This window comes from Chiloscyllium plagiosum, chromosome 28 (assembly GCF_004010195.1).
Source record: "Chiloscyllium plagiosum isolate BGI_BamShark_2017 chromosome 28, ASM401019v2, whole genome shotgun sequence".
Taxonomy (NCBI): domain Eukaryota; kingdom Metazoa; phylum Chordata; class Chondrichthyes; order Orectolobiformes; family Hemiscylliidae; genus Chiloscyllium; species Chiloscyllium plagiosum.
In genome coordinates this window covers 32677026-32741924 of record NC_057737.1, presented here as the reverse complement: position 1 = coordinate 32741924, position 64899 = coordinate 32677026, and the positions used below count along the sequence as shown (strand labels likewise).

General features: G+C 40.9%; 2 protein-coding genes across 2 annotated transcripts in view; one reads left to right on the top strand and one right to left on the bottom strand.

The window, feature by feature from the left end:
* Positions 1–20004: 20004 nt before the first annotated feature.
* Positions 20005–37973, bottom strand: LOC122564221 (complement C1q tumor necrosis factor-related protein 7-like). The gene is made up of 7 exons (XM_043718918.1): positions 37875–37973; positions 33561–33685; positions 32194–32267; positions 28330–28369; positions 26541–26596; positions 24540–24701; positions 20005–22243 (listed from the first exon to the last, which is right to left on the bottom strand). Exons 1-7 carry the CDS (start codon positions 37971–37973, stop codon positions 21489–21491), a joined length of 1311 nt encoding a protein of 436 aa, XP_043574853.1. The 3' UTR covers positions 20005–21488.
* Positions 37974–57241: 19268 nt separating this feature from the next.
* The window catches only part of LOC122564220, a 67132-nt gene continuing 59474 nt past the window's right edge, over positions 57242–64899 (top strand). Inside the window, exons 1-5 of the mRNA XM_043718917.1 lie at positions 57242–57308; positions 57731–57798; positions 58425–58503; positions 63370–63428; positions 64188–64346. Coding sequence (XP_043574852.1) covers positions 57732–57798; positions 58425–58503; positions 63370–63428; positions 64188–64346 — 364 coding nt within the window. The 5' untranslated portion in view covers positions 57242–57308; position 57731. The remainder of the gene's footprint in view (positions 57309–57730; positions 57799–58424; positions 58504–63369; positions 63429–64187; positions 64347–64899) is intronic.

The following is a 64899-nucleotide window of genomic DNA, read 5'->3' as shown; positions in this document are numbered from 1 at the left end:
AAAGTCTCCGAATTGTGGTCACTGTCCCCAAAGTGCTCACCTACCTCTAATTCTAACACCTGGCCTGGTTCGTTACCCAGAACCAAATCCAGTATGGCCTCACCTCTTGTTGGCCTATCTACAAATTGTTTCAGGAAACCCTCCTGCACACATTGGACAAACACTGACCCATCTAACGAACTTGAGCTATAGCTTTCCCAATCAATATCAGGAAAGTTAAAGTCCCCATAACAACCACCCTATTACTTTCACTCTTCTCTTGAATCATCCTCGTAATCCTTTCTTCTACGTTTCTAGGACTATTAGGAGGCCTGTAAAAGACTCCTAACAGGGTGACCTGACCTTTCCTATTCCTAACCTCAGCCCAAACTACCTCAGATGGCACGTCCTCATCCATCGTCCTTTCCACCGCTGTAATACTATCTTTGACAAGCAATGTCATACCTCCCCCTCTTTTACCCCCACCTCCGCCCCCCCCACAACATTTAAATCCTGGAACCTGCCACAGCCAATCCTGTCCCTGTTCTAGTCATGTCTCCGTAATAGCCACAACATCGAAGTCCCAGGTACCAACCCACGCTGCAAGTTCACCTACCTTATTTCGTATACTTCTTGCATTGAAGTATACACACTTCAAGCCACTTTCCTGTTTACAGGCACCCTCCTTTGTGATTGATGCCATTTTCCTAACCTCCCTACACTCCAGGTCCTGCACCCTGAAGCTACAATCTGGGTTCCCATGTCCCTGCAGAGTTAGTTTAAACCCCCCCGAAGAGCACTAGCGAACCTCCCCCCAAGGATACTGGTGCCCCTCAGTTTCAGGTGTAGACCATCCTGTTTATAGAGGTCGCACCTTCCCCAGAAAGAACCCCAGTTATCCAAAAACTGGAATCCCTCCCTCCTGCACCATCCCTGTTGCCACGCATTTAAGTGTTCTCTTTCCCTATTCCTCGGATCTCTATCACGTGGCACGGGTAACAAACCAGAGCCAACAACTCTGTTCGTTCTAACTCTGAGCTTCCAACCTAGCTCCCTGAAAGCCTGTCTAACATCCTCGGCACTCCTCCTACCTATGTCGTTGGTGCCAATATGGACCACGACTTCGGGCTGCTCCCCCTCCCCCTCCAGGACCCGGAAAACACGATCAGAGACAGAGATATCAATGATCAACTCATTCAACAAATACTTTTGGACACAGATGTCATGAATGAACAGGGAAGCTGTAGGATGAAGGCCATTGGGATAGCAGCACATACAATTCTTGCTTTTCGATGATGCAGCAGGCTCTCAGCACAGACCTCCATCTTGCAACATTGTCTGTGCCCATGCTGTAACAATGATATTCAGGGCTACAAAGAGAGATGGTCTACCTGCTGTCAGGTGAAATCAGTGATCTTTGTAAAATCAGTGCATTATCACCATTGTCATCAACAATGTTTCTCCTTCCTTTCTCCTCCACTACATCTTCGGGTTCTCTCTTATTTCACAGCCTGGTTGGAGGGACTCTGTTTAGCAGTGGAGCCTATTGGCCCTGGAGGTCTGTTCAGTCAACCCCGGGGACAGCTTGTGTCTGGACAGGCCAGACATGCTGAGGGTTTTCGTGTCAGAGGCAAGCCGACCTTCCTTGGTGTGAATTTCAAAGGTCAGAGGGGGGCAGGTGAGTGAAGGTGGAGGGGCCAGTTACTACTGAAACATCCTGAATGGAGACTCTGAGGAGGGCTGTTTGTGGTTCCTCCTCTAGCTGGGTCCCTCCTGGCACCAACCTGGCTCCGTGTGAAGAAGAGTAGCTGGATTAGGCAGCACCTTCCTATTTCCCCTATTATTGTTCTGTCGGTTCTGGGAGATGGACAGCAGGTATGTTCCCCTCTCTAGCAGACCGTGAGGGTGCTGCTCTGGCTCTCAATGATAGATGCCAACCTGTCCATAAAGGCAGGCACGTGGATACATGTCTTGTCACATCAGCTGGACAATAAGGGCATCCCTTTCTGCTGCTTCTATCCCTCCCTGTATATAGGGAAGAGGTCCCTGATTGTCAGCACCACAGGGCCATCTCCTGCTTGGGGCTAAGCAGGTAGCTGGTCTCCAAGTGTCAGGGGCCTGGCGTGTTTCTTTCTTGACCAACTGTGGAGCTGTCGCTGTGAGGAGCTCACAAGGTTGTGGCCCCACACTCTCTTAAACGCAGTGCTCCAACTGAGGTGTCAGTGACCATCTAATGGGGTTGCAGGATGCAGCAGTACTAATGCCGTTTTTGAGGCCTTGGTCCTGTCAGCCTCCGAGGGTGAGGGAATCAACTCATTCAACAAATACTTTTGGACACAGATGTCATGAATGAACAGGGAAGCTGTAGGATGAAGGCCATTGGGATAAAGAGAAATTTGTTGGGGGTTTATGGTTCAAAGAGTGTGTCATGAATGACCCTGATAGTGGATTGGATAACTGGTTTGTGATACAGTGTGATGCAAACAACATCACTCTCACCTCACAGTGACAGCCCTTAAAGGCTGCATTTGACTGAGTGTGGCACTGGGAAGCCCTAATAAAATTGGAACCAAGGGGCATTGCAGGCAAACTCTCTGCTGGTTGGGGTCATACCTGGCATGTAGGAAGATGGTCATGGTTGTTGGAGGTCAGTCATCTCAGCTCCAGGACATCTCTGCAGATGTTCTCAGTGAGTGTCTTAGGTACAACCATCTTCAGTTGATTCATCAATGCACTTCTCTCCATCATAAGGTCAAAAATGGGGATGTTCACCAATGATTGCAGAATGTTCAGCACAATTCCTAACTGCTCCGATACTGAAGCAGTTCATGTTCAAATGCAACCAGATTTGGACAATATCCAGGCTTAGGCTGACAAGAGGTATGTAACATCTGTGCCACCCAAATGACCATCTTCAATAAGAGACAATCTATCCAACGTCGTGAGCATTCAATAATGTTGCCAGCACTGAATCCCCAACTAACAATATCCTGGGGGTTACCTTTGACCAGAAACTCAGCTGGACTCACCACATACACAGTGGCTATAAGAGCAGGTCAGAAGCTAGGAATACTGTGGCGAGTAACTCACCTCCTGATTCCTCAAGGCCTGTATATCATCTGCAAGACACAAGTCAGGAGTGTACTCTACACTTGCCTGGATGAATGCAGCTCCAACAATGTTCAAGAAGCTTGACACAATCCAGGAAGAAACTGTACACCATCCAGGATGACACAGCCTGTATGATTGGCACCACATCCACAAGCATCCACTTGTTCCACCAATGACGCTCAGTAATCAGCAGTGTGTGCTATCTACATGATGCACTGCAGAATTTCACCAAAGATCTTTAGACAGCACCTTCCAAATTCACAACCACTTCCATCTAGAAGGATATGGGCAGCAGATACAAGAGAATACCACCACCTGCTGGGAGGTGGGTGCAGTAGTAGAGACAGAGGGAATGCGAGATATCCGAGAGAAGATGGTGGCACTTGCGATGGAGGAGTGGAGAAGGTTATTGATCTTCTTTCTATAATGCTAGGCATTCCTTGGGATGGCTGAGTCTGATTTAAGCTGGGTGGTAAACTCATAAAATGGCACGATATGGTCTTATTGCTGGCTGTGGGGGAGAAGACAGTCACAACTTGACACCACCCTATCTAACAATACCTCCAGCACCCTGCCTGCAAAGGGAGGTGCCTGTTTCACCTTGTCTGCTATCTCCAGGGCAAATGTCTGGAATTGTGTAGGATAGGTGTGGGCTGACAGTACTTGTCCAGGTTCAGAATGGGCTTTTAAGGATGGCATAGGCACAAGGGATGCCAATGTCTTGGTATAAATCCAGTGAGTTAGAAGTTCTGGGAATGGCATGTGATAAAACAGAATGGAAATCAGACATGAGGGAAATCATAGTGACATATGGGCCAATAATGAGGTGAATTTGTTTAAGTACAGTGAAAGTGATCACCAGGCCTTGTGGAAACAAACCCTCCCTAAAAACATGATGTGACTCAGACTGAACCAAAAGATTGTAGGATTTTGCCCATCATGTCTATTCCATTCAATGACTAAATTCTTTAGTACTTGTAACATAATGAAACATCTCAAACCAATTCACAAAAATGGTACTGAACCAAAAATGAGTAATTCAATTGAAAGATTAGAAGTTTGATGAAGGAGTTAGACTTTAATGGAGCAAGGTATTTTTGAGAGTGAATTCCTGAGTTTTGGACACAGTGAGCTGAAGGTATAGTCACAAATTAGGGAGCAATTAAAGTCTAGAATGGTCACTTATTACTCTCACTATGACCATGTTATGTCAGTTCTCACAATTCCACCCCTACTTTTTAAGTTAGCTTATTTGCATTTTTTTCTGATCTTACAATGTCAGTGTATGGACCTGTACTTACACATAAATCTGTAATGACAATTAATGTAACTTCACTCCTGAGCTGCAAATTATACATAAGTCATAAATTTGCCTTCTATTTTGCCAAGTGAATAGACTTGCTATACATTCCAATGTCTCTAATAATTGTGTTTATCTTTGCTTCCTTGGCACTGATTCACAGAAACTGTCAGAGCTAGAAGTGTATGGTTGAGGCATGCATGAACAGGCACATGGACTAAACAGCGTGTGCTGCCTCCTCTTGGTGGATCAGGTGCACTGCCAAATGTCCTGGAGCTGTGCAGTCTTAGTATTTCTCAGTTTATCAGCGCCACAGGCTCATATCAATTTGAGTGAGAGAATAAGAAACAGATTTAGCAGTTGACTGAAAGCAACTACAACAGTAAAGTCCAATAAAATTGAAATAAAAGGTAGTAATTACCTTTGGGAAGAGAACAACCTGCAATTACCTAGTATATAATTATTCAAGTGATTGGCACAAGGGAAGTAATGAACTATTGATTTCACTATTCATCTTATTCTTAAGTGGCAAGGTGTGTTGTATTCCCAGAAACACAGGTTTGTAATGGTCTCAAAGGAGCTACCTGAGCCATTGTGTCTGCACAGCTTCTCCAAATGAATATTGTGTCTCAATGTCAACCTCCTGCTTTTTCCCAAGAATCCTGCATGCATTTCGATTCCACTGCCCTCTTGAATCTCCTTCCTGGACCTCCTTCCACCACCACACTTCCAGGCAATGCATTCTATACTGTTCATTGCGTGGTAAAGGTTTCCCCCACATCGCATGTTGTGAAGGCATTGGAGAATCTGACTAAAAAGAGGTTAATAAAAATTGTCCTGGAGCTAAGAAACTTCAGCTGTGAAGATAGATCAGAGATATTGGGATGTTTCTCCTCGGAGAGGGAAAGATTAGAATGAGACACCTATAAAACCTGTATTCCACGCATGGCTTTCACTTGTATTTATGAATAATACGTTGGCGCTGCAAGGACTTTCAGAGGGTAGATTTACAACTGACAATGGTGAGTCATCAGGCATGACTAAGCCACAATCAGATCAGAGATACTAATTCTCAGGTGGCAAGTTGGAACAGAAAATCTGCTGCAGAGGATTCCGGTGAATCCTTCAATGAGACAGCACAAAGACAAAAGCTGATGAGTATACACAATAAAATGCTCAGTACATTGACAGCTTGCCAGAAAACCTAACTGCATAGGCAAGAATGGAGAAGTGTGGCTGCAACGTGCACACGCTTTACACGATAAAAGAATTAAATGAGGACTAGGTTTGTAGATACCCTCACATCAATGGTTTTGGCCATACTGGTGGCATATGCCTAGTAATGGCCAGTCGCAAAATAGCGAATTCCAAAATAACCAACCATTTTCGATATGGGATTTGGAACATGTACTTTTACCTATTATAATATCGTGCTATTGAACATTAGCAGAGCTAGTTAGATTTTCTCTTGTTGGGGATGATTGCTTCCTGGCTATTTTGTGGTGGGAATTGTGCTTGCTATTCCAGCAGATGTGCCTCTCAGAATTCAGCTCCTCCATCAGTAATCTGTCATGATGACTGGGTGAGCCATATTAAGGGATTTTTACAGCTTTGTGATGTGCATTTTGGATGGTGGGCTCAAAAGGGAAGAAATTAATACTAAATGAATTAAGTTACCAGAGGGCAGCTCCCGCATTAGGGAGAGTCAACTGGTGGGTGGCTTAACCTGATGGTCACCACACATCAGATAGGGGGAGAGATTTAGAAGGAAAGCCTTTTTGTGGTAATCTCAGCCAGTGTAGGAACTAAACTCGTGCTGTTGGTAACACTCTGCATTGCCATCCAACTACATGAGTTAATCGACCCTTTTTAGGATGTAATACCACAATATACTGCCTATGAACAGGAGTAGGTCATTCAGCCCCTCTGCTCTTCAATCGGACCATGGCTGCTTTGACATTCCTCATCCTTACTTAAATTGAATTGAATTGAACTGAATTGAATTGAATTTATTGTCACGTGTACCGAGGTACAGTGAAAAGCTTTGTCTTGCAAGCAATACAGGCAGATTACATAGTTAAGTAGCTACCACCTGATGAAGGGGCGACACTCCGAAATCTAGTGTGCTTCCAATTAAACCTCTTGGACTATAACCTGGTGTTGTATGATTTTTAACTTTGTACACCCCAGTCCAACACTGGCATCTCCAAATTTTAAGTAGCATAGACAATAAATTATAGATAAATAGTGGCAAAAACAAAAATACAGGTACAGGCGAATGTTAAGGGTTTGTGAGTCCATTCTGTATTCTAACAACAGTAGGGTAGAAACTGTTACGAAACCAGCTGGTGCGTGTGCTCAGACTTCTGTACCTTCTCCCCGATGGTAGAGGTTGTAGTAAAACATTGCCAGGGTGGGATGGATCTTTGAGAATGCTGGCGGCCTTTCCTTGACAGCGAGCCTGTAGGTAGATTCCATAGATGGGAGTTTGGCCTTTGTGATTGTCTGAGCTGAGTTCACCACACTCTGTAAATGTCTCCGATCTTGAATGGTACAGTTGCCAAGCCAGGTAGTGATACATCCAGACACAATGCTCTTGATTACGCACCTATAAACGTTGGCAAGGGTATTTGTCATCATGCCAAATTTCCTCAGCTGCTTGAGGAAGAAAGGATGTTGTTGTAACCAGTACATCCACGTGAAGAGTCCAAGAAAGCTTGTTGTGGATAACCACTCCCGGGAGCTTGGCACTCTCCACTCATTCCACCTCCATGCTGTTAATGTGTAGGGGCGTATCAGTAACATCCCACCGAAAGTTAACAATGAGGAGCTTGGTTTTGCTGGCATTGAGAGCTAGGTTGTTCTCAGTGCATCATTTTCCCAGGTCTTCCACCTACTGTCTGTAGTCTGTTCCGTTGTCATCTAAGATACGACCGACTATGGTGGTGTCATCAGCGAACTTGTAAATGGCATTAGTCTGGTATTTGGCGACGCAGTCATGGGGATACAGTAAGTACAGTAGGGGGCTGAGTATGCTCCTCTGGGGGCTCCAGTGTTGAGTGTTAGTGAGGATGAAATATTGTCCCCAATCTTCACTGATTGTGGTCTGTGGGTGAGGAAACTGAAGATCCAGTTGCAGAGAGTGGGGCTTTGTCCGAAATCACTGAGTTTAGTAATCAGTCTCGAGGAGGTAATAGTATTGAAGGCTGAACTGTAGTCAATGAGTAGGATCCTTACGTAACTGTTCTTGGTGTCAAGATGGTCTAGGGAGGAGTGAAGGCAACTGATACAGCATCTGATGTGGATCTGTTGGTCCGATAGGCAAATTGGAGTGGGTCAAGAGTAGTGGGGAGGCTGGAGTTGATTAATGCCCTGACCAGCCTTTCAAAGCACTTCATGATCACCGAATTTAGGGCCACTGGGTTGTAGTCATTGAGACATGCTGCATGAGCCTTCTAAGGCACAGGGATGATGTTGGTCTCTTGAAACAGGCAGGGACAATGGCCTGCTGCAGGGAGAGGTTGAAGATGTCCGAGAAGACCTCTGCCAGTTGATCTGCGCATGCTCTGAGTGCACGGCCTGGTACACCGCCTGGTCCCATCGCTTTCCTTGAATTCACATGAAGGAAAAGTGATCTGACCTCTGATGCAGTGACTGTTGGGATAGGTCTGTCAGGACCTGTCAGAATAGGTGTCACCTCGCCGCCAGAATTCTGCTCAAAACGAGTATAGAGGGCATTGAGATGATCTGGGAGGGATATATCATTGTCTGCTATCCTGTACTATCTCTTTTTAGAACCTGTGATGTCATTCAGTCCTTGCCATAATCACCAGGTGTCTGTCAGGGTCTCTAGTTTGGATCGGTATTGGTCCTTGGCTGTCTTAATGGCTCTGCAAAGGTCATACTTGGATTCCTTATATTTGAGTGGGTCTACTTTCCTGCCTTTTCTTCATTACATTCAATGCCCCAACTGAACAAGAATCTATCTGTAGTGATTGTAATGAGGTCAACCAGGTGGACCACATAGAATATGAGTTCCTTGATTGGGGCTGTTAATCTGGTCCAATCAGGGAGCCTTGGCTGACACATATAAACAGGAGTGTCAGGGGTTCTGTTCACTCTAGGAGCTGGCTGTGAACTAGCTGGGTCAGTGTCATGTTCTATGTACATGTAAATAAAGGGTGACCTGATGACGGGATACTGGACTTTGTGGAATCAATTCAGTTATGACAAGAGTGGGATTAATGATCTAACAATGTAACAGCACCTGATAGCTTAAGCTCAACTGGACTTCAAACAGGTACTACAACTGGCTTTGTCATTAAAAAATGCAGTAAGTGGAGCTTATGCGTTACAGGCTGCGCCGATGGAAGTGATCACCCTGTAATAGATCTGCTCAGTTGCTCAACATCCTTATTTTAAACTGGGCCAATGCCACCATTTTATGGTTTGGCAAAGACAGAAGTAAGGTAATAATTTAGTACCTCTGCCATATCCTCTCCTTCAGGGAGCAGCTTACCCTGCTTGTTCCTTATGTGCCCTACTCCATCCTTCCCTAATCTTTTACTATTAATATATTTGAAGAATATTTTACTATTAGTTTAGGGTGTAGGTTTGCTCGCTGAGCTGTAAGTTTGATATCCAGACGTTTCATTACCTGGCTAGGTAACATCATCAGTGGTGACCTCCAAGCGAATTACCTCCAAGTTACTATTTGTTTTACAGCCTGTCATCCTTTCCTCATGCTTCCTCTTAGCCTTCCTTACTCCAACCTCAGCCTTTCTCATGTATTGTTCTTTGTTATTTCCTGAAATAATTTACCAGGATATTGCCTGGTTTGGAAGGTATTCATTATGTGAAGGGATTGGACAATCTTGGTTTGTTTTCACGTGAAGGTTGAAGGATGACAGGTGATCAAATAAAAGTTTGCAAATGATGACATTCATGAATAGAATGGAAAGTCAGAGTGTTTTTCCTCGGGGTAGAAATGTCATTTACTAGGGCATATGGATTTAAGCTAAAAGGGATTAAGCTGAAAGGAGATGTGAGAGGCAAATTTTTTACACATAGGATGCCTGGAGTGTGCTGCCAGAGGAGCTGGTGGTGGTATATACAAAGCGGTATTTAAGAGGCATCTTGACAGATATATGAACAGGTAGGAACCAGAGGGATATGGACCTCATAGGGACAAAATGTTTTTAGTCCAGAAGGGCACATTGTGTCAGTGTAGTCTTGATAGGCTGAAGGGCTCTTCTTGTGCTGTACTGTTCTTTACTCATATTTGAGACATTCTTCCTAATTTATATTGCTAATATTATTCTGATATACATCATATGCCACCTTTATCTTGTTGTTGCCTCATCAATATCCTCAGTCATGCAGAGTACTTTAGTATTGCATTCCCCATGTTTATTTCTCATGGGGATGTATCAAACTTGCACCGTATTTATCTCTTGTTTGAAAGAGAGCCCAGAGGAAGTGGGTGAAGTCCTTGATGGATACTTCACGTCAGTACTTACCAAGGAAAAAGACATGGCTGATGGTAAGATTGGGGAGGGGGATGCTGATATTAAGAAGGAGATGTGTTGAGTGTCTTGAAAAACATGAAGGTAGGTAAGTCCCTAGGACCTGAAGGGATCCATATCAAGGACTGAAGGAGGTAAGGGAGGATATTACTGGGGCTTTGCCAGAGATCTTTGTATTGTCTTAAACAACAGATTAGATCTCAGAAGACTGGAGAATAACTAATACTGTCCCTTTGTTTAAGAAGGGTGACAGAGATTATCCAGGAAATTACTGACCGATCAGTCTTAAGACCATAAGACCAGAAAACATAAGAGTGGAAGTAAGGCCATTCGGCCCATCGAGTCCACTCTACCATTCAATTATAGCTGAAGGGCATTTCAACGCCACTTACCCGCACTCTCCCAATATCCCTTAATTCCTTGCGAGATGAAGAATTTATCAATCTCTGACTTGAAGACATTTAATATCCTGGCCTCCACTGCGCTCCGTGGCAATGAATTCCACAGGCCCACCACACACTGAAGAAATGTCTCCTAATTTCCAGTTTAAACTGACCCCCTCCAATTCTAAGGCAATGCCCATGGGTCATAGTATCCTGCCTGATGGGAACATATTCCCTGCATCCACCCTTTCTAAGCCATGCATTATCATATAAGTTTCTATTAGATCTCCACACAACCTTCTAAACTCTAATGAATACAATCCCAGGATCCTCAGCCGTTCATTGCATGTTAGGCCTACTATTCCAGGGATCATCCGTGTGAATCTCCACTGGACATGCTCCAGTCTCTTACATCAGAAGTAAGGGAATTATTGGAGAAGATTCTCAGAGACAGGATTTACTTGCATTTGGAAAAGAATGGACTTATTAGTGATAGTCTGCATAGCTTGTGCAGAGGAGGCTTTGCCTCCCAAATTTGTTTGAATTTTTTTTAGGAAGTGTCGAAGATAGTCCATAGACATAGGAGAATTAGGTTATTCGGCCCATCGAGTCTGCTCCACCATTCAATCATGGCTAATAGGTTTTTCAACACAATTTTCCTGCTTTTTCCCTGTAACTTTTGATCTCCTTGGCAATAAAGAACCTATCTATCTCTGTTTTTAATATACTCAATGACCTGGCCTCACAGCTTTCTGTGACAATGAATTCTACAGATTCACCACGGTCTTCCCTTTACTCTAAAGCTGGTCCCTTCGGTCCTAGTCTCTCCTACTAATGGAAACATCTTCCCAACTTGCACACTATCCAGGCTCTTCAGTATTCTGTAAGTTTCAATCGGAACCCCCCTCATCCTTCTAAACTTCATCGAATGTAGACCCAGAGTCCTCAAACGTTCCTCATATGTGAAGCCTTTCATTCCTGGGACCATTCTTGTGAACCTCCTCCAGACCCACTCCAGGGCCATAACACCCTTCCTGAGGTATGGGGCCCAAAATTGCTCAGAAAACTCTAAATGTGCTCTGACCAGAGCCTTATAGAGCCTCAGAAGTACATCCCTGCTTTTATATTCTTGTCCTATCAAGATGAATGACAACATTGTATTTGCCTTCCTAACTACTGACTCAACCTGCAAGTTTACCTTAAGAGAAACCTGAACGAGGACTCCCAAGTTCCTTTGCACTTCAGATTTCTGAGTTTTCTCACCATTTAGGAAATAGTCCATGCCTCTATTTTTCCTGCCAAAGTGCATGACCTCACATTTTCCTATGTTGCATTTCATCTGCCACTTCTTTGCCCATTCTCACAACCTGTCCAAATCCTTCTGCAGCCTCCCCGCCTCCTCAATATTATCTTGCCCCTCTACCTATCTTTGTATCATCTGCAATCTTAGTCAGAATGCCCTCAGTTCTTCCATCCAGATCATTAATATATAAAGTGAAAAGTCCCAACACTGAGCCATTGGAACACCATTTGTCACTCATTTCCATCCTGAGAAGGACACTTTTATCACCACTCTCTGCCTTCTGCTAGACTGCCATGCGTCTTGTCATGCTAATACCTTGCTCTAACACCATGGGCCCTTATCTTATTCAGTAGTCTCCTGTATGGCACCTTATTAAAGGCCTTCTGAAGTCCAAGTAGATAACATCCTCAGTTTAACTAGCTCATTACCTCCTAAAATATTTTTAACAGATTTGTCAGGCATGACCTTACCTTGTTGAAACCATGCTGACTTTGCCCTATTTTACCATATGCATCCAAGCATTCAGAAGTCTCATCTTTCACAATGGACTCTAAAATCCTACTAACGACTGAGGTCAGGCTAATCAACCTATAATTTCCCGTCTTTTTCCTTACTCTCTTCTTAAACAGGGGGGTTATGTTAGCAATTTTCCAGTCCTTTGAGACCCTCCCTGACTCCAGTGATACCTGGAAGATCACCACTAAAGCCTCCATTATCTCTTCAGCTATCTTCTACAGAACCCTAGGGTATAGTCCATCTGGTCCAGATTATTTATCACTTTCACACCTTTCAGGTTTTCTAACACTTTCTCCTTGGTGATGGGCACAGCACTCATCTCTGCCCCTCAACTCTTTTGAACTTTTAGGATATTACTCATGTCTTCCACTGTGAAGAATGACACAAAGTACTTATTCAGGCATTTCTTTGTTCCCCATTACTATTTCTCTAGCATTATCTTCCAGTGGCCCAACGTCCACTTTTGTCTTTCTTTTGCCTTTTCTATATCTAAAGAAACTCTTGCGATATTTCCTAATATTACAGGCTAGCTTACCCTCGTATCTAATCTTCTCCCTCCTTATTTCTTTCTTTGTTGCCCTCTGTTGGTCTTTGTAAGCTTCCCAATACTCTGGCTTCCCACTGCCCTTCACACATTATATGCTTGCTCTTTTGCTTTTATGATGTCCCTGACTTCCCTGGTTAGCCATGGTTGCCTCATCCTTCCTTTTGTATGCTTCTTTTTCCACAAGATGAACTTTTGCTGTGTCTCTCGAATTACTCCCAGAAACTCCTGCCATGGCTGTTCCTTTGTCTCTCTTGCTAAACTCCTCTCCCAACCAATTCTGGTCAGCTCCTCCCTCCTGCCTCTATAATAGTTTTACATCTGATTCCACCTTCTCCCTCTTGAATTGTGGAGTAAATTCTATCATATTATGGTCACTGCCTCTGAAGGGTTCCTTCACCTTAAGCTCCCTTATCAAGTCTGCCTCAGTGCACAGCACTAAATCCAGTGTTGCCTGTTCCCTAGTGGGCTCCACCACAAGTTGCTCCAAAAAGCCATCTCATAGACATTCCACAAATTCCTTTTCTTGTGATCCACTACCGACCTGACTTTCCCAGTCCATCTGCTTTTTAAAATCCCCCATGATCACTGTAACCTTGCCTTTCTCACATTACTTTTTTTTAATCTCTTGGTGTATTTTATACCCTAAATCTGACTACTGTTTGGAATGCTGTAGATAACTTCCATTATGATTTATTTACCTTTGCAGTTCCTCAACTCTACCCACACAGATTCTACATCATCTGACCTTACTTCATTTATTGCTATTGATTTAATTTCATTTTTTATTGACAAGGCAACACTGTCCTCTCTGTCCGCCTGCCTATCATTTTGATAGGATGTGTATCCTTGGATATTCAACTCCCAAACCTAATCCCCTTGCAGCCATGTCTCTGTGATACCCAACACAACATATCTGCCAATTTCAATCTGCACCACTAACTCGTTTATCTTATTTCGTATACTGTGTGTATTCAGATACAACACCTTCGGTCCTGGATTGACCGTCCCTCTTCACATTGTTATTTGTTTATCCAGTGTGTTCAAACTTTGAATCCTAACCCTTTCCACTCTGTCCTATTTTGTGTGCTGGGTAAACACTCCTGAGTTCTCCTTTCTTTTCATAATTTTTCGTATTTTTCAATGCAGGTGAATCCATTCCCACAGATATTAACCTGCAGCTCTGCTTCTCATTGGTCATTATGCTTCTTGAAGTTTTACCCTTCCCTTCCCACCCACTTCCTAGTTTAATGTCCTGTTGAACACCCAATTTACCATTTTCATTAGAACACTGGTCCCAGTTCGGTTCAGGTGGAGACTGTCCCAACAGTACAGATCACTCCTGTTCCAATATTGATGTCAGAGCCGCTCCACTCTTTTAGCCACGTGTTTACTTCCCTTGTTCTCACGTCCCAGTGCCAAGTTGCATGTGGCACGGGCAGTAATCTGGAGATTATAACCGTTGAGGACCTGTTCTTCAATTTGGTTCCTGGTTCCTGATAATCCCCAAACAGGTCCTCTTTCCTAGCCTTACCTATGTTGCTTGTCCCAATGTGGACCACAACAACTGGACTGTCCCCCACCCACTCCAATATCCTTTCAAGCCAGTCAGAGATGTCCTGCACCCTGGCACTGGGCAAGCAACACACCATATAAGACTCTCGATCCACCTTACAAAGAATATTATCTATTCCCTGACTTATAGAAACCCCTACAACTACCACTTGTCTTTTTGCTCCCCCGTCTTGAATGGCATCCTGTACCACAGTGCCATGGTCAGCTGGGTCATCCTTCCTACAGCTCTGTTCATCATGCACACAGGGAGCAAGTACCTCATCCCTGTTGGATAAGGTCAGGAACTGAGGCTTCTCTACCTGGATCCCTTTACTTGCCTCAGTTGCAGTCACACCTTGTGGCCCTTGCCACTGACCAAAGTTGTGATATTTAAACTATCAGATGTGACCGCCTCCTGATGAAAGCATCCACGTAACATTCCCCCTCCCGGGTATGCCACAGTATTTGAAGCTCAGATTCCAGATCATCAACTTTGAACTGGAGTTCCTCCAACAATCAATACTTGCTGCAGATGTGGTCACTGAATCTCGTAATGGGATCAGCCAACTCCCACATCATGCAGCTACTGCACATCACCTGCCCAGCCGTCTCTACTTAGTTAATTCATTTATAGTTAGTTAATTCCTGATTAGTTAACTTTGTTAGTTTTTGACGTCTTTTTTCAAGTCTTGGACAGATTTCCTACCAGCCAATCTGGCCACAGCTCCTCTCTGATGTCACTTTTTCAGTTTGGTTTCAGTTATTCCCGGTGCTCCTCCTCCGACGCCGCTCCCTGGAAATGGGGCCATGAATCCCCAAGGTAACTTAATTTTATATTTACAGCTCTATGTACTCCTCCTCCAACTTCACTCCCCGGTAACGAGACCGTGAATCCCCAAGATAAGTTAGTTTTATACTGACAGCTCTGTGTGCTCAGCCTCTGACTCTGCTCCCTGGAAACAAGATGGTTGATGAGGGGTAGGGCAATGGATGTTGTCTACATGGACATTGTCAAGGTCCCTCGTGATCACAGCAGATCAATGGTGAGTTGGTAAGCTGTGTAAAAAATTAGTTTGGTCATAGAAGACAGAGGGTAGTTATGGAAGGGTGTTTTGTGACTGGAGGTCCGTGACCAGAGGTGTTCCACAAGGATCAATGCCAGGGCCTCTGTTGCTTGTAAAATATATAAATGATTTGGATGAAACCATAGGTGGTCTGATTAGTAAGTTTGCAGATGGCACATAATTGATGGAGTTGTAGATAGTGGGGAAGGTTGACAAAGGATGCAATACGATATAGATCAATTGCAAAATTGGGTGGGGAAATGACAGTTGGGTGAAGAAATGGCATTTGAAGATTTGTCATTCCTCCTTACGCCTTTTTTTTTGTATTTTTGATTTTGGATTGGAATGGGGAAAGGAAGGGTTTAATATGCTTTCCTTTACTGGTCAGATATTTAGCAAGGGAGTTGCGGCTGTGCAGAACATTGGTTAGGCCACGATTGGAATATTGTGTACAATTCTAGTCTCCTTCCTATTGGAAAGATGTTGTGAAACTTGAAAGGGTTCAGAAAAGATTCACAAGGATGTTGCCAGGGTTGGAGGATTTGAGCTATAGGGAGAGGTTGAATAGGCTGGGGCTGTTTTCCCTGGAACGTGGGAGGCTGAGGAGTGACCTTATAGAGGTTTATAAAATCATGAGAAGCATGGATAAGATAAATAGACAAAGTCTTTTCCCTGGGGTGGTGGAGTCTAGAACTAGAGGGCATAGGTTCAGGGTGACGTGGAAAGATATAAAAGAGACCTAAGGGGAAACCTTTTCCTGCAAAGGGTGGTACATGTATGGAATGAGCTGCCAGAGGAAGTGGTGGAGGCTGGTACAATTGCAACATTTAAAAGGCATTTGGATAGGTATATGAATAGGAAGGGTTTGGAGGGATATGGGCTAGGTACTGGCATGTGGGACTAGATTGGGTTGAGATATCTGGTCGGCATGGACGGGTTGGAATGAAGGGTCTGTTTCTGTGCTGTACATCTCTATGACTCTAGGACTATTTTAAAAAACAACAACTGTTGAAGTATTGTTGACATTTTTAGAAAGCAACTAACCTGACACCTATTTCAAGCACAGTTTACACAGAGTCTAGGCATGTTCAAGCAAAAGTGGAAATCTAGTTAACAATGGATTGGAGTCCAGGGGTGCACAAAATGGAGATATGGTTGGCAACAAGTAACTGCTCAGCCTATGGACTAGTGTCCAGTTACCCTTTGTTTGTTAACAGCTTTGTGATTGGTTTCCAGGTAGGCTGAACAGCCTGGGGTGTGAATGACTTGGTAGAAACCACTGGACCTCTGAAGGAGAAGAAGTTGCTTCTGCTCTGCAGAAAGAAACATCTCAAGCCTAAAAGTAAAATCTTTCCAGTTGCTGTAATCTGTGATTGTTAATTTAAGTACAAAAATTGGTGCATGTTTTTTTTCCAACATGGATCTAAAAGTCAGGCAAAGTCAGCAATTCTGAGTCCTTTCAAAATTTTTAACTTTTGTACTGATTTCAGGAAGAATAGGGATTGATAACCAGCACATGACCCCAGTGAGGTGTGACAGTCTTTACAAAGATGTAAGGTCTCTGTGTTCAAAATAGAGATGGCTAATAAGATTAAATTATTGGTTGCTGTCCTCAGCAACTGCCTGACAACATGAATGAAGGGAATGTCTAAGTCACTCTGTGAGGTAGGCTGTGTTCTGTCAGCTTCACCAGCTGACCTACTAGTGGATTACATTTAAATAATTCAGGAGTATTATCCTCAGTTTGATCCCACCTTGAGTTAATCTGAACTAAAAACATCATGAATGTCCATGTCTGATTCTTCACTCTCTCAACTTTACCTGCATTTCCAGTGACATGCTGCCCAGCAAATTATAATACATGTTCAGCTACCCATAAACTAAGTCGATTATACTTCCTCCTAATCATTTTCTAGAATTATGACAACTTTCTCTTTCTCCATCGTATCTGTGCCACCAACAATACTTTCTTTATCAGGGCTTCCAAAATATCTTTTTGCACTTGAACATTTTTCTCTTTCCCAAGTATAACAGGACCTTCTATATTTCAACTTCTGCATCACCGGCCTCCATTGTCAACAGATTAGTTTTCACCATTTGTGCCATCATCTGTGTACGGCTAAGCACATTAAACATGTCCATGTTTCCCTCTCTTCTAACAATCTAATAAGATTATTCCTTCTATAACATCCTGGTCCAATTCCTTTAATGTCCTCTATCCCTCTTCAGAGTCATTACTACACCAGCACAGGAGTTGCAATGCCTGGCCAAAAATATAAAGGAGGATAGTAAAAGCTTTTTTAGGTATGTGAAACGGAAAAAAATGGTTAAGACTAAAATTGGGCCCTTGAAGACAGAAACAGGGGAATATATTATGAGGAACAAAGAAATAGCAGAAGAGTTGAATTGGTACTTCAGATCTGGGGAAGACACAAGCAATCTCCCTGAGGTAACATTGGCTGAAGGACCTGAACCGAAGGGAATTTATATTTGCCAGGAATTGATGTTGGGGAGTCTGTTAGGTCTGAAGGTTGATAAGTCCCCGGGGCCTGATGGTCTACATCCCAGGGTACTGAAGGAAATGGCTCTAGAAATCGTGGATGCATTGGTGATTATTTTCCGGAGTTCAATAGATTCGGGATCAGTTCCTGCGGATTGGAGGATGGCTAATGTTGTACCACTTTTTAAGAAAGGAGCGAGAGAGAAAGCAGGAAATTATAGACTAGTTAGCCTGACCTCAGTGGTGGGAAAGATGCTGGAGTCAATTATAAAAGATGAAATTCTGACACATCTGGATAGTAGTAACAGGATAGGTCAGAGTCAGCATGGATTTATGATGGGGAAATCATGCTTGACTAATCTTCTGGAATTTTTTGAGGATGTAACTCTGAAGATAGACAAGGGAGATCCAGTGGATGTAGTGTACCTGGACTTTCAGAAAGCCTTTGATAAAATCCCACATAGGAGGTTAGTGAGCAAAATTAGGGCGTATGGTATTGGGCGCAAAGCACTGACTTGGATTGAAAATCGGTTGGCTGACAGGAAATAAAGAGTAGTGATAAACGGCTCCCTTACGGAATGGCAGGTGGTGACCAGTGGGGTACCGCAGAGATCAGTACTGGGACCGTAGCTTTTTACAATATGTATTAATGATATAGAAGATGGTATTAATAGTAACATTAGCAAATTTGCTGATGATACAAAGCTGGGTGGCAGTGTTAAATGTGATGAGGACGTTAGGAGATTACAGGGTGACCTGGACAGGTTAGGTGAGTGGACAGATGCATGGCAGATGCAGTTTAATGTGGTTAAATGTATGGTTATCCACTTTGGTGGCAAGAACATGAAGGCAGATTACTACCTAACTGGAGTCAAGTTAGGTAAAGGGGCAGTTCAAAGAGATCTGGGTGTTCTTGTACACCAGTCAATGAAGGCAAGCATGCAGGTACAGCAGGTAGTGAAGAAGGCTAATAGCATGCTGGCCTCCCTGACAAGAGGGATTGAGTATAGAAGCAAAGAGGACTCTGGAGGCAGGAAACATGTTTCCGCTGATGGGTGAGTGACAAACCAGAGGACACAGCTTAAAAATAAGGGGTCGACCATTTAGGACAGAGATGAGGAGAAACTTCTTCACCCAGAGAGTGGTGGCTGTGTGGAATGCTCTGCCCCAGAAGGCAGTGGAGGCCCAGTCTCTGGATTCGTTTAAGAAAGAGTTGGATAGAGCTCTCAAGGATAGTGGAATCAAAGTTTATGGAGATAAGGCAGGAGCAGGATACTGATTGAGGATGATCAACCATGCTCATAATGAATGGTGGTGCAGGCTCAAAGGGCAGAATGGCCTACTTCTGCACCTATTGTCTATTGTCTATTGTCTTTATCTCTCTCTCTTCTCACAATCGGATCCCATGGTGAAATACTGATTTATATGCATGTCTTCCAACCCAATATGCTGTTTTGGGTAATGAGGATGTGGTCTTTCCACCAGCTTGCCATTTTAATGCTCCATTCTATACTGTCTTTCTTGTTCTTGGCTTCCTATACAGCCCCAGTGAATCCTACTGCAAGCTCAAGAAATATTCTTCATCTTTAGGTACTCCTGATCTAAACCTCCATTTAAACAAATTTAGATTTCACATGCTCCTTTGTGGGTGTATGGTGCTGATTTTAGAAGCTACCTACACTACAGCTATTGGAAATGGAACAGGTTTGGACTGGCACTTAGAGTGATGATTCCCTAGAATCTGATCCATCACTGAGGTCTATCCATCTTTCTCTATGAGTCTAGGCAGCCATCCTCCTTTACCAGCTTTTCTGTGCATCCTTTTGGCGTTCTACTGAAATTTCCATCTCCTTTGGATGTATCTTTTTGTTCAAAATTTGTCTGATTTCTCTCCTTTTTGTAATATCACCCCTTTCACTCTTGCCCTCCACTGTAATGGTGTTTTTCTTCCTACCTCTGATTTTCCTGGCTCTCTGCATGTTTCAAAGCTTTTGGATCTCTAATAATTTCCATTCTAATGGAAGGTCATCAGCCTGATGTACTCATTCGGTTTTCCACTCTCTACATATTCTCACCTGCACTGCTGAATATTTCCAGGGTTTTCTGTGTGTGTCTTCCAGCAACCCACTTGTCTTGCTTTTGTTTAGTTACTCAAACTGAGAAAATAAAACCACTGATCTCAATGAGGTAAATCAATTTGAATCTGACACCGATGAGAGTGCGGAATTCTTTATTGTGTATCTTTGAAAATTTCCATACAACTGAATTTTCACAGGAATCAACATTTAAAAAGGACAGTTCAAGTAAACTGCTTTCAGTCCAATAATCTACTGGGCTCATGAGTACTCAAGATCAAAAGCTGATTTATTACAATTGTTCAGAACATTCTGAATGTTAACATTACAAAATACATCTGATTAACAAATTTCAACCAATATAATTACTTTCACGTAATAATTGGCCGTAATCAGTGTTGTGAGTCAAGTGAGATGTCCTCAATTGGACAAGTTTGGATAGAAAATGAACACAAATGGGGCAGATTGTGTTTACCTTTCCCACTATGCGTTACCAGTAGTGAACAGTAACTTGCAGTAAATGGGGTCCCAAATTGTGAAGGGCAGGAGCTGCAGCCAGTGATGTGTATTGTAAACTTGCAAACTCATTGTCAATCTGTTGGTTGGTTATTTGAAAATTTGAGTTTTGTACATCTATCAAATAAGAACATCAGATTAAAGATGGCAATGAAGATTGACTGTTAACTGTCAGAGCAGCTGCTGTGAGACTACTATAATAACAGGTCACAGCTTAAAACTTATAAAAGTGGACAGTAATGAACTGGCACACAGACGTAGTTTTGGTATTCTAATGAACAAACATGAGAGCCCTAATCTTTCTAAAGTCAAACAACGGCCTAACCCATCAGGTTCTTTCTCTACTTACAATCTTTAGTTACTGGCAATATATGATTAAGGGTGGATACTCTGTGAATGTTTGATTCAAGTCAATATAAGACTGCCCACTGTCTGTTTACTGACGTTAAAGTTTCAGTTTATTTCAAGTGATGTGCCACTGGTATATTTCACATCACCTGATGCTGAAAGCTAAATTTTTTACACCCAATCACAAAGTGTCCTTCACAACTTTCTAATCTGAACAATGTCATATTACCTGCAATTTTGTCTTGTTTTGGGTAGAGACAGGAGAAATGAAAGCAACAAGGTAATCAAGCTTACTGTTCTGGATAGAGAAATCCAAGCCATGTTTGCTAATCAGAGAGCTGATTTACTGAGGAAGTGTTCATGGGCAGTGTGAAATTTGGGAAGATACCTGGATTTTGTCTTGAAAGAGCCAATAGTCTGAAGAATGTACATATATAATTAGGTTTAGGTCTAAGACCTGTAATATATGATCACCCTTGACCAGGGCAGGCTAGACTGGCAGATAAAATATAATAATGCTTAATTGGGTAAAGAAATATTGTGGCCTGTAAATTGATGTACTTTATATTCGATTATTTTATGAGTAGTTCTGAAATATGTGAAGAACTTCATCTGGAGGTGCAGGTTTAAATAAGAATCACAACAATGATTATTAGAATTAGATACACAAAAACGAAGAGTGACGACTAGGTTTTGCGAACAGCATTGTTTTAATCCATGGAAATATCACTGGCATTAAGATAAAGCCAACGAAAAATCTAGACAATGTCTCAAAATTTCTTTTTGAAACATGGACTTATCAGATGTCCCATGAAAGTAGAATGTTTACATATGCCACTGCAGTTATCAATTACCTCTAACCAAACTCGATCTCCATGGTTCAGGCTTACTACTAAACCACCTGATGCAACTTCATAATAGGAATTAAAAGGTTGGAAGGTGCTCCAGACAACAGCATCATTTATTTTGAAAACTACATAAGCATTCATTGAATATACTTGGAGAATGTAATGAAAGCGATAAATACCAGCGATCCTCACTTGGTAAATGCCTGTCTCAGGCTGGTAATCCTCATTCTCATTAAAGATTGTTCTCTGCCAAGTAATCGGTGTGCCAGATGGAGGATTGTTGGTGTCAAGTACAGCTGAAAATGCAGTTGATATCAAAAACGCATTTGGTCCACGGGGTCCCATTGGGCCAGGATCACCTTTATCTCCCATGGGACCTGGAGGTCCATTTGGACCAATCAGTCCTCTTGGTCCAGGCATTCCTACGGGTCCTTTACGTCCTGGCAAACCATTGCGTCCATTCACACCTTTTTCACCTGGATAACCACGTGGTCCCTGGCGCCCTGGCCATCCAACATTACCAGGTCTTCCAGCAGCCCCCGGTGCACCTGGTGCCCCATCCATTCCATTGCGACCCGGCCAGCCAATATCACCCGGTTGTCCATTGTCACCTTTAGGGCCAGCTGGTCCACTTGGTCCAGTTTCACCTTTGATACCCCTTGGTCCATAATATACAGCTGGAAGAAAAGGGGACACCTTGTTGTATTGCTGAGATTTAAGAATCTAATTATTTTCTTGACAACACTCAGAATCAAAAAATGGATACAGCAGATATGGAGTTTCATTCTGTCCAGCCTAGGTCTTTATAAAAGCTATACATCTAGTTGCACTCCCCTGCCTTTTCTGCAAGTTAGTCCTCTTCTGATAATTATATCATTCTGTTTCAAAACCATGAATAGATCTGTCTCCACCTTACGCTCAGACAGTGTATTCTAAATCATACCCATTTGCAATGTAAAAGGAGCTTTTCCTCATGTCATCTTGGTTTTAACTTCAATGCAATGATGTGGAGAAGTCAATATTTTGGATGTCAACTTTCTTCTGAAATGGGCACAGTCTTGAGGAAGTGTTACATCTGAAACGTTGACTTCTCCACCTCCTGATGCTGCCTGGCTTGCTGTGTTCTTCCAGCTTCCTGCTTGTCTACCTTGGATTCCACCATCTGCAATTTTTTTGTCTCATACTTCAATTTCCTCTGGTTCCCAGTCTCTCTGCCAACAGGAACATTTTTAATCTGTCTAAACCTCTCATGGTTTTGAACACTTTTTCACCTGGATAGCCATGTAGCCCCTGTCGTTGCAGCCAAATTCGTGCATTAAAAATATCCATGTGCTGAAAGTTGGGAAATGTGTACATGCCGGTCCTCAGCTTTTCCTCATATTCTGTATTTTTTTTTGGATTAGATTCCCTACGGAGTGGAAACAGGGCTTCGGCCCAACAAGTCCACACCGATCCTCCGAAAAGCAACCCACCCAGACCCATTCCTCTAACACTACGGGCAATTTAGCATGGCCAATTCACCGAACCTGCACATCTTTGGACTGTGGGAGGAAACTGGAGCACCCGGAGGAAACCCACGCAGACACGGGGAGAATATGCAAACTCCACACAGACAGTTGCCCGAGGCGAGAATTGAACCCGGGTCCCTGGTTCTGTGAGGCAGCAGTGCTAACTACTGAGCCACCGTGCCACCCTTTCTACAGCTCCAGAATCCTTATGCCCTATATGTTGCTTGGCTAATCAACCTGCTTTTTGCTTAATTTGTTTTTGGGAAGTATGTTGTTTAACCCAGCATTTATTGCCCATCTCTTACTGCCATGCATTGATGCTTTGTCTTCATGACCCACTACAGTCCTTTGGATGTGGCTGCACTCAGTGCCATGCAGGAGGGAATTCTCAGATTTTAACCCAAAGACATTGATGGAATAAAAACATTCTTCTTACACTGTGACCTTTATTTCATATTGCCACTCCTCATTTTTCCTTCCAAAATGCATCACTTAATTCTTCTCTGTATTAAACTTCATCTGTCACATAGGCAAAAGTGAGGACTGCAGATGCTGGAAACCTCTTCCTGATGAAGGGCTTTTGTCCGAAACGTCAATTTTTCTGCTTGTCGGATGCCGTCTGATCTGCTGTGCTTTTCCAGCACCACTCTAATCTAAACCCTACATCTGTCACATGTTCATTCATGCCACCTACCCCTCTGACTTCCTCAACCCACAATAATTCTACACTTTGTTATTTGCATAATTTTGAAATAGATTAACATATGTCAAGAAAAGCATTAGTCTCAATTAAGCCTTAGGAACCTCCCAAGATATCACCCTCTAGTGGAAGAAACAACAGTTTACCAGCACCACTAGTTCCCCTGCACCAGACAGTGTTCCCATCAGATGTGGATGATGATACATCAGGCTACATTATGCATGGCTGAATATGGACAGGAATCGTCTATGGAGACAGAATTTAAATATTTCTCAACTTTTGACCAATATTAACACTGGATACTCTATGAAAAGTGCCAGGCATGAAAGGAAAGGTCATAATCATATTTTGAAATGATAACTTAAGTTCTCCGTCTGACCTCCTGAAATGCATGGCATTTGTGATAGACAATACCTAGTGTGCATCAACCACACACACCAAACAGCTATGAACTTATGCATCCTTCATTACTTTCCTTCAATGTGAGAGCCATGTTATTATTGCTCTTTACTTTCCTGCCTCTAGTGCAGAGATGGTGAAACCAACTGCCCATACTATCATCTTAGCACATCCTGATGACTAACCTCAGAGATTTCTGTCTTTGCTTACATATTGTAGCTGCCTAACAAGGACATTATTGTAATATGTGAAGTTTAATTTTCTTTTGTTTATTTTGAATTAAAAAGGAAGACCTATCAACTTATCAATTTATCACCTGGAGCAGTCACTACAGTTGATGTTCGGTTATGGTATTGCTGTTCTTACCAACACAAGCCGGTGCAGAAGTTTTCCAGCGACAGTTTGGCATGCAGTGTATTTGTGATTTTCCCACAAGTTCAAATCCACTATCACACTTGTATATGGCTACTCTTCCACGGATTGTCCACCTTCCATTTTTCAGAGGAGGAGGTTTACCGCAAGGAAGACCTGATTTTTTTAAAAAAAGAAAAATAATATTTAACACTGTCAGAATTATCGGAAAGGATTTTCACACCCTGCCTGCAAACAGAGATATCATTGACGATGAAACTCAAATACAGTACTTGAAACTATTGGAAAGAACACACCATCAATAACCAAAGTAAAGCCATGAAATGCTGTATACCCAAACAGTTTGATCGAGCTTTCACACCACTTCCCAAGTTAACAGCCCTGACACTGGACAACAAGGGCAGCGGGTGCAAGGGAATATCACTGCCTCCAAGATACCCTTCAGTCAAGCACTATCCTGACATGGACATACATCACTGTCACTTTAGCGTCAAAATCATGTAACTCCTTAGCAAATGGCATTGTGAAAGCAAATTCTGCTCTTCTGTGAGGCCAAAACAGAAATAGTTCTGAATGGGTAGGTGTCCTAGGAACTTAACCAAAAATTGTCTTGACCATGCAAAAATTGGACATTTTTATCTGATATCGTATGTCCTCCACTGTTACTAGTTCAGCTCCTTGAGCCTGGCCCAGGATTTAATAAGATCATGACTAATATGGTGCTGGCCTGAATGCCACATTCTTGCCTATTCTTGATACCTATCAGTTATTGATTACTGAGGGAGTCAATTTACCCCTGTCTTAAAAGTATTCAATAAGCCCACCCCTCCACAGTGTGAGGAAGACAGTTCCTAAAAGACATGATCCTTTGAAAGAAAAAAAAAGTCCTTATCTCTAGCTTAAGTGGAAGCCCCTTTATTTTGAAACTGTGTTCCCTAATTATTGTCTTTCTTACAAGGGGAACACCTTTTCAGCACCCACTCTGTCATGTCCCCTTGGGATCTTAAATATTTCAACAAGGTAATCTCTCATTCTTCTAAACTTCTACAGATACAAGCCCAGTCTGTCTAACCTTTCCTCATATGACAACCCCGCATCCCAGATATCAGTTGATATCTAACACATTTACCAGCTACATAAGGACATTGAAACTATTCACAGTACTCAAGGTATGCTTCACCAGCATCTTTGCCACTGTAGCAAAACATCATTCCTTTTATATTCTATTCTCACATTAAATTCATGGATGAGAATTTTAAATGAGATGAATTGGGTACCAGGAACTAATAAAGATCACCAAGGACAGAGGTAATGGATAGTGAAACAAAAGCAGAAATTGCTGGTGAAACTCAGCAGCTCTGGCTGCATCCCTGGAGAGAAAGCAGAGTCAACACTTCACGTCCAGTAACCCTTGCTCAGAACATGGCAGACAGTAAGCCTTGTTATGGGGAAGGATAGGGACAGCCAAATTTTGGAATGAGCTGAAATTTGCACAAAATGGTGGTTAGGAAATTGCCTAAAAGAGAAAATTTCAGTAGCAGATAGTGGAATACCTTTGTAGTGTAAAAGATAAAGCATTGGAAACTCAGCTCAGGGACAAATAGGAAATCAAGTTTGCACAGTCAAATTCAATCGGATACAGCATGAGACTTATATATGCTTCATATATACAGAAGATATTACATAATCAGAAGGACAAAACATTACCCTTATTCTGTCAATATAGCAGCAGAAAATCAATTATTTGAATATCACATGCTCCGTTATGGTTATTTTAAAAGAGCAAATTTTGAACATTTTATCCCAATGCAGCAGGTAACAATCCTTCACCTTCGCATTTTTAGAACTCTTGTGATGTGGTGGCAGTGTCCCTACCTCTGGATCAGAACTTCTGAGTTTCAGGCCAATCTGTTTCAGAGGTAACAAGTCTTAACAAGTTGATTTTAAAAAAAACTTCTTAGTTTGAACAGTGTTTAAAGCTGTTTCATAACACACCTGCTACTCGTTTTTGCAGACCGTCGATTTCCACTGAGTTGCTGTCAACTTCAGGGCTGGTGACAAAACAGGAAACAAATGTGAGGAACTGCTTCTGTAGATACATATCAAAAACTGAAGTGTAAACACTACGCAGACCAGTATGACTGTGATCTATTTGGCGTGGTAGAATTCTCTTTGTACTGGTCAAAAGTAGTGAAATCTCCCCCAGTTCTTCATCTTTATTATAATATCCAAAACTGACCTTAAAACATCTCAGATCAAGAAATAGGAAATAGTAAATTCTTTTTGCAGTTTTACACAGCCTTAGTCCATCTACAACCTTCAAATAAAAAGCTTTAACAAAATTCCGGTGATTTTTTTCAGGCAGTGTGATTATTTTTATTACCTGAGGGTTTAAATGAGCTGAAGGATGTACAGTGGAAATGGTGAGTTTGGATAAACACACAAAAATGAGAAAGAGCCTTCTTGCTTTCCATACCCTGAAAAATGCCTGATGAAAGGATGGTTTGAAAATGTAATCGTCCAGCTACTGAAAGGAAAACAAACTATTGCCTGAATTTCTTGGCCCATGATGGTGAGATGGGAGGTGGAAAATAGCAAAGAGCCACATTCTGCTTGGCATTCCTGCCACCAAAATGTTTCTTAGGGACTGTCGGGAGATACAACAGCTGCTGCCTGAATGGCACTTGGAGCCAAATTTCATGCTTAAACCATTATTACAAGTGATTTTGCTACACAGACAGTAGCAGGGGCAGAGTGACCTCCTGCAATGTACAAATTCTACCATATTCATTCTTCCTGTAGCAGGGTGAGGCTTATGAAAGGAGACACTTGATGCCCCAAACTGGGGGCCAACAAGAAAAACTACAGCTGCAACTCTATCACAGCTGCCTCCAATGAAATGGTCCACTAGCAACTTTCATTGAAATTTGGATCTTGAAGGTTGTTGACATATTGAAGTTCTCTCAGGTTGTCAGATCTGCCTCAGCAGTGCCCACCTCTCACTGCTGACCCTCCATACTGCCAGTCCCTGGGTTTGTTCTGAAGCATTGACAGCTTACTCATTTAGGCAATTAGGAAGCTGCTTCAGATACATATTGTTTGCCCAACCTTGGGAATCCTATTTTACCCTGTCGGAGTTCCAGACTGTGCAGGGAAATCCATCCTTTGTTTCAAATAAAGTGACTGAAGTCTCTGTCAGACCCATCTGATACTGGTGCTGTTAATAGTTTTGGCGTTGTCAGGTGAAAAATTGCTTACTTCTGTGAATTATCTGACTTCCTCCATTCCTACTACAAATTGTTAGACCTCATGAGGTAGAAATACACTGATCATTCAATAGGAAGAGGGACCAGTCTAACCTAAAGATAATTTCCAGAAATTGCCATATGTGAGGTGGTCTGGTCTGTGCTGTCAATTAACTAAAGTTTCAGCCAGAGCAAATGGCTGGCGTAGCAGTGGAAATATCACAGTGGTACAGTAGGATGAGGCTTTTGACTTCCTAGAGAGCAGCTGACCCATGGAAATACGTTCGCCTGACTCCTGGGAGTTGTGCATGGCAGTAGGGGGTTTATTGGGGAAGGGAGGTAGGGAGAAGGCCAGGATCACAGGAGCAGAATTGTTTACAATTTTGATCCATTCACTGAATGCATGCCACTGGCTGTGATACTCTGCAGTTCCTATTATGCATAGTACAGTTCCACCCACAATCCAACATTGTCACTACCAATGTCATCATTTACAGCCTGTCTAGTGTGAAAGCAGATCTAGGGAGGAAAATATCTACCTGAGGGCTCTCTCCACAAGTCCAATGGCCTCCACAGAGTCTGCAGAGAGATCAGAAATATGTAATGTAAGTCTCATAACACAAGATTCAGAAACATACCTTCCCATTTAACTGCAAACCTTATGGTGGAATATAACTCCTCCTCCCCAATCCCCAACTTTAGTGAAGCAATGGTAGGTCTGGGGTGAACACACCGAGGTAAGATTCTCAAGTTTTAACAGCCTTTGTTAATTGATTACCAAAGTATAATTGAGCACTCTGTTTTTGCAACATTAATTTCAGTATTTACTATACTAATTCCATGGTAACTTCAGCAGAGCTCACTGATGCTCAGTTCTGGGTTGTGATGGGACACTTAGCTCCACTTCCTATTGAAGCCTTGGTCCAAATAAAGCAAAAAGAGCTGAATTCCAGAGGAAAGGTGAGTGACTCCCTTTGACCACAAACATTTCACCAATTTAGTATCCAGTATCCCGATCAAATTGGAAGTAAATGGTAAGCAGGGAAAGCTCTACTCTGGTTGGAATTAAACCCAGCACAATGGAAAATGGCCACATAAGGTTATATGAATTGAATAGAATGTACAACATAGTAACCGGCCATTCAGACCAAATGGTCTATGCCTATTCTTATCTCCATCTACTTCTATCAGCATGTTGTTGTTGAAGGACAATCACCTCAGCCCAGAACAGTGGGCTACAGAAGTTCTTCAGGGCAGTGTCTTAGACCCAAATGTCTTCAATAACTTCAATTCCATAAATTCCATCATAAGATCACAATAGAGATGCTCCATTAAGATTGCATAGTGTTCAATTCCAATTCCAACTCTACAGATACTAAAGCTGTCCACACCCACACGCAACATGGCAATGGAAAACATTCAGACTTGAAGAAGTGAAAGGTACCATATATGCTCTTGTAGTTGAGTATGTTTAGTCTTACTCTGCAATACACAGCACATATCCTGATGGAAGTGTCTCCCAAAGACATTTGGGTAGGTTTTGCATTCACATGCACCAGTTAGGAGTGTGATAAAATCACCACTTCTTTCATCACTGTTACTGAACTGCATTGTAGATGTTCTACAGCACATGGACAGCAATGGTTCCAGGAGGCCTCTCACTGCCTAAGGTCACCGTCAAACAATTGAGATGGGCAAAAAGTGCTGACTTTACCAGCAGTGCACTCATTCTACATACGAATCAAAAGAAAATCCATATCACATTCAACTTCTAAAAATTATGTTGTTTTAAAGACATTTTCCAGCAAATTCAGTTATGTATATAGGTAAGCTTGAGCTGCGTTTTGGAAAGACACTTTAAATTCCATTAGAATTAGCACAAAATCTCAAGTCTCTTGAAGGACTAAAATATCTCATGGTAACATGAATTCAGAGAATCTTATGTCACAAAAGTCATTTGGTCCATGGAGCCAGTATCAGTTCCTTGAAGAGCCTACCTACATGATCCTGTTCTAACTGTTCTTTACTCATATCTTTTTTTTCATCAAGTGTTTAAAGACTATGATCTATCCAACATATCTGGGAAGAACTTGCTATTGTAAACAAATATATCCTTGTTTGAATACTAAAATAATGACTGTTTACTAAATCACAATCCAATGGAAATATTTACAACTGTTTACTTTAGCAAAAAACTTCAAAGTTTTGAGCAGTCTATTAGATTTCCCTTTTATGCTGCTCGAATGAAGTTTGCAAAGTCTTTCCGCTTAATCAATCAATCTTTTTCTCTATGGGTATCTTAAGAGCAACTTCAGCATGCTTTCATAGTAGTAATACCAAGGTTACCCATTTTTTTCAGATTTATTAACTTTGTCACTTTAAAAATCTGTGTGTCAGAATCTTTATGACTCAATGCTTTTCAATCTCCCACTTTCTTGAATACCTGTGCAATCCAGTGGGATTTGTTGATTAGGGATCAAAGCTCCTAGGGCAGAGTTATACTGGAGCAGGGGTCAGTTTACTACAATCTCCTGTCTGCACACCAGACGGTAAGATAGGTCACAAATAAAACTGAGTCTCACTGCAGCATCCACAGGACTGCAGCTAGCAATCGTTCTCATCAAACTAGCCCAGGGCTGAGGTCCAGTATTGTAGAGGGAGCAAACATTTTTTCTGCAGTTCAACACCTCTCTGAATTTGTGCTTAGGCAGAGACAGCTCATCTGGGGCTCTTAAATGCCCATTGGCCACTTTTCACCAAAGGATAAGGAATTCAGGAACATAGGGGCAAGCTCAGTAGGTCAATGAGCTTGGGCTCAGGCACGAACGTGGAGGGGCATCTCCATCACTTTCCAGACTGGAGGCACCACCTCCTTCGCAATGATGTATTGCCAATAATCAACACCCTCTCATGCCCACTTCATGCTCCCTCCCTGATTTGCATTGCGATCTCAAACCTAGCCCTTGCTCCCTGCCAGCCTCAGAACCCTTCCTGCTGTAAAACCTCAAATCTACCTCATCCTGGGGTCTTCAGTACTTAGAATAGAGACTTTATTTTAAATAATTTATTTAAAATTCTTTGATTTCTGCCACTACTTGTTGTCTGAATGGTGTACACCATTCGATGTATGCTGCTGGGACTACTGAACTGCTGGCCAATCAGATAGAGCTTCTTCTCAGGGAGGGACTGAAATCCCACTTACAGCTAATTGCTACTCATTAGAGTGAAACGGCTATGGGGAAGCTGAGATCATTAAAGATTGGCAGTTAGCACAATCACCTGATGAAGGAGCAGCGCTCTGAAAGCTAGTGTGCTTCCAATTAAACCTGTTGGACTATAACCTGGTGTTGTGTGATTTTTAAAATCATGAAAGGTGCATTCCCTGCTGGCTCACCAAGTGGGAAACACCATTAACTGAAAGATTCTGCCCTTGATAGGATAAAAAATCCACTACTTTATCCCATCCTTACATGAACTTAAGTCTCAATATTTTTCATGTTATTTAGATGTAAATCAATGATATTTTGCCAGTTGAATCCGGAATTTGACATTTCTAATACATAAACATAGTGCTACAAATTTTTTTAACTGGTAGCTTAAATGTTATGATATTGCATTTGCCTTCTATGCATTCTATTCTTATCTTAGTATGAAGTGTACTCCTATATCGATCAGTGAAGTGTACAAGCAGAGATCCAGGTGAATGGTAAGATGGAAATGTTTATTCTAAACATGGCTAGCTTAGAAGCTTATATTGAATCATTAAGATGTTTATATAAAGTGGAGTCTCTGATTCCTTGAAAGAAGACACTCTCCCTGTATTTTATCAAATCCCAAAGAATGTATGAATCAATGTTTAAGGATTTCCAAACATACAGAAAAATGTTGGACTTTAACTGAACAACAACACGCTGAAATCCTACAGTATTGAAATGTAAAGTTTTCCATTTCTTGTCCAACTAAGGCAGCCCACCCATTAAATAACTAACTTTTATGGGGATCTCAAGCTGTGAATCTTCTTCCTCATGCATTTATGATTCCAGTTTTCATCAATGAACATACTCCAATTCAAGAAAAATAGCCAATTGGTTGCCAAACATTTGTGGAATGCAATAGAACCTGTGCGTAGGACTGTGTGTTGTCATGAAGGGAAAAGGATCAATACCCTTCATCACTCAGCACAGTCCTGAAGAACCATGTCTAAGCCTCCACTGGTCTCCACACGTACAACGAAGGCATGGACCATCTTGTGTCCACACATCTTGACTTGAACTGGACTATATTTAATTAAACAATCATTTTGCTTATGTGGATAAAGCACAAATAAAGTCAGTCCATCTGGTCACTCCCTGAGTTTGTACAGAGAAGAAGACAGACCTGAGGAATTGGGCTCCGTCTCTTACCTGCTAGGGAAGCATCACTCTGGCAGAGGAAAAACCCAGGGAGAAGCAAGCCCAGGACCCAAATAGGTGCCATTCTGAAAAAAAGCAAACACATTTAGTACATTCGTTCAGCTGAATGCTCTGCTAATGGAGCCAAGAGTATTGGAACTACAGTTGGTTTTGATACTAAAATAACCAATTAAAGAAACCGGGCAAATATCTGACTCATCATGTTCAATTCTAAATGATCTGACTCGAGCTGTAAAATTCATCCCAAGTATGAAAACGGCATTTCGCTCTTAAAATTCTTATTTGGATGTCATGAACCCAGCTAGCTCCCTCATTCTAACTCTACATAACAGGGGCCTGCTGGTTGCCAGTGAGTGACCTACACAGCCCCCTGACTGGGAGGCAGACTGTCACTCACCTCAGGCTTTCAGAATCTCTCTGAACATGTTTCAGATTCTCAGCCTTTTAAATACCTTAGCCCCTCCCACTATGTGCATAGTTTGCTCCCTTTCTGGCTTGTCACTTTACACGGTGAGTTATATGGGTTTGGACAATGCCAGGCGCTGCACAGAATCAATCATTCAGCATCAGCAGCTTTAAAGGGACCTTTCTGCTGATTTACACACAGATTAGGTGCTGGAGACCATTTGCTTGAACAAGTGTCTGTGAATGGAACAAGAAAGTTGGTGCTGCTCTCTATTATACACTGCTGGCTTCCTTTCATTGATGTCTTGCATTATTAAACATAGAGTCATAGAGATGTACAGCATGGAAACAGACCCTTCGGTCCAGCCTGTCCATGCTGACCAGGTATCCCAACCCAATGTAGTCCCACCTGCCAGCACCCGGCCCATATCCCTCCAACCCCTTCCTATTCTTATACCCATTCAGATGCCTCTCAAATGTTGCAAACATGTCCAATAATGAGCAAACATCAGGGGAGGGTCAGAATTGATCATTGTATACTTGGTGATGATCTGCATAATAAAAGGGTTTCGTTTCTTTATTCAGTTAAATAGATCTGAAATGGAAGAAAAGGCACTATTGAAGATAAAGCAAAGAATGCTTTTCCCCAATGAATCTGCACTGATGTTTACTTCTCAAAACTGACCTAGTATAATTTCACTCTCCTGCATACTCCCACAACTTTTGAAATTCTATGTAAATATTGGGAATACTGAAGCCACTCTCTTCTTACCAAACTCTGTTCCACAGCTACTAATTCCACCTGTCTCTCTATAACTGTCTGAGATTAGACTAATCCACTTGCAACCTCAGTGTAATATCTAACTCTGAGATAAGCTTCCCATTATGTATGCATGTCATTACTAAAGTCTGTATAGTTTCACCTCTGTAACATTACTCAGAAGTCCTCCTACCTCAACCTAGCAGCCACTGAAAACCTCAATCTTCCCTTTGTTCCTCTTTCATTTTTAGACTTAGTATACTCCCGCTTTTTACCTTCCATAATGTTAAGCAGTACCGTGATTTTAAAATGCTCATCCTTGACAAGAATTTGTATAAAACGCAAAAGGTATTGTGTGCTTATGAACGGCTTCCCACTGGAAACAACAGGATGACATGTGACGGAAATAAACATGACATTGTAGGTCCTTTCAAATCAGCTGATGAGACTTTACACAGGAAGTGGCATGTTAAACTGATTCCAGTTTGTTTGTAACATCTAAGCCATATCACCTGCCAATGCTAACTCCTGACTAATTTCATATGTTCCTTTCTTGTGTCTACTATTTTCCCCATGTTTTGGAGGCCGTTCCTCACCATAGCTCATGGTTGGACAAACAAAATGTCTTTTCATTTAGATATGAAGCATCTTCAGACTGATTACTGTAAGACATTCAAAATTGGGATAACAGCCCTCTGGCCTAAGGGGGAATATTTTCATGAAGAGGGTGGTACATGTATGGAATGAGCTGCCAGCGGAAGTGACAGAAGCAAGTCCAATTGCAACATTCAAAAGGCATCTGGATGGGAAGGGTTTGGAGGGATATGGGCCATGTGATGGCAGGTGCGACTAGATTGGGTTGGGATGTCTAGTCAGCGTGGACAAGTTCGACTGAAGGGTCTGTTTCCGTGCTGTGCATCTCTATGACTCTATGACTCTGCCCAAATACATGGTGTTAATCATCAACCTTAGAAAAGCAGCCCAAAAACTGTCTGTTCAAATAGTGTGTATTTCCTTGATAGTTATTTGCTTTGTGGAATTGACAAGTTGGTTCAAAGTAAGTAAGATTGTGTGCAATTTGCACTGATACTCTAGCCAATGATGAATTGGGTAGGGTTTTCAGAAAGCAATTTCAATTAGACTTGTGCAGGCAATATAACAAGAATGTGCCCATGACATTGTGATCCAGGTAGCATTCAAAATCATATCCAAAAAGACTTTTCTTTTTTGGAGAAGCCAAAGCTGAGAAGAGAAGCATTCAAAACCATAGAGGGACCTTGACAGAATAGTTAAGGAAAAACTGTTACCACATGTGAAAGAACTGGACAAGAGGGGCACAGATTTAAAATAACTAGCTAAAAGCAGCGATATGAAGAGAAGCTTTTACACACAGTGAAGGACGAAAACCGACTCCCTGAGAGTGCGGTGGAGGCAGATTCAGTTGAAGCTTTCAAAAGGGAGTCCACTGGTTATTTGAAAGGAAGAAGGTTGCAAGGCAGAAAGCAGGGGATTGGCATTTAGTGAAGTTCTCATTCAAAGTGCCCAAGCACACTCGATCGACTGAATGCCATCCTTCTGCATTGTAATCATTCTGTGATTCGGTGATAAATGTATCTTTCTGTGTAACAATCCAGTGAAACCAAATTCTTTCAAATACATGATAGCCACAGGTCAGAATTGGAAGTTTTGTGTGGAGGTTTTTTGAGAACTAATGGGAGAACTGCTAGCTGTCCATTTGCAAATGATCTTTTGTATATTCTAGAACTCATGACAGAGGCCTAGATATGTTACCACTTTGACATTTCATTCATCAGATGAGTGTAGGCAGACCTGTAACTTTCTGTACTTTCTCAGAGGCTGGTACATTGGACCATTAGTAAACCTATGTTTCAAAAAATTGAATTAAAAAGCCATAGATGAATAGTTAAACTTAAACATTCAAATATTTGTATTAACTTGAAGTTGCAACATTAGTAATAGAAGAGCAATTTGATCATAGCATCATAGATTCCCTACAGTGTGGAAACTGGCCATTTGGCCCAACAAGTCCACACCGACTCTCCGAAGAGTATCCCACCCAGACCCATTCCCCATCCCCAATTCTTATTACTCTACATTTACCCCTGACTAATGCACCTAACCTACACATCTCTGAACACTATGGGCAATTTAGCTTGGCCAATTCATCAAAATATACAAAAAGGACTCATTGAACTGACACCTCCCAATACTGCAGTACACATGAACATTAAATGTCAAACAACATTTTGCTTCTTTCAAAGAAACAACTTTTTCAAAAGTGTAACTGATCACATTCACACTGCTAACAAGAGAACACATGATTTCATGCATCACTCAGTCCAGATATAATAAGCCATGTGGTGGCAAATGATCTGACCAGATATAATCATTGTTTAATCAGATGGTGAATATGCATGGATGGTTTCTGGAGGAAAGGTCTGTAGTTCATGCTTCCCAAGTCACTATGTTCCACATTATAGTGACTTCTAGCTGGTTATCATGCCCTCAATCAGAGAGATGTAACAGATTAGCTTCTGATTCACCTGAGACATTGTACAGAGGCTCTCAACTGAGACAGGTCCACTGTGCACTATTAAGGGTACAGTATGTGACTTGGAGGGGTGGCCTTTGCTCTAGCAGGTATTTTAAAGTTTCATTTTGTCCAATAATTCTGTTGTCAATCAGGCATAGTGTAATAGATTAGATTAATATGTAATGTTGACACAACGTGCAGATTTATTGTTTTAATCATGAGATTAAATAACAACTCCACTGCTGGGCACCAAAAAAATCTGGAGGCAAAATATTCTCCCAAAATATCCTGGTTACTTTCCCAGGATGTGTAGTTCACACTCTCTGCCACAGGAGGAGACAGTACCTTAGAGTTGTCTGCTCGATGCCTTTGTCTCTCTGGTTTGTTACTGATTTGTACATAAGGAGATGATGAAACCCACAAAATTATTTCTTGTTTATGGATTATTTCATCATCTTTCCCTGTGATTATTTCAATAAGGTACTGCACCCTCTAAAATAGTCCAATACTGTAGACATTGGTCCTTCTTCCAAATAGGCTGAGTGAAATGAATGTTTACCATTTTTATGGTGATCCAGTCAGAAGAGACTTGAACCAAGGGACACATTTTGAAAAACTAAGGGAAATACCATGTTATGAGGGGTCATTGAATATTTTAAAGCTGATTTAAAGGATGACTGGTATAGAAGGCATGCAAGAAAGTTGAGTTGAAGCTTCATCAGATCAGCAATGGTCCAATTAAATGGCAGAGACTCATGGAAATGAATAACATTCTCCTTTGCGCGTAGGATGTTATGGCTGTATATTTGTAATCAGGATGGCAGAAGCTGGTACTTATTCTGCTGCTAGACAAGTGGATAGACATGCCTATTTTTGGCTTACTGTTCCACTGATGACTGGAAAAGTTGGAATATAGAAATACACAGGCTGGGATTTCCTGTTGCCCCAGTTGTACTAATGCATACAGTGGTGTTTGTGTTGAAACTAGAGAACAACTGTTACATTTCCACCTATGCTCCTTGGAAGTGGATTTGCAGCATCAGGATCTGAATGATAGCATGTTCTGAGTTTTCTTGGAAGACACTGGGAATGTGTACAGCTGACCACCATTTTGTCACATGCTGGGAAGGAAATGCACTGGAGAGTATTCCTCTTTCTACTAGACTCAACCAAGGCACATTCCTAATGCAATACTTCAAACTAATCTCTCATACTGTCCTCTGGTTATAGCTTGCTGCAATCCTTGCATATGTTGTTCTCCGAACACCTATCACTTGCATGCATAAATAAGTGCACAATAAGCACTTTCTTTCACTTTAACATTTGCACACTCCCACATTTCTTACTTCATTTTGCTTATGTGCTCACGTTGGCACATATTTCTCAACCGTTAGCCATATCTTCATTTGCTGGAGCTTGTAGCACAACTCTATGTGCAATGCCTGCCAAAGCTACTTCCACTTTTAACTCTATAACTCACTTTGAAGACAGTGCTATTGGAGCTCACTAGTTTAGGAAGGTGATCAGCATCTTGCCAATATAGAGTTAGTAACTGGCATCAGATATACCCTGGTATTTCCTTGCATCTAGATTAGAACCTTCCATGTCTTTTCTCTGACTCCCTAATCCGCACAGGGTAACGCTCACCCAAATGTACCACATACCACTCCTTTCACAACTACAACAGAAATTGTGGCACAAAAGTTAAGAGCTGAGCATGATCATTTGATGACAAGTAAGGCGAAGGAACAAGGGTTATTTTCTCACTAATCAAACACTGTGATTGTGATGAAAAAGAGAAGGATGAGGACCAAGTTACCCACCAGTTCCAGTCATTTCTTCCTACCCGTCTGCCTTTGCTCCTGCTCCTCCAGTTACACTGGACAGTAGAACATGCATCAACTATTAGATTTTAAAAGAAAATAAAACATTTCCAAACAGTAATCAAATTACCTCCTCCAGCTCTTCTTTTCTTCTCTCCCAGATATCAACACAGAGACATTCTTCACAGGAAATCAACTCAGAAAGAGCAGACATGAGCAACTCTCCCATAGTCGGAGAAAACAGCAGAAGGCAGTGAATTGTGTGACCCAGAAGCTACAGATACTTGCCAGAAATTAAGGATGTCAGAGGGGCATTTTTGACAGTTTGCCAGCTCTATAATGAATCTCCAAAGATAGGCAACAAATGACACGTGTGATTTTTGAGTCTATACTTGCCATTTGTGACAACACTGTGGAAACTTTGGCTACATTATAGGCAGCAGAAAGAAGTTTTCATTTACCTTTGGTAATAGAACAGCACTTGCATTGAAAAGTCAGAGGTACAACAGAAGATGTAGTCAATGAACGGTCATGATTTGGAGGTGCCAGTGTTGGACTGGGGTGGTCAAAGTTAAAAATCACACAACACCAGGTTATAGTCCAACAGGTTTATTTAGAGACACTAGCTCTCGGAGCACTGCTCCTTCACCCACCTGGTGAAGAAGCAGCGTTTTGAAAGCTAGTGTCTTCAAATAAACCTGTTGGACTATAACCTGGTGTTGTGTGATTTTTAACTCAATGAAAGGTGCACTGTTCAACAGACCTGAATACAGTATAGGATACAATTCAAAGACATTACCAGAGATGGCAGAGTAGAGGCATGTACTTAAACATTATAACCTGACTGTTCTGATAATTGTAGAGTTTTTAGTTCCATACCTAAGCTCTCATTAAAAACACCCTTTTGCTTATTCGAGGCAGCCAACACAGCATACACAGCCATATCCACAAGCTTACATATCTCACACCAATTCTTTCATTGCAAGATTGCAAATTCTTTCATCTTCCAATTCAATTAATGTATCCTGTATTATTCTATTAAGCACCTAACAGTCATGAGTGTTAATTTTTAATGTATTTTTTATTTACCTGGAAATGTGAACATCATTGGCAAGGCTAGAGTTGTTGCCAATTGTAAATTGTCCATGAGGGGATGGTGCTGAGTTGCTCTCCTAAACTGCTGCAGTGTGCATGGTGCAGAAATTCCCCAAGTGTTGCTGGGAAGTGAATTTGGGGCATTTGACCCAGCTGTAATGTATTTTAATGTCAGGATTATATGGATGAGTGGAACTTTGTGGTGCAGTAGCAGTGGCCCTACCCCTGGACTGAGAGGCCCAGGTTCAAGTCCCACCTGCTCCAGAGATGTGAAATTACTCTCAACAGTATAATTAGAAAAATATATGTTATCTTGCTATAGCGTGACAGTTGTGTTCCTCAGCAAACTTGCTATGCCCATTTAGCAGAAAGTTCACATTATGCAAAGTGTCCATAATTCATCAAATGCACTATAGCCAATTCGTGCTAGTGAAATGCACTTTAGAGAAGTACTACCTGTAGGTTAATTAAAAAAATGTGGATGAGGGGCTTTTGTAGTGCAGTGGTAATATCCCTATCTCTGGATCAGGAGGCCTGGGTTCAAGTCCCACCTGTTCTCGATTTGTATAATAACAACTCTGAGTAGGTTGATTAGAAAATAGATTTATCTTTAAATTATGTGCAGTGAGTGGGGTGATTTATCTCCCCTTCCAACTCCAGTTTGATTTAACCCTCTCCCCTGCCCCCTACCTCTTCCTCACCTTTGAGGGTTTGTATTGCCTTAAAAGGCTTTGCATGCAAGTTAATCATTTGAAAATCATGACTGATTTACTAGTGGTGATTAATGGATTTGAGAGATGCTGTCAATAAAGTCCTGGCAAATTGCTGCAATCGCTATATCTTGTAGATGGTGTATACAGCACCCATGACATGCAGATCGTAGATTGATTTAAATTGTCTGAATACTGGCTTTGGTGATATTGTGGGTACCAAAAGGAGGCTGAGAGGGATTCTTTACTCTAAACTGCTGATGGTGCATAAACTTCACCCTTCTCTTTTGTAATCATGAGTGAGGCTCTGATGATAATGAGGATGACAAAGTCATGAGGTCATCTCCTTCCATTGGTTATCTCTACTTCTTCCGTGTGTGCTTCACTCACAAAGCCAGTATTTGTTGTCCAGAACTTCAATCTGAGCAGATTCTTTGGCCATTTCAGGAGCCAGTTAAGAGTCAACAGCATTGTTGTGGATTTGGAATAAAGCTAGATTGTGTAATGATGGCCAATTTCTTTCTCTAAAGGGCATTAGTTAATCAGATGAGGGTTTACTACAATTAATGATAGTTAGTATGGTCACCATCAATGAAATTATCTTTGTATTCTAGAATTATTAATTTTGTTCAAATGCCACCATATGCAACAATAACATTTGAACCCCAGACCATTGACCTAAACCTCTGTAATACTAAACCTATAATATTATCACAATATAACTATCTCCCCTTAACCATCATTCACAACTGAATGTGGCATCACACCCGTTGCTGTGTGATGATTTAACTGTCATCTATCATATGCTGCTTCCACTATTTAGCATGCATGCATACTGCACTGTCAATGTGCCAGGTTGATCCCACATTTGTAAGTATGCCTGGTGCCTGGTGTTGCTTTAGGTATGCTCTCCTGCACTCTTCAATTAAACAGGATTAGGGCTGGGACATGATTAAATAGGGGAACTGAGCGCTATGCCAGTCAGGAAATTTCAGATTAAGGTGGAATGCAAATCAGCTGATGGTTCACAATGCCTCATGGCTATCCATTTTGCAAAGCAGTGGTGTTCCTATCTCTGGATCAAGAAGCCTGGGTTCAAGTCCCACCTGTCCTGGATGTGTGTCATAACAAATTCAAACAGGATTTTCAAAAAAACTTGGTTTTGAATGACTCGATATATTCTGAGTCAATCCCATTTAGCGTCATGGTAGCGTCACATAGGACAATGTGAAGGTAGGACTGTACCTTCACAAGGACAATGTAGTTATAATTCCTATATTACAATCAGGGATAGTTGCCCCTTTGATAGGCAGTTGGACGAGATCAAGTAGGAACTCGCCTCCTGTTGATTTTCTTACCATCTTTTGCAGTTTTCAGATCCCATTCAGTTCATTCAGTAGTTGTGTTCCTGAGCCATTGTATGCGAAGGACATTGAAGTCCCCCACACACTGCACCTCAATTCCCTTGATGCCTTCTTGTATATAGTATTCAGCAAAAAGAAGTGCTAATTCATCAGCTGAGAGAGGGCAGTATTTGATAATCAGTAGAAGGCTTCCCAGGGAAATTGGTCTAATTTGATGCTTGTTTGATGAGCTAACACGGAGTCAAGAGACAAATAGTCCCCTTCAGTGCTTTACTATTCAATGAACATTTGATACTTTCTCATATACAGTCTTCTCACACTCGCTATGTTGTTGGTGGAAATATGTTGAAATGTTCTAATGGGATATGACCTGGTAGCTGAAACAATTGATTCAAGTTAGGTTTTCTGTCTCACATAATACCATGAAAACTTTACTATGTCAAATGAGTAATTAAGGGAAATCTATTTTCAGTCGAAGAATCAGTAATCAAAGATACTGATGAAGGGCTTTTGCCCGAAACGTCGATTTTCCTGCTCCTCGGATGCTGCCCGACTGGCTGTGCCTTTCCAGCACCACACTCTTGGCTCTAATCTCCAGCACCTGCAGTACTCACTTTAGCCTATCCAAATATATAAGGTGAAATATTGACGAAGACATGATATAATTTTTAGTGGTTTAGCGTTGAAACAAAATTCAATCATAACTTTCAAATAAGAATAAGAAAGATGCTTTAAAAGGAAATAATTGGAAGGGTATAGGGAAAGATAAGGGAAGTGGGATTAATTGAATAGCTCTCCCAAAAAGCCACAGGGACACGACGGATCAAATCGCCTCACTTTCTACTATACCCATTCCATATTTTTTTTGCTTTCAGTGCTTGTCTTTTGCACATATTTCCTGTTTCAGTAGTCGCAACAGGGGTCTTCATTTCTTATGGCGTTTAGTTACTTTCTCTACAAATCATTCAAAATTAGGATAATCCTACCTAACTGCAAAGAGAAGAACTGTGGATGAAATCATTCCTGGGTTGGAGGCAAGACGGGCTAAACGTTAAAGATAAAGATTGTGAGTGTTACTCTGGGATTGATGTGTTGTTCACAATATCATAGAGAGTCATAGAGATGTACAGTAAGGAAACAAACTCTACACTCCAAATTGTCTATGCAGACCAGACATCCTAAATTAGTCTAGTCCCATTTGCCAGCACTTGGCCCATATCCCTCTAACCCTTCCTATTCAGATGCCTTTTAAATGTTGTAATTATACCAGCCTCCACCATTTCATCTGGCAGCTCATCCCATACATGCACCACCCTCTTCATGAAAAAGTCACCGCATGTCCCTTTTAAATTGTTTTCCCTCTCACCGGTGCTCCTGCTTCCTCCCACAATCCAATGATATTCAGGTCAGGTGAATTGGCTATGCTAAATTGCCCTTAGTGTTAGGTGCATTAGTCAGAGGGAAATGCACCTGGGTGGGTTACTCTTCGGAGGGTCAGTGTAGATGGTTGGGCCAAAGGGACTGTTTCCGCACTGTAGGGAATCTAATATAAACCTATGCCCCTAGTTCAGGACTTCCCACTGCAGGGAAAAGACCTTGTCTATTTCCCCTATCCATGCCTCTCATGATTTTATAAACTTCTATAAGGTCATCCCTCAGCCTCTGATGCCCAGAGAAAACAGCTCCAGCCCATTCAGCTTCTCCCTAAAGCTCAAAACCTCCAACCTTGGCAACATCCTTGTAAATCTTTTCTGAACCCTTTCAACTTTCACAACATCCTTCATATAGGAGGGAGACCAGAATTGCACACAATATTTCAATCCATACCAGTTTTGCTCTTCAGTTCCTTCTCGTTCATTTGCCAGGGGTTTACAAAGGAAACAAGTGATTTCATGACAAGGTGAAATTCCCAGTCAGCTGACAGTGCTGTTGCTATGGACAGACTGTTAAAGAGCCTCCTGTTCAAACAGGGAGGCTGTGCTTCACTGCTAGCACACTGAGAGAGAATGCCATATTCATTTGAGTTTAATCGCAAGACTTCATCAGCCCCAATATCTGACTGTCAAAGCACATCAAACTCAATGTTCAGTGATGACCCCCTACAGATTCTTCTCCAGGCTGTTCAGGAAGGGCTGGAGATACTCTTCAGATGACCTTCCTACCTGAGAAAGATAAACTGCACTGAGTGGGTGGAAAACTGTGGGAGGTGACAAATTGAATCAAGTCCAATGCAGTAAACAGGTTAACAACCTTCCTCAATCCACTACTGCATCTTTAACAGATGCTTCTCAAAGGAACACCAGAGACTTTTTCTTTCATTTTTCATTCACAGGATGAGGGTGATGCTGACTAGGCAACATTTATTACCCACTGATTTTTGCCCAGAGGACAATTAAGAGTCAACCACATTGCTGTGGGTCTGGTGTCACATGTAAACCAGACAAGGGAAGGATGGAGGTTTCCTTTCCTAAAGGTCATTAGTGAACCAAATGGGTTTTTCCAACAATTGACAATGGTTTCATGGTCATCATTAGACTCCTAATTGAAGATTTTGTTTTTATTGAATTCAAATTCCACCATCTGCCATGGTGGGATTCAGACCCAAGTCCCCAGAATATTCTCTCTGGGTTAACAGTCCAGGGAAAAAAAAACTAGGCCATCACCTCTCCTACGTGTATGTATACAAATTGGCAGCTGTGCCCAAAGAATAAAGGTATAATCAATCTTAGTGAGATATTCCTATTGAAACCTTCCTAGTATGAACTTTGTGCTTGTTCTCATCACCCTTGGCAAACACAACCTTTCACTCACTATGACCCTTCAACCTCTCTCATTATTGTGGGTCCTATCACCATTTTTATTGATGTGCTATCTCCCCCAACTGAGTCTACATCTGTGCTTGTCCAAATGCTCACAGTAACACAGAAGTCTCACATTATCCTTCTTAAAGAAAGCTTGTATCTGTACCTACGTCCTAACCTAAGAGACCCATGCACTTGGATGACTTTTCTGGAGGCAGTAAATGAACAGCCTGCCTCCGGGAGCCCTGTTCAATCAGGGACAATGCGTAGAGGGTGGCAAGACCAACAAGGAGTGCATGAGAAGTGGTAGCCTCATGATAGAGGTCCTGGCTAAAGAGACCTGATGTATTATTGTAAAGATCTCAGACCAGACAGGCAGTGTACTCTTAAGACGGTCAGGGTATCATAATATGTGGTGTTCCAGTATAAAGATACTCACCTCATCTTCAGTAGCAGTAAGGTTATCAATATTGCATTTACTGTAACTTTTATCTGTGTTGTCAGTAGACATAGAACCCACAATATGTGTAAGGCTGAGATCTCATACCTTCTAAATAGTTAGTGTTGTTAATAAATTTCAAAACTTATACCTTAATCAGAATGCAGTTTTGGGTGCATGTTGCAAGGCCTAACTTCACATAAAGGGAACACTCAGATTATGTTATACTAGTGGTGGTGTTTTACTCAGAAACCACTTCATGGGAACAGTTAGTTGGTATTGGAAGAAGATAATGGCTGTGGAAGTTGTAATACTTTTTCCTAAATATCACAAATCATTAATTGAGTTCAGAGCTGAAGTTTACAACCAAATATTGTCATCTAAAGTAACCTGCCCTGTTCAGAAGCAAGCTACCTCCTTTTCAGAGCCGATATTTGTATGTACTTTACCTGTACTGAAGAACAAGCCTTACATAGCTTCACTGGCAACCCAGTGCTGGAATGTGTGGTCTTGCTGGTAGATTTGTGATCAGGGTACTCAGTGGAACACAAGGATTCCCCTCTCTGTCAGTGTCTGTCAGGCGTAAGCAGATGTGCAAGGTGCAACTGCTCTCCATATTGTCTGGTTCTTCTTCTAGCTCAGTGCCAGTCAATTCCACTATTTTGTTTTATAAGAACCAACATATGACACATTCTATGCTTTTCTTATTGGTGAAAAGCATGCATAAGTATGAAGTAGGAAGCCTACAAAAAAGAAAAGCGGTACAGTACAATACAAGTTTTATAACATTGTTTTAAAGAGCAAAGAACTACAAAGAAAATAGAAAACAAATACCCAAGCATGGATTGGCAATTCGTTGACCTTCTCTCAAAGGTTTAATTATTTAAGCAAGGCATAAATTTTCCCTTTTAGGATCAACAAAGAACTGATAAGGAAATGCAGGGTGTCAAATTCCCTTTTGCTTTCAGAAATGAAGAATTAAGAAGAGTGAATTCCTTATATATTTCTGAGGATAACTGCAAAGATCCAAACTTAAGAAGACCAGTTTAAAGTTTGAGCAAATTTCAGGATTCAAAGGCTTGAGCTCATATCTTACCAAAAGCAGACCAGTGAAATAATAATCAATTCATAAACAGGTATCAATACAAAGGTCGGGAATTCTATTTCACTGAAACTGACGACTGAAATGGTTAAGGAACAAATTATTACCTCTACACCCATTAATTCCTCAGAAAAGTACTTGTAGACCAACCGATTGAAAACATGGTTGATGCACTGCTAGGTGATAGAAGTAAGTTTGAAGACTTTGTTGTGTGTCAGCAGCATCTTCTGGTACTTTTCCATACAGCAATTATTACAGCTGTCAACACAGCCAGTAAAATAAACAAATATTGTCTGAGGTGCAGCTTATCTTATTTGTCTAAAGAGTGTACAGCATTACAAAGCAGAATCAAGCTGTTTTCTAACAGAAGACATTGGGCCAAAATGTGCAATTGCCCAGAGACACCTGAAGCGAAAAACACAATGTTCGTCAGCAGCAGCATCAGAAGAAGATGCAACTGAGAAATGATGTTAAAGTCATTTCTATGGCACACAAGCATGTAAATGAAGTCCAAGAAGCATCTGCAATGTCACAGCTTACAGGCCCCAGTCAGACAATACCTGTGGTCAATTTGGTACACATGAATGCTGTGAGAAAAACTGAAACCATTACTTTTACCCATGTGATTTACTCCAGCAGGAAATGGACAAAATGGGCTGTACGCCAAAATTGACCCTGAAATAAGTGCAAATATTATCTTTTATGCCTCTTACATGAACATTGTTCAGGAAACTGGCACAATATTTGTGCAGTCCACACATAATAAGCTAACAGTTTACAATGAGTTTAACATTCCATCTAATGGCTAAAGACATTTTAACCATTGATAGAGCTTGTCAGAGTGGACACTTGAAACTTTTCACATGATTGAAAGAGCTAGTATCGCTATTATCGGTCCATCAGTAGCCACAAATCTACATATTATTATGATCCAAGAAGTAACAAACCCAAAAATACCAGACCATGGCATTGAGTCTGTCCATCACCTGACTAATCTTCACCCAAACAGTTTCAAATCTGTCAGCTATATTTTAATGGTGATGCAATGATACATCTGAAAGGTGAGACCAAAGCCTTCGCCACTCATCCGCTTAACCTCAGCATCCACATTCAAGACAACCTTAACATTATACTTAAAATCAAGCATCATATTGACTGAAGCAATTCCATTATTTGTATTTCAAAGACATATGTGTATGTTTAGATCAATGGAAACTGAATACTATACGAAAGATGTACTATACCACAAGATTCCTACCCCAGAATTCCGAGTTCTATGGGCAAAACATTGTTTTCAGCCTCAATGTCAAGAATGAATATTACTCCATACAACTTTCATATGGTATTGTTTTGATCTGTAAGAAATGCCAAAATAACCTGGACTTCAAGAAGGCCTTTGACACAGTGCTGCACAGTAGGCTACTGAGTAAGGTAAGGGTCCATGGTGTTAGAGGCAAGCTGCTGGCATGGATAGAAGCTGGCTGTCTGGCAGAATGCAGAGAATGGGGTTAAAAGGGTCCTTCTCAGGATGGCAGCTGGCGACAAGTGGTGTTCTGCAAGGGTCAGTGTTGGGACCACAAAATTTTCACTTTATGCGTTAATGATCTAGATGAAGGAACTAAGAGCAAACTGGCTACATTTGCAGATAATGAAAAGATAAGTAGAGGGACAGGTAGCATTGGGGAAGCGGGAGGCTGCAGAAGGATTTGGACAGGTTCAGAGAGTGGACAAGGAAATGGCAGATGGAGTACAATGTGGAAAAGTGTGAGTCAAGCACTTTGGACAAAAGAATAGAGGCATGGACTATTTTCTAAATGGGGAGAAAATTCAGAAGTCTGAAGTGCAAAGAGAATTGGGAGTTCTAGTCCAGGATTCTCCCAAGATAAACTTGCAGGCTGAGTCAGTAGTTAGGATGAATGCAATGATGGCATTCATTTTGAGAGGACTTGAATATAAAAGTAGGGACGTACTTCTGAGGCTCAAATAGGCTCTGATCAGAGCACATCTGAAGTATTGTGCACAGATTTGGGCTCCATATCTCAGGAAGGATGCATTGGAGTGTGTTCAGAGCAGATTCATGAGAATGGTCGCAGGAATGAAAGGCTTAATATGAGGAATGTTTGAGAACTGTTGGTTTATACTCAATGGAGTTTAGAAGGATGAGGGGGGATCTAATTGAAACATACAGAATACTGAATGGCCTGGACAAATTAAATGGGAAGATGTTTCCATTGATAGGAGAGACTTGGATCTGAGGACAAAGCCATAAAGTAAAGGAAAGACCTTTTAGAACGGAGATAAGGAGAAACTTCTTCTGCCAGAGAGTTGTGAATCTATGGAATTCATTGTCACAGAAGGCTGCGAAAGCCAGGTCATTGAGTATATTTAAGACTGAGATAGCTAGGTTCTTGAGTATCAAGAGGATCGAGTGTTCTGAGGAGAGAGTGGTAGAATGGGGTTTAGAAACCTATCAGCCATGATGGAATGGCAGAGCAGACTCGAGGGGCTGAACTTATGTTCCAGTATCTATGGTCTTATGGTCTTATAACATGAGCAAAGTTAATTTCTTCAGTTCAATCAACTCATCAACCAGTATTAGACCTGATCCAACAAAAATAGGAGACGTTCAGACAATGCTTACTCCGCAAGGCAAGGGAGACTTCCAAAAATTATTTCATTTTCTTTAACTTTTGAGATCTATTGATTCTGAATTTTATGAGCAAAGTCTCATCCCTTCGAGGGCTTCTTTGCAAAGTAAGATCATGCCTCTCATGCTTTATCATCCAGTAGGTGTTGACTTCAATTTAATGGTCCTCCAAGCTAAACACATTGGAAGTCGATGGACTCCAGAAAGCAGTTGGAGCATACCTATTAAAAGATGACAAGTGTATCATGGTTGATTCTTATTTTGACAGGTCGGGCAAACTACTCCAATATTGAAAATTGCTCTAGTTTTTGAAATTTAATAGATTCACACATACCTATTCAGCAAGAATTAAATTATTAATACTGATGACACACCATTGGATATAATCTGTTAAAAGCCACTCACAAGTGCACCTCCACAACTCTAATGACTACTTGTGAAGATCGAGATCAACACTTTTGAAATGGTATACAAGCCAGTTTCCGAAAACAATATTTCCAATGCTTTTGGCTGACTTCCAAATTCTGTTAAGAATAAAACTGTTACTTTAGATCTATAGGCGGCAGATATTATTAAATATAAATTGGAGATAATCTCAGCATCAATCATTTTGGTCACAGCTGAACAGAATAGATTCAGGCCTGATGGTCAGATAATATCCAGGATGATCTTCACGAGCACAAAGACTGAACACATTCCCTGAGCAAGCACGTTTCTTCTGGCCATTCAGAAAAGAAAACTAGGTAACCCAAGAATGTAATTTTTTTTTAAAGGCAAGCAAGTGATAATTCCATGGGTCCTGAATCAAGACTTGTTCATCTATTATTGTAGGCACAAGGTAGAAGTGCAATAGAATACTCCCCACTTGCCTGGATGAATGCAGCTCCAACAACACTCAAAAAGCTTGACACCAACCAGGACAAAGTAGCCTAAACTATCCACAAGCATCAACTCCCTCCACAACCAACACTCAGCTGCAGCAACGCGTACTACCTACAAGATGCACTGCAGAAATTCACCAAACATCCTCAGACAGCTCCTTTCAAACCTACGACCACTTCCATCTAGAAGATCACATCTAAAGCTAAAGGTAGGCCATTTTGGATGAAGATGAAGAGACATTTCTTCATCCAAAAAAGTAAATGTGTTCCTCCACAACACTCTCCCTTAAAGGTAGTGAGTTTACTGAGAGATTACATAGATAATGGTTCAGCAGAAAGAAACATTGAAACAGGGTAGAGCATTATGTTCCTTAAGCTTACTCTGCTATTCAATTTGATCTTATTTGATTTGTATCATGCTGTCTACTTTGGTTCTCAAATGCTTGAACTTTGTATAACAGACATCTATTACTTACCTATCATCTTAACTGGATTACTCCATCCACCTTCTACATTCAAAAGAAAACAAGTCAACTTTCTGCACCCTGTCTACAATGTATCATGTGATTGATATCGCTCTGATCGATTTGCTCTGTACATCCTCCAAGGTTATTTAACTGAAGTTTTATACAATAGAGCATCATTTCAACTCCTGTTTACTCCACTCCTTAAGATAAAGGCGAAATCCATTGGCCTTTCTGATCAATTTTTGAACTTGTTGAGTCGTGCTTAGTAATTTCTGTGCGTGGACCACTAAATCTTTCTGCCTGACCACAGTTCCTAAGGTCCATCAATTTAGAAAATATCTGATATACAACAACACAGTTAATGGCCTCACAAATCTTGACACATTGTTCCATCTGCCATTGTTCTGCCAAGTCATTAAATCTATCAATATGTTTTTACAAATTTCTACTCTGAAATGCATTATTTATTGTGCCATCAATTTAGGAAACTTGTATAACAGCTTGTCTCTGTTGCTTTGTATAAGTCACTGAAAAGCAGAGTTCAAAGCTAATTGCATCCCGCCAGTTCTGCTGCGAAACTAGGAAATGCCTTTCGGTTTTCTAAAGTAATAATTTAAAAACACATGGGCCAGGAAATCCATCAGAGCTGCTCCAGCTCTGCCACCATGATTTAGAGTAGACGTGTGGCAGAAACCACATTTAACGTGGGTTTTCACCGCACTCATAAAGAAGCTCCATCAAGCTAGAGGAACCCTGAAGAGCTGCTTGGTTGCATTTTATTGCACATATTTACAAGATATAAGTATATCAAAAGAACTTTATCACAGTCATATTAATATTAGTTTCATGGACTTGGACGGAAGTTTGTGAAAACAAAACAGAAAATGTTGAAAATACTCAACCATCAAGTAGTAACTAGGGAGAAAGAAACAGAGTGAACAGGTGGGATTTCCCTGCTACCATTCAGCAGGCGGTGAGGCAGGAAAATAGTGGGGAACTGCATCAAGAGATCAATTTCCAAGATGTTGCCAGCCTTGGGTGACCTTCCTGGGGTGGACTGGAATCTAGGTCAGTTGTCTGCTTTGTGGAGGCAGGCTAACTCAATAATAGCATGACTATTATCTTGCAGTGGGAGGTAACCACCCTTTCCTTCTGTGGAGACCTCAAACTCAGTTATGGTGGCTTCCCAATGGCAAGCCCAAATGATATCAAAGCAAGTGCCCCAGTTCCAGGGCCGCAAGTCTGAAAGCCTTCACCACATCCATAACTACTGCAGGGAAAGAGTTTTCCCTTCACTCTAAGGTGCATACTTGGGGGTTTCAGACCTCTTCAATCACGAACTTCCATGTAGGTAATTGAGGGTGCTCTCACCTTCCCAAATGTTCCCACTTCGGAGGCTGTCAGCTGTAAGATTCAGTTGATAGGTCACTACTTGCATGGGAGGGCTTGACACCAGACTCCAGATGTCTGCAATGAAATCCAGCCCAACCTTTCAGGTTGAATTAAGCCCACCACAGTCTAATACTGCAGTGGAGCTACAGGGTAGAACCATAGGATCTCTACAATGTAGATGCAGGCTGTTCGGCCCATCGAGTTCACACCACTGCTCCAAGAGCATCCCACCCAGACCCAACCCCATTACCATATCTCTGTTGACTCTGCATTTCCCATGGCCAAGCCACCTAACCTGCACTTCTTTGGATTGTGGGAGGAAGTGAGAGCACCCGGAGAAAACCCACACAGACTTAGGGAGAATGTGCAAACTCCACACACTCACCTGAGGCTGAAATCAAACCCAGTTCCCTGGCACTGTGAGGCAAATCACTGAGCTGCTCTGGGTACAAAAGTATTATTGTTTTCCTTTGATGAATGAGTACAGGTAATGACAGTCGCCTGACATGGAGACAGTGTCCTTCCAGGATTTTTGAATATCTTTAATGTAAAATGAATGTAATAATTTTTGAATACAGTTATTACATTCGCACTTGCGGGCATATTACTAAAATAATAAATTACTGTTTCATTTCATCAGCACAAAAACAACTGATTTAGCATGTGAGAATTTATTGGCAACTAGTCTGTAGTTCACTAAAGCACTATTGGGATCTGGAAATGTTCCTCCAAGTCACAAACTGTACCATCAATAGTGCCCAGTGAATTAGCCCTGGGTGAGTGACTCTGCACAATGTTTCAGGGGAATCAGAAGCTGATCTGCCATATATATTTGATTGAGGGCATGATAACCAGCTGGAAGTCAACATCATGCGCAGCACAGTAACTGGTGGAGCATCAGTTACAACCAGTCCCTGCCAGGAAACCAGGAAAGGTCTGATTGATTCATTCATTATTACTGAGTGGCTCCTTATATCTGAGTCACATGAAATATTTGCTTGTCATCAGCATGAACATGATTAGTTTAGCTTCTATATTTCAATAACAAGAAGAAATATATGCTATAAATGCTCCCAGTAGAACATAGTTTTCTCAGTTCCATACATATTACAAAACTGGCTCAACCTACTTCCAACTATAATACAGCACTGGCCATTCAGTTCCATGTGTAATACTGCACTAGCCATTTTCAGATCCACATATACACCTACACTGGTCACATTCAGTCCCGTGTGTAACACAGCAGTAGTCACTCTCAATGTCATGTATTTTACAGTATTGGCAACTTTCAGTTCTATATGTTTAACTGCACTGGTAACTTTCAGTCTCATGTATATTACAGTATTGGCCATTTTTAGTTCCACATGAATTATAGCATTGAGTACTCTCAGCTCCATATATATTACAATATTCATGTTGTACCAAGCATAATTGTTTGTATTCATTCACCAGGATGTGTGCATCACTAGTTGGGTTAACATGATTGCCTTTGAGAAAATGGTGGTAGGCTGCCTTCTTGAACCATTACAGTCCATTTGCTCTGGGTAGATCATCTATGCCATTAGGGAGTTTCAAGATTTTGACACAGTGACAAGCGAAGAAGTGCCAGTATATTCCCAAGTAATGATGATGAGAGACTTGGAGGGAAATTTGCAAGTTGCAGTGTTCCCATGTATCTGCCGTCCTTCAAATGGATGATGATGGTCCTGGGTTTGAATGGTGCTCTCAAAGGATTCTGATGGTGGAGAGAATGAAGTTTGAAGATGCGCTGCCAATCAAGTGGGCTGCTCTGTCTTGGATACTGTCAAGCTTCTTGAGGGTTGTTAGAGCAGGAGCCATCCAGGAAAGTGGGAATATTCCATCATACTGATAGTGAATGGTGGACATATTCTGTAAAGTTGGGAGGCAAGATATAGGCATTTAATGTTCTCACTATCCATGAATACTGCAGTGTTTGATGCTGTCAGTTCTTTAGACCTCTACTCTAAGTTGCATGTGTATTACTCTGTTGGATGCAATCAATTTTGTGCATATTTCATAGCAGATTATGAGTTGCATTGTTCCTATTGTTGTCTTTGACATAAACTTTGTTAAAGTTACTTATGTTAATCTTGTATAGAGCAGGAGAAAGCCATTTAGCATACGATGACTGCTCTGCCATTCAACATGGTCATGGTTGACCCTCTGTCTTGATTACTCACTCCAAAGCCATTGACACAATTAGCCTCTTGAAATCTAATAATTTCTTTCTTGAATATATGAAGTGAGTTGGCTTCTACAGCTACATTTCTTGGATGTCCAAGATCCGTGTACTGTAGCAGTTTCTGGAACTACGTAACCACATAAATTAAAGGAAACGTTGGTCAACAGCTTTCTCTGGTAGAGAATTCCACACATTTCCCATCCTTTGGGTTAAGAAATTTCTCCTAATTTCAGTCTAAAATGGCATGCCTTGCATCCTGAGATCATGATGCACTGTTATTGAGCTGCTGGCCATTTTATCCTTGGCCGTTACACCAGCAAATTAAAAATGGTGAAGAAGTCATTTGCTTTTGTTATGGAACCTGTCAATGCCGGTTAATAACCAATCAGCAAAGTTGCAAGTATAACTGTTCCTTTGTACTGTATTTAAGCATTACTTTAGACTGCAGATGTTTGGGGAGACTTTTGTTTTTTTTACTGCAAGTGTCTCATATTGGCTTTGCAGAATTCATTCATTTTGTTTGTTTTGTATAGGGATGTATGTAACATATCCAATTTAATGACCTCTGTGCTGTCATAATTTTTTGTTGGCAAGTCATTATTAGCTGAAAAGTGAATTTCATAACAAAATCAGTGGGTGGAATGACCATTTCTGATACAAATTCATTGACATACACGTCATTTCTTTGGTTTCGTCAACAGCATCATCATTGATTAGCTATTCACTAATGTCCTAGATAGAAGGAAATCTGCCATTGTTCCCTGCTCTGGCCTACATGTGACTCCAGAACCATAGCAATGTGGTTGACACTTCATTACAATCTGTAATGGCCTAGCAAATCTCTCAGTCGAATGACAATTAGGGATGAGCAACAAATGTTGGCCTAGCCAGTGAGGCCTACGTCCCTTGAAAGGGGAATAATATTAACAAAATAGGATGGTCCATGGCCATGGAAAATCCCTATGGTTTAATGACTCACTGGTTCACATAGCAAAATGGGGGCCTAAATCTTTTAATGGGTTTCAGGCATGATGCTAGAACCTCTTTAGAGTCCCAAGCCCTCATACTTTGTGCACAACTGACAGCCTTATTTTACAGAGACAGGCTGAGAAAATGTGTCTGGGTGATTTGTGGAGGAAAGGCATTTGATGCTGGTACTCTGGTTTTGAAAGCAGAGGTGAGAGTGCCAGAGCAGCTGCAGTAGAGGAAAAGTGAAATACACAAGGCCATTGGAGATATTTATCTGAATGATTTCAATGCTCAATAATAGGCAATCATGAAAAGCAGCAACTTTGGTATTTGCCACTCATGAGCTCTTCAACAGGCGCAAAGTGACAGACACATCAGCTTCAGTCCACTTCTCGGGAGGGTCACAGCCTAGTAAATTTCTCAATACATGTCAATTGTTCCATTAAAACAGGGACTTCCAAGAACCATTCACTGCATATATGCTGCAGCAACCTTTAAATGATGTAATGAGCTATTTCCTCTAAGAAAAATGCACAGAGGTGGGAGTGCTGTATAACTCTATGACTCTAAATGGTGCCAGCCCACCATGCAGTGTATCAGATTTCTACATGCTCCCACCTGCAAAGACACCACCCAATAGCTGCAAAAACTCAAAGTAGAGCTTAATTTAGAGAGCTTTGGAATTAGATGACCCATAAGGATACAAACAGGTCAACAGTCGAGTCATCAAACGTCAGAACTTTTCACACTCTTAGCTCTTGAAAATTCTGATTGATCTTTTGTTCTGCTGCTTGTTAATCTGTAATTTTTCATCAGATTACATTAATATGTTGAAAATGGCTGCCATTGAACACAGAGCCAGAAACCTGAATCACTTTGAATTGCAGGACCATTCTTCCCTGGTCTGCTTCACAGAACCTTTCAGTTGTTACAAGGTTACATTGATCTATTCACCATTCACACTAGTTGTTTATGATATAAGGTAAAGCCTCTTCTTAATTATGTCGAAGAGTAAATGTTATGTAGAAGTGATATTTTTTGCAGTGACTGGATGCACACTTTAGGCAGATTGTTCAGCATTAAAAGTGTTCAGGCACTTTCATAGTTGCATCAGTTGTTATCCAGGTGCTTGAATCAGTATCTAGTGTGAATGCTGTCTGTAAAATAGGAATGGCATGGTGGCTCAGCGGTTAGCACTGCTACCTCACAGCGCTAGGGACTAGGCTCGATTCCAGCCTGTCTGTGTGGGGTTTACATATTCTCCCCATATCTACATGGGTTTCATACCACAGTCCAAAGATGTGTAGGCTAGGTGGATTGGCCATGGGAAATGCACAGTTATAGGGATAGGGTGCGAAGTGATTGGGGTGAAGTGCTCTGGAGAGTCAGTGTGGACTTGTTAGGCTGAATGGCCTGTTTCCACATTGTAGGGATTCTAAAAAAAATATGCTGAGGAAGTGCAGTTAGCTTCACTGTCTAGACAACTAATATGTGGTCCAAAGTAACACCATCTCAGTTCAAGCTGAGGTAAATTTGGTGGGCCTGCTTTGTCCACACTGTAATAAAACCAAGTTAAAAATCACACAACACCAGGTTATAGTCCAACAGGTTTAATTGGAAGCACCGAATCATGAGTAATAAAACCAGAGTGACTCCAAAGTAATCAGGGTGCCAGAAGAATAATTCTACTTGAAATATAGAGAATTGTATACATTTCCTCACCAGTCAATGCTCCTGTTTAATATTATAAGAATTCCTACCTTATACATGCCTAAAGAATGTCAGTGTCATACCAACTTTAATATAGTTGCTGCAGCATGTATGTGATTCTTGGAAGTTTTCTTTCCTCTGAATTGACACTAATATAAAAAAGCCAGTCTAACTGCTATATAAATATCACTTCCAAATGGATATACAATCTTTTCCTCAGTTTCTAGGAGTAGCAAAGTGGGTCGATTGAGGGAAACTGTCCTGGCAGTTGAAGTGTTGAAAAAACAGATGGGGTAATGAAAACAATTAGCAACTGGCCTTTCAGAAGTCAGATTAGGAAACACTTCTGCATGCTAAAGGTGACAGAAGTTCATAACTCCATTTCACAAAAAATAAATGATGCCAACTCAGTTTTAATTTCTAAATTGAGATTGGTAGTTTGTTTTGTTAGTTAAAGATATCAAATAATATGAAGCAAAATAGGTAAACAGAGTTAGGTCACAGATTTTCCATTATCTTATTGAATCAGAGAAGACATTCATGGCATTAAGTGACCTATTCCAGGCCCTATGTTTTTAAATAATTTTTTTATTTGAATGCTTATTTAAATTGAGTTCTAAAGAATAGTCATACTGGATTTGAAATGTTAGCTCTGGTTTCTCACTCCACAGATGCATGACAAGTTTCTCCAGCACTTTCTGATTTTACTTCAGTTTTCCAGAATCTTCAGCACTTTGCTTGCAGTCCTCATTCCTAGAACCATTCTCATCAAACTTAAATGTACCATCTTCAATCTCAGAACATCCTTCTCAAAATGTGGTGCCCAGAACTGAATGCAATTGCTGAAGCCAAAAATAATCTTTTCAATAATGTTTTCATTAAATTTATTTCATTATAAACTCAGTTTGTATTTTTTTTTCCTTTTCTGTCAGTGATATTTGTCAATCACTTGAAAGATCAAGAGTTGAACTTCTATACTCAAATCAGATCTGAATGATAAAATTGTGCACATTGTAGCCCAACATTAATTCTCAAATAAGTTTGTCTTGTGGTCCACAGGAAATTCTACCATTTGGATGGAAGCAGCCTTTTTTACTGGCTGTGAGGAAAAATAAAACTGGATAAGTTTAAATTGTGACGACTTTTGGACACCATTCTGGAAAGCATGAGACACCTAATTTTTCATCACACAGACCAAGGTACTCAGCTTACATCTGAGCCACTTGCACTCAAAACTTCCATGCAGAACTCTATATAACCTACCGCACAGAACATTTAAAGGATTTTTAAGAAGAACAGCCGTCAAAGACTAATTGACCAGTTGTCAAAATAAAGACAACTGATTGGAACAATTGCATTAGTTTGATTAACTTTACTATTAAAGTTCCATCCGTTTATACAAAACCTGGAGCTTTCAGCTGACGCATATATCTCTCTGAAAGAATTCTTTTAGTCAGTAAAACTTGCAACACATTTTGATATGATAACCTTTTGTTCATTTGCTATGAATGTCACAGTATGCTGTTTTTACCTTTGGTTAGAATTATGCAATCACCTCTAATTATGCATGATGCTCAGTTGTATGCTTTACGTGAAGGTCTTTTTAAAGCTGGTGACACTGATGATTGATTCTGTGTGGTGCCTGGCATTGTACAAACCCATATAACTCACCGGGTATAGTGACAAGCCAGAAAGGAACTGAAATATGCAAATAATGGGAGGAGCTATGTTATTTAAAAGGCTGAGAATCTGAAACATGCTCAGAGAGATTCTGAAAGCCTGAGGTGAGTGACAGTCTGCCTCCCAGTCTGAGGGGATGTGTAGGTCACTTGCTGGCAACCAGCAGGCCCCTATTATGTAGAGATTAGAATAAGGGAGCTAGCTGGGTTCATGACATCCAAATAAGAATATTAAAAGAGCAGATATAATTTCAGGGTTGGATTAAGGGAGTAAGAGCTTTGATATGAATCTGAAAACACAGAGCTTCATTTTCAAAACTGGGATTAATTTAATAAGTTAGGGTAAGGACCATTCTTGCATAAAACAGTAGATTTCAATAAATATTTAGTCTTTAGTGTTTGACCATATTAGTTAGTCTTCAATTATTTACTTATTTCCATTCTAAAGGTATGTTTTATTTTTGTTATTTCTGCGTCTATTTCTGACCTGTCAGTCCTGACACAAATGTGGAATGTGTTTCTTTCAGAATGGTGCCCGTGTGGTTGCTGTGCCTCGCTGGGCTTCTCCTCCCTCAGACTTATGGGGTTTCTGCAGGTAAGACTCTCCAATTACTTCAGTAATCTTGCAGAGTAGGACAAGCTATATTTGACTTCGCACATCTGCAAATGCTGGGAATGGAGCGACTGCTCAGAGAGCACTGAGGGACTGGAGCGAAAGATAAAGATATGAGACAGAGCAAAATGAGAATCCGAGATTTGAACAACTGAAAGTAGGAGAATCCCAACCAGAGTTTATAGCAAGATTGAGGCTCTGCAGAGTCAGAGCTTGGTATTGACGGAAAATAGCTTTTTTACTTAATTTGCCTTGCTATCTGGGATCACTGTCCTTACATACAGAGCACAAAATTGTGCCTGCTGCTTTTTGTGGAGATTTTATTTCACTATGTTGAAACATAGCTAGACTGGAGCCAGATTATGATATAGTTTTATTTGGTGTTTATCCATAATAAATTATCAGTGTTGCTCTTTCAGTTGCCTGCATAGGTTAAATTGAGTCATATGTTTGAGGCCAGAAACTCAGAATGTGAATGTACTTTCCTTTGGCTGCCCAGTCAGCTGAAGTCTACATTCAAGGTTACAATTCTAAACAGCCAATAAATTGTTGATAAGGATAATAACATTATGTCACTAATATGAATTCTACCTCGATTGTATTTTTAGATTCTGGAGCTGCCGTGGCAGATATTGCTGTACCGGATCCCATTGGTCTAGTGGAAAGAGACTACCTCGCTGGTGCCGAGTAGGTATCCATCCCAATAACCCTGCTCTCCTATTGGGTTGTCAGTAAATATTGGCATTTCCAGTAACAACATTAGTTCAGGATGGAACTGTACCATACAAAATAGAACACTAGAATATTCCAATCATGAACATTCAAATATAGAGGAATTTTGATCACCTTGGACACCTTGAAGCCGTATGAATCTCCCTCTAGCATGTTAACCAGAGGACAATGGGACCCATCTCCTAATGTCAACTGGGTCCATTACATGTCAAGGTTGGGACTGGAAACCTGGTTGTAAAGTCTCAGAGTGCTATTTCTACTGCCCACATTAATTATTAAGTAGTTAACTACACCAATGACTATGGACTGGCCAATCAGTGACAGGTTATGATCATTCTTGTGCCATGGGAAGCGTTTCTCTGGAACATGGTATTAGACAAAACAAAATCTTTATTTTTATTCTTTCATAGGATAAAACATCTGCTAGGTCCAACATTTAGTACCCACATCCAATTGCACATAAGAAAATAGCAATGAGTCACCAGTTGATCCACAAACACAATTTGGAACAAACTAATTGCACTATGCAATTCAGTGAAGTAGGTTTAATTCATTGTAGTTGAGAATCTCCTGCATTTCAATATTATGGTTTATACTAAGTCTAAACATGAAGCAACCTTAGATAGTCCACAGATACCTCATTTTGAGGTTCAGCTAGATTGATACCATTTGGCAGAAAATAGATATGAGCCCATCATAGATAAGGTCCATTTGCCTTGTAGCTCTGTGATACCTTATGCTCAATGCGCAGAGACATTTCAGTATACAAAATTAAGTTGGTAGTGAATTGAGTCTCACTGTTCCATTTATGAAACTAATTAGTTTTGGGCAAAAAGATGTGTCTCAGCTGTACCACAGCTAATTTTCATCCTTGTTTTATTCTTTCAATGATTATAAATGCTTGAGTCATTGGATATGTTTAACAGTCCTGTAACCGCAGTTGTAAATGAATAATGGAAATTCCCAGCTTTATTCATTATTATTCCAAAAGTGAAAAACATGTGAAGATTAGGCATGAAATTCTCATCAACTTTGTTAAGATACTATGTGGAAAGATCATGAAAATATTGAAGATAAATAGCTTATAGGTGGTACGTTAACCAGAAAACAGAAAGTAAGAAGTGTAAAGGGTAATAATTCAAATTGGTTGTTTCACAGGGTCAGGACTATATACTAATTAGCAATTTTCTGTGATATATGACCCTCAAGTTAAATAACCATCAGTCTCTCTCCAATGAGAGAGCAACTCCATGGTCCAGAAGACAATGTTGACTTTATTCCATTCAATTAATGCAATTTCCCTATGGAATTAAATTTAGGTCATTTCTGATTAAAGACTGGTGAGGTAGGTACACTCAGGTAATGAGTGAAAAGGTAAAAAATGGATATATCTGGAAGCTGCAAGGACTCAGGAGTACTGAATAAGAAGAATAAATGCATGAGTAGGATCGTACTATCTTACTGGATGTTATCTGGATTGAAAAATGTAATTAGTGGGTAAGGGCCAACTAGAACAGGAATGAGGCAGAAAGTGATCATTGGTCGAGGAAGAAAGAATTCCTTTTACAAGGATTAAGGATTACAGGCACATGATTGCTTATTTTAAATGTAGGGTAAATACTTGGCTCAGATGCTGAAATCTGCAGGCAGAAAGTATCTTCAAGACCCCTTCCAGTTTTATTGTTGCATTTCATTGGAATTTTGTTAGAGAAAAATTGCAACTGATGGTATTTAGTAGGGTCGTAAAATAGATTAAATCAACAAATAATTTTGAAACAGCATCAGTCTTACACTTGCATTGAACTAAACATCTTAAACATGGTGGTCAAGATTACAATGATAGTTGAACATGATTTTAAAAAAGGAATTGGCTTGAAATAGCTTTTAAAATGTTTCTGTTTATTAAAAAAGAGGGTCAATGTGTGTAAATCTGTTTAGTTCTACTATACTTAAGTGTGGCTCACTAACATGCACTACACACAAGCAGCGTCTGATTACACACAAGTCCCAGTTCTTTGCAAACAAAAAGAGAACATCCACATCTTGCATTTTTTCTGTATTGGTGAAATTACCCATCACAACAGCAGCACCAATTCTACACATTCTTACATTTTATTCTGTAATACAGCTAATTTTGTTTCAGGCAAACAACTGGATAATTTCTTAATGTGTTGCAAGTAAGATGTAAAGATTAAGCACAGTATTGAGATCAGCCAAATACAGTTACTAATTGGATCTGGATGAGGACAGACAAAAAGGAAAGAACACAATCGAAGTGAAAAGGGAATGGAATAGGATTGGAATAGATGAGAGTGGCATCTCGGGTTGAGGGGTAATGGGAGAAGGAAAGGGGAGAAAGAAAGGAAAGATAAAAGGAAAATATGGAAAGGCATGGGATTGGAAAAGAAATGGCATAGCGAAGAGGAGGGGTGAGCGGACAAGGGCACAAGAGAAAGGCATGGCAACTACCTCAGGTGAGATTGAATGGTTGTCAAGTCATGAATTGCCGACTTAAGGGTCTCAATTAGTAGCAGGGAAGGAAGACTGTCCATAGACCTTCTTGGTCCAGACTTTATTCTGACAGATGTGCTTAGGTGGTGGGGTCACCACTTGACACCCTCCCACCTAATTAAATGACCATCCACTCCCCCACTGCCATTAAACTCTCCAAGGGATAGACAAAAGATTCTGCTGAATGTTTCAAGTTAACGACTTTTCAGCAGAATTGGGAAAGTTAGCAATATAACAAGTTTTGGGTGAGTGAAAGGAATGAGAAATGTCAAAAAGGGGAGGTTTGTAAAAGGTGGAAGGCTGGAGAGATTGAAGGAGATGATGATGGTGTAAGACCAAAGGCAAGGTATGGAACAAATAAAGAAACACAAAATGTGTCGCAAGGAGGGGTGAACGGCAGAGAGATGAATGCCGGCAGACTGAGCAAGAGAGTAAGACCGAAACTGATGAACAATAGGAAACAAGATGGAGAAGAGGGTACAGTTTAAAATTGTTGAACTCAATGTGAAGTTTGGAAGGTTGTAAAATATTTCATTTAAAGTAAAACGTTGATCTTCAAGCTGATGTTGAACTTCATTGAAACAATGCAACAGGCCAAGAACAGAGAAGAATTTCTATCACAAGTGGCGAGAAGCTCAGGGCCAAGCTGGTACGTTGAACAGAGGTCTTCTGCAAAACAGTCTGCTTTGGCCTCCCCTATGTAGTGCAGTTTGCATTGTGAACAGGAACATAGTATAGTAATCTGACAGGAATATATAAATCACTGCTTCACCTCGATGGTCTGTTTTTGGGCTAGGACAGTGATAAGAGAGGAGTCTAAACATGAGATGGTACATCTGCTGTTGCAAGAAAGGAATCATGGGAAGGGGCCAGACTGTTGGGCATGAGTGAGGAGTTGATCAGGGTGTAGCCAAGGGAATGGTCACTTTGGAATGCAGGAAGGGGGAGGTGAGGAAGATATGTTGGATGTCAGTATCATGTTGGAGTGTGAAAAGTATGAAGGGGGGCTTTTCAGTTGAGAATAAAAGGAAGAAACATCAGAAACACGAGAATGGACAATTGCATCATCAGAACAGATGCAATAGAGATTGCAAAACTGGAAAAATTAAGTAGAGTCTTTACAGGATACAATGGATGAAATTTAATACCTGCATTCCCTTGCAGCAGATCAGAGGTAAGGGTGGCATTTAATGGGTGGGAGGGTAGAGACCCTGCTACCTTTCCTGTTCAACCCAATTAATAATTCTGGCCAGAGATGGTGTGTGTATGGCTTGCCCACACAAATACTAATTGGGACCCTCGACTGGGAATTTGTTTCCCAGTTCACGACAATAGCACTGATGTAGCCATTGCTGTAGCACAAAAAGAGGTGAGGAATGGTGCCTCAAAGACTGAAACAAAGTATATTCCACATATCCAACAATGCAACAAGCTTAACTAGGACCTACATGGGTACCCAAAGGGACAACTTTTAAATACAAGATGTGAGTGGATTAAAAGGGAAAGTTGTTTGATCTGAGAACAGGGTTAGTCAGGTAGTGAATGCAGATTGGTTGGGCCTTCATGTGAGAAAGGAACAAAGAACCCTCAGACCTTCCTCATAGAGAACCAGCGTGTAGAAAGGTTAGATATTCATGAAAATGAGATCACCATGGCCAAGAAATCTCAACCTGTTAAAACAACTAAGGGCAAAGAAAAGGTCAGTAATGTAGGTAGAGACAAACTGAACAAGGATTGAAATAGCACAATTAATGTGCTTTGGTCATAAACTTATCAATAATATGTCTTAAAAAGATTTATTGCAACAACTATAGAGTTTTGTGACCAACCTGCCATCTTTAATATATTATAGATTGATAGCTAACTGTTAATGTGACTCTTCGCAGAAAGCTCCCTAGTCACGCTATTTTCTAAACAGTGCAGGCCTGCTTCTGTCTTGTAAATGAACTTGCTGTCAGGAAGCAATGAATGATGGATACAGTCTGCAAAGCAAAGAATACAGACAAAAATAGTGGATACATTAAACATAGTGGGATGTTACAATGAGGAGAGTTAGAATATTTAGTTTAAGGACTTAAATGGGTAAGTAAATGGCTTTGTTGGAAGATTTGAAGTATGGAAACATTCATAGCTGTTAGGTCATAGATTATTAATGGGACAGGAGAATATTTGGCTCATCAAGTCTATGAAGGATACCAAATGGTGGACTGCGTTGAAACACTGCAGAATAACCTTGCTTATCGAGAGTTCTTGTTTAGTGGTATTCCCTTTATTAGGTCAGTTCATCTGCTTCCTTCTTTATTCCACCAGCTCTGAAATCCAAAACATTGAGGGCGTGGATGAAGTTGACGGTCTTCAAAAACGTGAATGTGAGTCAAAACATACTTTAGCTGCATTCAGAGAAAACACAATGGGAAATAGGGTACAATGTCGAACAGTAAGCCAAAAATTGTTACTTATTAAATTCCACTGAGATGGAAACAACTTTAATATAATACCTATCTAAATGTGTGACCATATCTCTCCACCTAAGGCTATACAAAGCATGTTGGAGCGAGCAGTATTAAGTAAAATGACAAAATGACTTCTGGGCTGCAAATTGACAATTCTGCTAAAGCTGCATAAAATGGCTTTTCAGCTACTAACTGCTTTAAGAGACTGATATTTTTATTCACTACAATCAGGCAAATTTCAGGGTTCTAAGCACAAATTTAGCTGTTAGTTTGCTATATAATGGGGTCCAGGAGCGAACAATATAAACTCAGAATCATTTCCCACTAACTACAGAGCAGTTTTATAGATTCTGGAACATTTACTTATTTAATCTTTAGTTATGTTTGACTAACTTTGTTGGGTCCAGCTGATCTTCAAAGAACAAAAGAATAGTTACACAACGACTCATGAAAGCCTCAGAGAAGAGCGAGAAAATGTAAAAAAAAGTGTTTGTTTAGAATTCACAGGAGTCGGAGATACAGACAATTTAATAATTGCAATAACAGACATGAGGGAGTTTAATATTCACACATGGAAGATACAGAGCACATTAATCATAATAACAGGAGATACAGATTTCATATTCATTGTATAAATGTTTAATTTCCTGTCCCTTAATATACTTTTGATTTCAGATCACCGTTGTGGCAAAATACCTGTAGTTTCACATGGAACCTGCAAGGTATACCAGAGAAAGGTCATTTTCACTTGCAAGAAAGGATATGCACTTCTGGGATCAAATGTTGTTTTCTGTACTGCCAGAGGTTTCTGGAGCTCTATCCCACTGTGTTTCCGTAAGTATATTAATGGACCAGTGGGTGTTTAACATTTTCATTGATAGATTGTCCCATTAATTATATCTTATCACAGTAACAGAAGAAATCATGGAGAGTTTCATACAGATGATTTATTCCATTAAATCTATGCTAGTCTAACAGTGAACACAGAAATTCCTAGGCTGTGAGAGGACGCAGTGAAGTAAAGTGCATTTGGAAACTAACATATTGGAGTGGAATTTCATTTTAGATCTATTTGAAAATTCTGATTAGTAATGCAGATGGAAGAGGAGGGTGGAGTGCAGGGTGCAGTTTACACAACTATTGTGAGAGTTTCTGTTTTGTCTAGATGTTTCTTCCATCTTTCAATTAGCCACCTAACTCCCTATTGACATAATCATTGGCAATGCTACAATAACATTTTGAGAATTCCATATCCTAAGCTCTGCATAAACCATTTCTTTACTCAATTCCTTTTAATTCATTTTCCTATTTATTTAAATATGCACCACCTTAACAAGCAAACTATGCAATCTATGTTATTACAAGCCCATGTAATTTCTGTGCCCTG

What these genes read in the sequence shown, in the direction of transcription:
- LOC122564221 (XM_043718918.1), bottom strand. Translation starts at nt 37,973, where the DNA reads ATGGGAGAGTTGCTCATGTCTGCTCTTTCTGAGTTGATTTCCTGTGAA. An exon ending in GAGTGATGCTTCCCTAGCAG is followed by an intron (nt 28,370 to 32,193) that starts GTAAGAGACGGA and finishes ATCTCTCTGCAG; the next exon opens with ACTCTGTGGAGGCCATTGGA. An exon ending in TTCTGCACCGGCTTGTGTTG is followed by an intron (nt 22,244 to 24,539) that starts GTAAGAACAGCA and finishes CTTTTCTTCCAG; the next exon opens with CTGTATATTATGGACCAAGG.